General features: G+C 45.6%; 4 protein-coding genes across 5 annotated transcripts; 3 read left to right on the plus strand and 1 right to left on the minus strand.

Annotated features, from left to right (window-relative positions):
- Positions 1-32324: 32324 nt before the first annotated feature.
- LOC125509752 lies at positions 32325-36897 on the plus strand. Its single transcript, XM_048674786.1, has 3 exons — positions 32325-32858; positions 32936-33463; positions 33652-36897. Exon 3 carries the CDS (start codon positions 33720-33722, stop codon positions 36699-36701), a length of 2982 nt encoding a protein of 993 aa, XP_048530743.1. The 5' UTR covers positions 32325-32858; positions 32936-33463; positions 33652-33719; the 3' UTR covers positions 36702-36897.
- A 579-nt stretch (positions 36898-37476) lies between these two features.
- On the plus strand, positions 37477-38335 carry LOC125556243. The gene has a single exon (XM_048719015.1). The coding sequence runs from the start codon at positions 37488-37490 to the stop codon at positions 38085-38087; it is 600 nt and encodes a 199-aa protein (XP_048574972.1). The 5' UTR covers positions 37477-37487; the 3' UTR covers positions 38088-38335.
- Positions 38336-39457: 1122 nt separating this feature from the next.
- Positions 39458-41389, plus strand: LOC125556244. Its single transcript, XM_048719016.1, has 5 exons — positions 39458-39751; positions 39876-39959; positions 40054-40395; positions 40488-40562; positions 40644-41389. Exons 1-5 carry the CDS (start codon positions 39745-39747, stop codon positions 41018-41020), a joined length of 885 nt encoding a protein of 294 aa, XP_048574973.1. The 5' UTR covers positions 39458-39744; the 3' UTR covers positions 41021-41389.
- A 6791-nt stretch (positions 41390-48180) lies between these two features.
- On the minus strand, positions 48181-52761 carry LOC125509754 (probable WRKY transcription factor 2). Of its 2 annotated transcripts, none has more exons than XM_048674788.1 (6): positions 52598-52761; positions 50969-51455; positions 50184-50324; positions 49348-50075; positions 49071-49268; positions 48181-48956 (listed from the first exon to the last, which is right to left on the minus strand). In XM_048674788.1, the coding sequence occupies exons 2-6, from the start codon at positions 51431-51433 to the stop codon at positions 48455-48457; spliced, it is 2034 nt and encodes a 677-aa protein (XP_048530745.1). In that variant the 5' UTR covers positions 51434-51455; positions 52598-52761; the 3' UTR covers positions 48181-48454. The 2 variants fall into 2 exon arrangements, with proteins under 2 accessions (XP_048530745.1, XP_048530744.1); XM_048674787.1 differs by having other exon boundaries at positions 52178-52760.
- Positions 52762-61029: the final 8268 nt, after the last annotated feature.

A 61029-nucleotide genomic window follows, 5' to 3' on the forward strand; every position in this document is an offset into this window, starting at 1 on the left:
AAGCCTCAGAAATCATTCTAAAAGAAGGGCAAGAACCCTTTAAATTGCATTCATTGTTTCCAAAATGACTTCATAAATGTTTGATAATTTTGGCAAGGCTTTGAGACCAAACCAAAAATAGTGAACATTTTTGAAGGAATTATTTTGGGACTTTGAAATTAAATCAATAAGTATTTGAGTTTTGGATTAAATTCTTTTTATAGAATATAATTCAAAAGGCCCTGGAATTATTTATGTGCCTCTGGAAAAGTCCATAATGGCAACATAAAAATATTCAGAAGGTTTTGCCCTATTTTGAATTTATTTTGAATTTTGAATCAGTGGCAAAATGAATAAATAAAAACAAAAAAAAACAGAAATAAAATAGAGCAGAGGCCTACCTAGAGCCCACTCACCTATGGCCTGGCACTGTTCCTGGCGGCCCAGCCCACTAGGCAACATGCCAGTCATCCCCTTCCTCCCGCCAGTGTGCATTGTGCGTGGCGCACGCACAAGAGGCGAAGGCCACCTCCTGCTTGCCACCTCCCGAGCGTCCCCGTGCCCATCCGCGTCGCCTAGGAGATGCCCCGCAGCCCCCTCTACCTTTCCCCTCACCCTGGAACTCTCTCCCTCTCCTCTAGCCCCCTCCCCGAGCTTGCCCGCGAGCGCTCCGTCGCCGCCGTTCACTGCCACCGCGTCCAACGAGCTCCCCTCGTCCTCTACTTTGTCCAACGGGCTTGCCTCAACGCTGTGGATCACCAAGACGAAGCACGTGCTCGCGGGATGCCTGAAACGTCTCCATCGAGCTCATCGTCGTCCTCTGCCCCGATGATCACCGCCCTTCAATTCGCCGCCTCCGACGCTTCCCCGACCCCGCTGGGCTTCTCTGCGAGTCCTCTGTGAGATGCTCTTCCGTTCGCCCCTTTCCCCGTCGCCTCGCACGTCCCCTAGCGCTAGCGCCGCCGTGGCCACCGTCACCTAGAGCCACAATCGAGCGCACCACCGTGCTCAGCATGTCTTCGTGCAACCGTAGCCACCCCCAGCTCCTCCTCCCGAGCACCCTAGCGAGGAACTCGAGCACAGCCGAACCCCAACTGCCGCAAACCTCATCGCCGGCGTTGATTCCGATGACCATCTGGTCCAGCTCCACCACCCACAGACGCGGCTCAGCCCCGGCTCTCCATAGAACCCAACCACGCCCAAACCGTGGCCTGTAGCACAATTCCGACACGGACGCCGCCGCGATCTGAGGTCGCCAACGGTTAAACGCCGGCAGCTGACGTGGCGCCATTAGCTTAGGCGCTAAACTCGTTTAGTTAGTGCATGTGCCGATGACATGTGGGTCCCCGAGCCCAATTAGTTTAGTCTAACTTCCTATTTAGATTAGTGCTAATGTGCGTGGACCCCACGTGTCAGCTTTGACTTTGGTCAAGTCAACGTTGACTGGTCCCACTTGTCATCCACCCAAACTAGCCCTAGACACTAACGTATGGGTCCCACAGGTCAGGTTTGACCTGCCCGACCCAGTTGACCTGCTGACATCACACATATGTTATGCTGATGCAGTAAGTGATTTTCTGGATTTTTAAATAATTTAGAAAATCCCAGAAAATAGTTAAAACTTCTAAAAATCATATAAAATCAACTGTAGCTCAGAATGAAATAAATTATATATGAAAAATTATCAGCAAAATTCAAGGAATCTGTTTATGGAATTTGCATGCATGTTTGAATAACCTAAGGTTGCTGTATATGGCAATTTGCATAATTGGCATTTAAATAAGCACATATGGAGTTTGAATTTGAACCCTTGGTTCAAACCAACTTCATTTAATCTGGTTTCTAGTTGCATTAGCTGAAACCATAGCATATTGCCATGTCACGATCATGCATCATATTGTGGGATTGCATTGATTGTGTTTCCTCTCTGTTGCCGGTATTTGTCCCTCCTTAGTAGACGTGTTTCGATGACGAGTTCGACGACACTGATGAAGAGTTATACTACCTTCAGAAGTGCCAGGCAAGCAAAACCCCCTTGTTCATTCTGATACAATCCCACTCTCTCGCTACTGCTCTCTTTTACTGCATTAGGACAACAACGATTCAACTGTTACATGCTGCGGTAGTTGAACCCCTTACCTCTGCATGACCTGTCATTGCCACAGTAAATAGATGAAACCCACTAGCATGAGTAGGAGTTGTTTTCAGCCCTGATGTGCCTACTCATTCATGCTTGTTTGTCATGCATGCTATTGCTTAGAGTTGTGTCAGGTCTGATTCATCGGGGATGAATTGGAAAGTTGTGAACATGTCCTACTGTGTGTGAGCTAAGTGTGTTGAACACGATTTGGTAAAGGTATCGATGAGAGGCCATGTAGGAGTACATGGTGGGTTGCTTCATTGGAACCGTCCTTAAGCACCGAGATCTGTATGTGTGATTCAAGAACCAGCTACTACCATGCATTGGGCCCGAAACCAATGGACCCTCTCGACTTCTTGACCACCCTAGTCCTCTATCCAGGAGTTGCAATTAGTTTCTGGTGTTTATAGGATATGTGTTGGCGGCCGTGCGTAGCGCTGACCCCAGGGCTGGGCTATGATGCGGTAGATACACCGTGGCCGGGTATGTCGGGCGCCCGTTTGGTGTCTCGGAACCTGTACACATCGTTCGGGGCCGTATGTGGAAACCTCGGCCGGACTCCCTGCGGATGGAACCTAGATAGGCGATAAACCTGGACTAGAGACTTGAGTGTTTAGGTAGGCCGTGGCCGACACCCTCGTTGGGCTTCCGCTTGAAGGTTGTCGAGTACATGTCGTGTAAACGACGATAAGTGGTGAGAGCGTTTATGAAGAAGTACACCCCTGCACGGTTAACATCATCTATTTGAATAGCCGCGTCCGCAGTAAAGGACTACTTGGTTGCCTATATAGTTCATAGACAAGTGAAAGTGGATACTCTAAAATGCGCAAGATAAGCGTGAGTGCTATGGATGGCGTTCTCGTAGGGAGACGGAGCGGATCCATAGTGGTGTATTGATATGGTGAATATGTGGACTCGTGTGTGCCACCTCAAAAGAGTTACTTGTAGATGTAGTTTAAGATAGCCACCGAGTCAAAGCTGGCTTGCTGCAGTTAAACTCCACCACCCCCTTTGTTGATACCGATGCATATGTAGTTAGTTCTGATGTAAGTCTTGCTGGGTACATTTGTACTCACGTTTGCCTATTTTATGTTTTGCAGAGAGACGTCAGCCTCGCTAGTAGTTCCGTGTGGACTTCTACGTTTAGCTTGATACCTCAGCTACGATCTTGTGCCCTCGGCAGGGTCTTGTAGATAGTCAGACTTCTCAGCCTTTTTCATTTGTAGATGTATGTACTCAGACATGTTAAGCTTCCGCATGTGCTTTGATTTGTATGTTATGATTATTGGGTCATGAGACCCATGTTTGTAATATCTCGCTCCTCGGAGCCTAATGAATAAATACTCTGAGTCGTAGAGTTTTGTTGTGATGCCATGTTGTATTTGCACATATCGAGCATATTGTGTGTATGTTATTGAAATGCTTGGTATGTGTGGGATCCGACAACCTAGTTGTTTATCCTTGGTAGCCTCTCTTATGGGGAAATGTAGTCTTGTGCTTCCATGAGCCATAGTAGTCCGCTACAGCCCGGTTCACCGGAGTCTTGCTAGCCCAGCACTACTGCTCCGGAACACTTGACTGGCCGGCATGTGATTCACCTCGTTCCTATGTCTGTTCCTTCGGGGAAATGTCACGCGGTGACATCCGGAGTCCTGCCTAGCCTGCTACAGCCCGGTTCACCGGAGTCCTGTTAGCCCATTGCTATAGCCCGGATTCGCACGCTGCTGACCGACATGCTCGATGTTGATTCATGTATGCATGTCCCCGTAAGTTAGTGCCACTTTGGGTTCACAACTAGTCATGTCGGCCCGGGTTCTCTGTCATATGGATGCTAGCGACACTATCATATACGTGAGCCAAAAGGCGCAAACGGTCCTGGGCCATGGTAAGGCGACACCCGTGGGAATATCGTGCGTGAGGCCGCAAAGTGATATGAGGTGTTACCGGCTAGATCGATGTGACTTGGAATCAGGGTCCTGACACATATGCAGATATGGCCTCGGAACACTGAGACCGAAATGTCAAGCGTGAATCATATAGTAGATATGATCAACATAGTGATGTTCACCATTGAAAACTACTCCATTTCACATGATGATCGGTTATGGTTTAGTTGATATGGATCACGTCATCACTTAGATGATTAGAGGAATGTCTATCTAAGTGGGAGTTCTTAAGTAATATGATTAATTGAACTTAAATTTATCATGAACTTAGTACCTAATAGTATTTTGTTGGTCTATGTTATTGTAGATAGATGGCCCGTGCTGTTGTTCTATTGAATTTTAATGAGTTCCTTGAGAAAGCGAAGTTGAAATATGATGGTAGCAATTACACGGACTGGGTCCGTAACTTGAGGATTATCCTCATTGCTGCATAGAAGAATTACATCCTAGAAGCACCACTAGGTGCCAAACCCGCTGCAGGAGCAACGCTAGATGTTATGAATGTCTGGCAGAGCAAAGCTGATGACTACTCAATAGTTCGGTGTGCCATGCTCTACGACTTAGAACTGGGACTTCAACAATGTTTTGAACGTCATGGAGCATATGAGATGTTCCAGGAGTTGAAGTTAATATTTCAAGCAAATGCCCGAATTAAGAGATATGAAGTCTCCAATAAGTTCTACAACTGCAAGATGGAGGAGAATAGTTATGTCAGTGGACATATACTCAGAATGTCTGGGTACCATAATCACTTGACTCAGCTAGGAGTTAATCTTCTGGTTGATAGTGTCATTGACAGAGTTCTTCAATCACTGCCACCAAGCTACAAGAGCTTCGTGATAAACTATAATATGCAAGGGATGGGTAAGACGATTCCCGAGCTCTTCGCAATGCTAAAGGCTGTGGAGGTAGAAATCAAGAAGGAGCATCAAGTGTTGATGGTCAACAAGACCACCAGTTTCAAGAAAAAGGGTAAAGGGAAGAAGAAAGGGAACTTCAAGAAGAATGGCAAACAAGTTGTTGCTCAAGGGAAGAAACCCAACTCTGGACCTAAGCCTGAGACTGAGTGCTTCTACTATAAAGGGACTGGTCACTGGAAGCGGAACTGCCCCAAGTATTTGGCGGATAAGAAGGATGGCAAGGTGAACAAAGGTATATGTGATATACATGTTATTGATGTGTACCTTACTAGAGCTCGCAGTAGCACCTGGGTATTTGATACTGGTTCTGTTGCTAATATTTGCAACTCGAAACAGGGACTACAGATTAAGCGAAGACTGGCTAAGGACGAGGTGACGATGCACGTGGGAAATGGTTCCAAAGTCGATGTGATCGCCGTCGGCACGCTACCTCTACATCTACCTTCGGGATTAGTTTTAGACCTAAATAATTGTTATTTGGTGCCATCATTAAGTATGAACAATATATCTGGATCTTGTTTGATGCGAGACGGTTATTCATTTAATCTGAGAATAATGTTTGTTCTATTTATATGAGTAATATCTTTTATGGTCATGCACCCTTGAAGAGTGATCTATTTGTGTTGAATCTCGATAGTAGTGATACACATATTCATAATGTTAAAGCCAAAAGATGCAGAGTCAATAATGATAGTGCAACTTATTTGTGGCACTGCCGTTTGGGTCATATTGGTGTAAAGCACATGAAGAAACTCCATACTGATGGACTTCTGGAATCACTTGATTATGAATCACTTGGTACTTGCGAACCATGCCTCATGGGCAAGATGACTAAAATGCCATTCTTCGGAACAATGGAGCGAGCAATAGATTTATTGGAAATCATACATACTGATGTATGTGGTCCAATGAATATTGAAGCTCGCGGCGGGTATCGTTATCTTCTCACCTTCACAAATGATTTGAGCAAATATGGGTATATCTACTTAATGAAACATAAGTCTGAAACATTTGAAAAGTTCAAAGAATTTCAGAGTGAAGTGGAAAATCATCGTAACAATCAAATAAAGTTTCTACGATCTGATCATGGAGGAGAATATTTGAGTTACGAGTTTGCTCTACATTTGAAACAATGCGGAATAGTTTCGCAACTCACGCCACCCGGAACACCATAGCGTAATGGTGTGTCCGAACGTCGTAATCGTACTTTACTAGATATGGTGCGATCTATGATGTCTCTTACTGATTTACCGCTATCGTTTTGGAGTTATGCTTTAGAGACAGTTGTATTCACGTTAAATAGGGCACCATCGAAATCTGTTGAGATGAAACCTTATGAACTGTGGTTTGGCAAGAAACCAAAGTTGTCGTTTCTTAAAGTTTGGGGCTGCGATGCTTAAGTGAAAAAGCTTCAACCTGATAAGCTCGAACCCAGATCGGAGAAATGTGTCTTCATAGGATACCCAAAAGGAGACTGTTGTGAACACCTTCTATCACAGATTCGAAGGCAAGACATTTGTTGCTAAGAATGGATCCTTTCTAGAGAAGGAGTTTCTCTCGAAGGAAGTGAGTGGGAGGAAAGTAACAGTTGATGAGGTAACCGTACCTGCTCCCTTATTGGAGAGTAGTTCATCACAGAAACCGGTTCCTGTGACACCTACACCAATTAGTGAGGAAGATAATGATGATGAACATGAAACTTCAGATCAAGTTACTACTGAACCTCGTAGGTCAACCAGAGTAAAATCCGCACCAGAGTGGTACGGTAATCCTGTTCTGGAGGTCATGTTACTTGACCATGACGAACCTACAAACTATGAGGAAGCAATGGTGAGCCTAGATTACGGCAAATGGCTTGAAGCCATGAAATCTGAGATGGGATCCATGTATGAGAACAAAGTGTGGACTTTGGTTGACTTGCCCGATGATCGGCAAGCCGTCGAGAATAAATGGATCTTCAAGAAGAAGACTGACGCTGACGGTAATGTTACTGTCTACAAAGCTCGACTTGTTGCAAAAGGTTTTCGACAAGTTCAAGGAGTTGACTACGGTGAGACCTTCTCACCCGTAGCGATGCTTAAGTCCGTCCGAATCATGTTAGCAATTGCCGCATTTCATGATTATGAAATTTGGCAAATGGATGTAAAGACTGCATTCCTGAATGGATTTCTGGAAGAAGAGTTGTATATGATGCAACCTGAAGGTTTTATCGATCCAAAGGGTACTAACAAACTGTGCAAGCTCCAGCGATCCATTTATGGATGGGTGCACGCCTCTCGGAGTTGGAATAAACGTTTTGATAGTGTGATCAAAGCATATGGTTTTATACAGACTTTTGGAGAAGCCTGTATTTACAAGAAAGTGAGTGGGGGCTCTGTAGCATTTCTAATATTATATGTGGATGACATATTATTGATTGGAAATGATATAGAATTTCTCGATAGCATAAAAGGATACTTGAATAAGAGTTTTTCAATGAAAGACCTCGGTGAAGCTGCTTATATATTAGCCATCAAGATTTATAGAGATAGATCAAGACGCTTAATTGGACTTTCACAAAGCACATACCTTGATAAAGTTTTGAAGAAGTTCAAAATGGATCAAGCTAAGAAAGGGTTCTTGCCTGTGTTACAAGGTGTGAAGTTGAGTAAGACTCAATGCCCGACCACTGAATAAGATAGAGAGAATATGAAAAGTGTTCCCTATGCTTCAGCCATAGGCTCTATCATGCATGCAATGCTGTGTACTAGACCTGATGTGTGCCTTGCTATTAGTTTAGCAGGGAGGTACCAAAGTAATCCAGGAGTGGATCACTGGACAGCGGTCAAGAACATCCTGAAATATCTGAAAAGGACTAAGGATATGTTTCTCGTTTATGGAGGTGACAAAGAGCTCATCGTAAATGGTTACATCGATGCAAGCTTTGACACTGATCCGGACGATTCTAAATCGCAAACCAGATATGTGTTTATATTGAACGATGGAGCTGTCAGTTGGAGCAGTTCTAAACAAAGCATCGTGGCGGGATCTACGTGTGAAGCGGAGTACATACTTGATTCGGAAGCAACAAATGAAGGAGTCTAGATGAAGGAGTTCATATCCGATCTAGGTGTCATACCTAGTGCATCGGGTCCAATGAAAATCATTTGTGACAATATTGGTGCAATTTCCTTGGCAAAGGAATCTAGATTTCACAAGAGAATCAAGCACATCAAGAGACGCTTCAATTCCATCCGGGATCAAGTCCAGGTGGGAGACATAGAGATATACAAGATACATACGGATCTGAATGTTGCAGACCCGCTGACTAAGCCTCTTCCACGAGCAAAACATGATCAGCACCAAGACTCCATGGGTGTTAGAATCATTACTGTGTAATCTAGATTATTGACTCTAGTGCAAGTGAGAGACTGAAGGAAATATGCCCTAGAGGCAATAATAAAGTTAGTATTTATTTCCTTATTTCATGATAAATGTTTATTATTCATGATAGAATTGTATTAATCGGAAACATAATACATGTGTGAATACATAGACAAACATAGTGTAACTAGTATGCTCTACTTGACTAGCTCATTGATCAAAGATGGTTAAGTTTCCTAGCCATAGACATGAGTTGCTATTTGATCAACGGGATCACATCATTAGGAGAATGATGTGATTGACTTGACCCATTTTGTTAGCTTAGCACTTGATCGTTTAAGTTTACTGCTATTGCTTTCTTCATGACCTATACATGTTCCTATGACTATGAGATTATGCAACTCCCAAATACCGGAGGAACACTTTGTGTGCTACCAAACGTCACAACATAACTGGGTATTTATAAAGGTGCTCTACAGGTGTCTCCAATGGTGTTCGTGGAGTTGGCATAGATCAAGAATAGGATTTGTCACTCCGATTGTCGGAGAGGTATCTCTGGGCCCTCTCGGTAATGCACATCACTATAAGCCTTGCAAGCAATGTGACTAATGAGTTAGTTGCGGGATGTTGCATTACGGAACGATTAAAGAGACTTGCCGGTAACGAGATTGAGCTAGGTATTAGGATACCGACGATCGAATCTCGGGCAAGTAACATACCGATGACAAAGGAAAAAACGTATATTGTTATGCGGTTTGACCGATAAAGATCTTCGTAGAATATATAGGAACCAATATGAGCATCCAGGTTCCGCTATTGTTTATGGACCAGAGACATGTATCGGTCATGTCTACATAGTTCTCGAACCCGTAGGGTCCGCACTCTTAAAGTTCTGTGACGATCGGTATTATGAGTTTATATGTTTTGATGTACCGAAGGTAGTTTGGAGTCCCAGATATGATCACGGACATGACGAGGAGTCTCGAAATGGTTGAGACATAAAGATTGATATATTGGAAGCCTACATTTGGACATCGGAAGAGTTTCGGGTGAAATCGGGATTTTACCGGAGTGCCGGAGGGGTTACCGGAACCCCTCGGGGGTTAATGGGCCTTATTGGGCCCTAGTGGAGAGAGAGGGGCTGGCCAGGGCAAGCCGCGCGCCCCCTCCCCCTCTGGTCCGAATTGGACTAGGAGAGGGGGGGCGCCCCCCTTTCCTTCTCCTTCTCCCCCTTCCTTTCCCCCTCCTAGTAGGAGTAGGAAAGAGGGGAATCCTACTCCTACTAGGAGGAGGATTCCTCCTCCTGGAGCGCCCTCTAGGGCCGGCCGGCCTCCCCCCTTGCTCCTTTATATATGGGGGTAGGGGGCACCTCTAGACACACAAGTTGATCATTGATCTCTTCCAGCCGTGTGCGGTGCCCCCCTCCACCATAATCCACCTCGGTCATACTATAGCGGTGCTTAGGCGAAGCCTTGCAACAGTAGCTTCATCAACATCGTCACCACGCCGTCGTGCTGACGAAACTCTTCCCCGAGCTCTATTGGATCATGAGTTCGCGGGACGTCACCGAGCTGAACGTGTGCTGAACACGGAGGTGCCGTACGTTCGGTACTGAGGATCGGTCGATCGTGAAGACGTACGACTACATCAATCACGTTGTCATAAAGCTTCTGCTTAATGGTCTACGAGGGTACGTGGACGACACTCTCCCCCCTCGTTGCTATGCATCACCATGATGTTGAGTGTGCGTAGGAAATTTTCTGAAATTACTACGTTCCCCAACAACAACCACCCCATGCGAGACACGTCTACACAATAGGTTTCGCGCGACTATTCCTCTTTTTCTTTCATCTCCGGCCGTCGCGGCTCTGCTCCTCCACAGTCTCCCCATGCTGCTCGCAACCGCCAGAAGCTCTCTCACTAGTGGCGAAGTGCTCGCGTGCGACGACACTCAACGCCGCCTCTCCTTCGTGGCCGGCAAGCCCCTCTCCTATTCCTCCTCCTTCAATTTGCATCCCCGCTAGCTCCCCGCGGCCATGGCCGCCTGCAACCCTCGGGATCTCAGTGATGGCCTCCGCCCAACTACGGCTTCAAATCCCCGTCTGTGAAGCTACATGAGTCATCTGTCAGGGCACTGCAACTGGAGCTGCAAGCCTGCACCCACGGGCACGCACTAGACAGCGAGGGTGGGCAGCGCTGCTCCTAGCAAAAAACTAACGCCACAGTTTTTGCTAAATGCTTCAGCCGACATAACATTGTGCTACAACCGGCATCGCATTGTGCTACAACACACAACCGACGTCGTGGTTTTGCTACAACTAGCATCGCTTTTTGCTACAACCAGCATCATGTTCTGCTACACCCATCACGGCTAAGCTGCGACCCGTGACGGCGGCGATGACTTTTTTGCTGCAACCATCATAGGTTTTTGCTACATCCGGCAACAACTTTTGCTACATCCATTCATTTTTAGACGAAAATGTTGCTTGCTGCTACGGCGAGCTACAACCAACGACAACAGTGACGACTTTTTTGCTACAACCGTTGTCTCCGTTTGCTATGACCGAGCAATAGAAAGCTACAACGGGTGACCATGGGAGCAGCCCGATGGATGGGAGCTACATGCTAGCGGCGACGGCTGGCGTTGAGCTACAACCGGCTGCAACAAGAGCTGCAACCAGCGGTTGGCGTTGCCGGAGCCGCGACCATCACCGGCGAGGGAGCTGCAACCCATGGGTGAAAGTTTGCTGCATGAGTGGACTCGGCGAGAAACATGAGAGAACACGGCGCCGACCGGTGTTTAGTGCGGCATCATGTAGCACAGGGCGGTGGAGGGAGGAAGTCCAGGTGAGGGGTGGTGGCCGGCGGCCAGGAGGACATCCAGGCGATGGGAGGTAGTGCCCGCGCTGCGAACGGAGGGGAAGAAGGAGCTGGGGGAAGTCAACACGTGTAGATTGGCCGACTGGGGCGCGACTGACCAAACTGTCGGGCCGGCGCGCCGGCGCCTAACACTCGCCTTCATGATTTGGAGCTAGTCCCGTATAGTAAGGGTCGCATGTTCAGTGAACGTCAGATTTTTAGGCATGCCAAATCTAACGTTTTTTGCAAAATAAATTATATTTGCCGAGGGTGCAAGTTTAGAGGCAAGCATGACTAATTCATCTCAGTTCATTATTTTTTCCAAAAATTGCCTTCCTTGCCAACTAAATTCACGTACCAACATAAATTGTGATGAAAAATGTACAATTGTCATGCCTAAAAAAATCTAATGTCAGATTTTTAGGATTTTGGTTTAAGAAAAAAAAGAGAAAGGCATATCATATCTGATATCCATAGGTCTTGTTTGGTAGAAGGGGATTTCCATCCCCAGAAATATTAGTGATTGAAGGGGATTTGGTCTCCTTTTCATCCAATCCCCTTGAATCCTTAACTCATACATAAACACTTACTAGAAGTGTTGGGCGAGCTTTGCTGCACAGTTGTTATTGTTGGGTTTCTTAAAAAAATACTCACCCCGTTTAAAATATAAGGTGTATTACCTTTTTGAAAAGTCAAACCTTTTAAGTTTGTTTAAATTTGTAGAGAAATATATCAAAATCTATAATATCAAATCGGTATGATTAGATTCATCACAAAATGAATTTCCATATTTTTTGGTTAATATTGTGGATGTCGATATTTTTTGTTCTTAACTTGATCAAAATTAGAGAAATTTGACTTTCAAAAAAAACTAATTCCTCTTATATTTTGGAACTGATGGAATATTTTAGTTTGACGGGTGGAGAAGATGATGGAGTGTGTTTATTTTTATTTATAATATAGTGATTTTGATGGACCTTTCATGATGTGATTTTGTGTTATATGCTAACCAACATATATTTATGTGGGGAAATTCCTGCGTTGGTGGTTGCATGTACTATATTGGTGCTAGAATATCACATGGTGGTGCTTATTTCTTCTAGGTGGTGGGAGGGCACGCGGGGTTGATATCTTTTAATAGGCTGGTTGCTGCTGATTGATTCAAAAAAAATCGTTGGCCTGGTCAAAATCGTAAACCAGATTCAAAATTGAATATCTCAATTGAATGAAAAGTATCAAAATTAGGGAACATAGGGGGTTGAAAAAAATTAAATGGAAGAGCTACTTGAGAAATTATTGAGCCAGTCAAAATCAGGTAACCCAACTCTAAATTGAAGACCTTAATTAATTGTGAGGCCTTACAAATTAGGAAGCAAAGTGTATAGTATAAAAGAATTGAATGAGAGAGTTTTGTGAAATTGTTGACCCAATCAAAATCATGTGACCCAATTCCAATTGGAGACCTCCATTGAACATGGGCTCTTAAAAATTAGGGGGCATAGTCTTATAGAGGATTTGGTAGGTAGTGTTTGCCATAATATTGAGATAAGATGGTGCAAAATAGGAGCTAAAATCCAATCATCACAACTTCAACGACTCATAGAATAACTACGCTTTATTAACAGAGAAAGGCACCATACATATATCAGCTTGTAGACGGAATACACAGTGAGAGTATATAACCCTGATGGGGAGAAAGAATAAGAGCTTGAATTGTAGGGCATGACCTATCCCTATAAGCTGGGCAAAGATAACTGAAAGAAGGTTCAACTAGAAGGATTGCGACCTGAAGAGTACAACACAACTTGAAGAGTATGACACAAATGAACACCGCTTTACGACTTGAATGTATCCTGCAAGGTAATGGATGAGCGTAATTTTTACGCTCATCACACCATTGTTTAAACCAGTTTATCTTAACAAATCTAAGAAAACCACTCTGATATTGTCATTAATGATTAATGAATGCGAGAGATCAAAAAATCCTCTTTTTATTTGGTTTCCACATGAAAAGAGGTCATGCATGTATAAAAATCATCATTTACAATAAAATAAACAAAATGGAGAAAGAAGGAACTAAATTAGAGGCGCAACAAGTCAATCAAAAGAGAAGATGGCGTCCAGTACGAGCGCACGCGCTCGTACTAGTCTAAATTGTGATCAAACAATGTAGACATGTTGTGATGAACTTCAACGTGATTATGCAGTACCTACTGAAGAGCACATTTGTGACATGGAAGTAACTATATCATATATATATATATATGGTCATCGTTTTTCTCCTTGAGAAGATCCAAATCAAGCAAAGATATTTGAAACCACTTGTGTATTTGTAGGCATATTTGTAATCAACATATTTATTGTATCTTGATTCTTCACTATCGGTTCTCTTGAATCCATCAGAATGGTCTTCTTGGTGCGGACTTTGTCCTTTACCAACTAAAAACCTAACCAAAAAGACGGACCAGCTCATACACAGAACGTTACATCACTGACAAATTTCTAAGATCAACATATACAAATTCAAAAGAGTTAGAGCATATCCAGCTAATCCTAACTGAGAAGAGTTAGAACATATCCAAACTTTCTAGAGAGACATATGTATTTCTAGGAAGCTTAGGCCGGGTTACAATTTTGTATGTAATGTCTCGGAAAAATCAAATGAAACAGCAGCAAGGAGTTAGCAACCTCACCCTTTGGTTCAAGTGTTGTACATTGTTGATGCCTGGGGAGAAACATGCTGCCCAGAAATGAAACATATGTAAGTATTGCCGCCTCGCCTCAAGCGATTGTTCAGATGGGCCAGCCTAACAACCCATGTGCCAACGGTTTTAAGAACATTTTATACCACACTTGGCGTTGGTTTAGGCATCTTGCAGTCCGGTTTTGGAAGGGTTTCGTGCGTTTTCTCTTTCTGTGGTTTTCTTTGTCCGTTCATTTTTTTTGTTCTACATTTTTTTGCTTTTCAATTTTCAAATTCATGGAAATTTTTAATACATGCTGGACATTTTTTGTATATAGATTCTATATTTTTATACACAGATTGATCAATTCTTTTAATACATATTGAATGTTTTTATACACATGTTGGGCATTTTCTGATAGAACGGACATTTTGATATTTTTATGTTTTTTAAAGATTGTATAAACATATTTAAAATGACATGAACATATTTTTAAACATGCAAAAAATAAATGCCATGTTTATTTTCAATGGTATGAACATTTATTATGAATTACGTGAATAAATTTTCTAAAGATTTTGTGAACATATTTAAAATGTCGTGAGCATATTTTTAAACATGCAAGATTTTTCAAATGTCATATATTTTTAAATGGTATGAAATTATTTTACAACTGATGCAAACAAAATTTTAAATGTGAATGAACATTTTCAAGAAAATGTCATGAAACATAATTTCGAATGTGTGATATTTTCAAATGATATGATTTTTTTATGATATGAACATTTTTCAAGATTTGTGCCAAAAAGAAATAAATTTCATGAACATTTTTTAGTGTGCAGTGGAAGTTCTTTTAAAATCATGTAAAGTAATTTTTGTGATGTATATATAAAATATTTTAAAATATATCCAAGAGTAATCTTGCATATATTTTTTGCATAAACTACAAATCCTGATATACTCTTAATTTTCAAATTCAATTATAATCCAAACCCTAAAACTAATTCACAAATTTCCCTTTATTTCTCCCAATATATACTCTAGAACCCTAGCCCTATAATCAAAATTGAGGGTCAGAAGAAGGGAAGAACTTACTATGCGCAACCAAAGGACGAGGCCCACTTGTGGCTCCTCGTCAGAGAGGCCTTGACCACCCGGATGAAAGAAGACACCACTGCATATTCTAGTGACTGCGGCCACCTCTAGGTCTTCGTCGGCTGGCTAGGGTTAGAGTGCCCACACACCTCTTCTCACTCAGGGTCTGTCACACGAACATTGCCCGCCTGTGATATCGTTGGGAGTAAGAGATATGAGAGAAAGAAGGGGAACAAGAGAGGTGAGCAAGAGTAGGATGGGAAAAGTGATAGCGAGATGTGAATGGTGTGTCCGCGTGCGCCATCCAACACAGTCTCCACTGACTATTACGCTATGTCTGCAAAACACGGGGCCAACCTAAATGAACCGAGCGGTTGATGTTGTTTGGGCGATGGGCGAACGGGCGACTGGGCGGGCGACCGGGGCCACGGCCACGGCTGCGCTGTCCCTAGCCACCGGTGATGGCCGGCGAGTCGGAGGCCGGTTCTGGGCTCTTGCGGATCCGGGTGAGGAGGATGCGGACGACGAGGAGGATGGGATCCCGGTGAGTTCTCCACCGTCTCCGACTCCGTCAGATCTCATATGTGAGTTTTTCAATTCAGGGTACGACAAAGATGAAGTGGCAACAATGGTCGATAGTGTTCTGCCACCTGATGATCCGGCAAGAATTGGATTGCACGCGGGAGAGAAGAAAGAAGTGATCCGTCGCGTAGTTCACCGGAGAACGGCGGCGACGGCAATCAAACCATGGAAAGGTCCCCTCCCAAAGGTAAGTCTTCCAAATCTTACTCTTTTCGATTTGATTAGGCCGGAATCGTGGATCACAGTTAAGAGAAGGAAGAATGCGCGCCGGCATATCACGTCTAGGGCGTCGGCGGCGGCTGTGGCGTCATCGCCGGCGGCTCAGGCGATCGGGATCTCCGCTAAGCGGGCGATGTGTTTGAATTGCCTTTTGGGCCGCGAGCTAGGAGCGTGTGCAGTTGGGCCGGCTCTGGGTGAGTTGGGCCAGAGCATAGACGGGTCGGGGTTAGCTAGGTATGTGGCCCAGGCTAACCCGACCGCTATTCCTCCACGTTGCGCCGCCCCATGCACTCGTTCGATCACTTTTCCTCTGTGTTCGTCGTCGTCTGCTCGGTCTAGGGTTCCGAGGCACGGCAAGCCAGGGTTCCGAGCGTGTGGTCCTGGCAGAGCTCGGCGCATCCCCGCCTTCCCGGCTATGGCTGGCCGCGGGTCAGCCGCGCCGCCAGGCAAAAACGCTGTCATGGGTGGGGCTGGCCGCGGTGGGGCGGCTACGCTGCCGGGAACCGACCGCGCCACTCCAACGCTGCCAGCGGCTGGGGCTGGATGTGGGGCGTGGTGCAGGCTGTGCCACGGCCGCCGGCGCTGGCCGGTGCAAACCCCACTGCCGTGGGTCGGGGTGGTGGAGCGAACGGCTTGAGACCGCCGAATCCGGTTGCTGCTGCCGCCTCGGGTCGGGGCGGGTCAGTCCTTGGTTCTCGGTCGCCGCTTCAGGGCCCAGGGATTGCTGGACGGGGAGCTCCGCTCGGCCCGCGACCTACGCTAACAGCGGGGGTGTCGCCGGCGGTCGGGCGTGGTGGACCTTGGCCTCCTGCGCCGGCTAATGCTACGGTGGGGAGCGGCGTTGCTCCACCGAGGCCACCGATACTTGCGGCTGAGGGGGGCGTGGTGCTGCTCCGCCGCAGCATCGTGTCGCGCCACCGCCGCACTACGTCGCGAGGCCGATGCAAAAACGATCGGGCCCAACGCAGACGAGGCAGAACACGGTTGTTGAAGAGTCCAATGAACCGCCCCGTGGACAGTGGGGGGACGATGGATTTGATGCTTATGGGGATGGCCAGAACCATGGATCGTCGTCTACGGGAGGTGGACGTGGTTATGCCTGGCAGAGTGATGGTTCTACTGAGAGACCATTTCTCGGACCTCCGGGTGGTTTTGTCAAGGGAGCTTCTGGCCCGGACTACCGGCAGAGAGGTGGCTACCGTGGTCATCGTGGTGGTCGTGGTGGTGGTCGTGGTCGGTACCGCAGACAGCCTCCGCCACCGGTCGTTGTTGACCAACAGACTACTGATGTGGCGGCCGATCCCATTCAGTCGACCGAACTGCCTAGCCAGGCGATGGAGGTAGTGACGGCTTTGGCCAACGTGGAGGTTCCTGCTACTGATGTTTCTGCTGAGGCAGGTGACAGGTCAGAGTCTGAGAGAGCGTCCAAGTGGGCGCGTAAGAAGGAGAAGATGCTTTCGTATCGATGTGGCGAGAAGGGTCACTTCATTGCTGAGTGCGTGGCGGGGCTGTGCGATTCGTGTGGTAAGCCAGCACATGCCACGGGGGATTGCCCTCTTCTGCGTGATCAGGTTCCAGCTCTTACGATGTATGGAATATATTGTGCTGAGTTGGTGTTCTTTGAGTCCCCGGCTATGAGAGAGATCCCGGTAGAGACGCAGAGCTTGACGACTGGAATTGTGAACGCTACCCAGGGAGTGGTTTCCGAGGCTCAGATTGTGCAGAGACTTCAGGAACTGGCTCCAGGTGATTTTCAGTGGGAGCTTGTCCATATTGAGGACAGTGTGTTTAGGGTTGATTTCCCAAGGGTGGACGATTTGTAGAGGTTGCTGAGCTTTGGGTTGTGCAAGGTCCCTGGTACTAAATGCATTCTGGAATTTCACGAGTGGAAGAAGGTGGAACCTAAGGGAAAGCCGCTTACTCAGGTGTGGCTGCGGTTTTCCGGGGCTCCCTCTGAGCCTTTGACAGATGCTCGAGTTGTGGCTAGTCTGGATATTATGGTTGGAAAAACTGAGAAAGTGGATATGGCATTCACCCGCTCCCATGGGGTGGCCCGACTCCTAGTGAGTGTTCTGGACATTGAGTTCGTCCCGGATGTGGTCAACTGGACTTATAGGGGAGAGGTGTTTCCTCTTGAGATTGAGTTTGAGCATGCAGAGTTGTTTGCCGAGGCGGTTAATGAGACTGATGTGGATATGCATGAGGGTGATGACAACACGGGTGCTAGTGAGGACCCGACTGATGAGGCTGGACGAGAGAGGTCCAACGGATCGGGACATGTTGCTCAGTTGCCCGGGGATGGGCCCGGGGTGGAGCCGGACCCAGCTCCGTCAATGCCGATGAGTACTTTGCGGTTTGGGTCCTTTGAGCCAGCGTCTGCCCCTCCTAGACTTTGGAGCGACCGGGTGGAATCTGATGATGTTTTTGAGTGCACGCTTCCGGTGTTGGAGTTTGATGCTGTTGATAGTCCTGTGGTGGGAGGCTTGATGGAGACGCACTCGATGGTGACCTTGGTGGGGGGTGGGGAGATGGAGCTGTAACACCCTTGATGCGACTATAGCTCCCACGTGTCGAGGCACGACTTAGAGACATAATCGCATTGAAGGCATATGTCGCAAGTTAGGCAATCTTCACAACATCCCATGTAATATGAATAATAAAGGGGAGAACATAGTTGGCTTACACTTGCCATGTCACATCAAAGTACATAAATAATATTACATCATCCAAAAACACTCATGGCCCGACTACGGCGCCAAAATAGAAGAAAACCCAACATGCGACAACAGTCCCAATCACCCCCAACTGGGCACCACTACTGATCATCGGGAAAGGAAACGTAGTATCGTTGAGAGTCTTCGTCGAACTCCCACTTGAGCTCATACGCGTCTCCTGGAGCGGAATCATCGGGCCCTGCATCTGGTGTAATAGTAATATGTGAGCCACAGGGACTCAGCAATCTCGCACCCTCGCGATCAAGACTATTTAAGCTTATAGGAAAGGAAAGGCAAATATATGTGGAGCTGCAACAAGCGACTAGCATATATGGTGGCTAACTTATTCGCAAAGAAGAGCGAGAAGAGGAGGCAAAGCGCGAGCGAGAAACTAGAGAGCAACCTGCGCAAACATTACTCCAACACCGTGTCCACTTCCCGGACTCCGCCGAGAAGAGGCCATCACGGTAACACACTCAGTTGATTCATTTTAATTAATTAAGGTTCAAGTTATCTACAACCGGACATTAACAAATTCCCATCTGCCCATAACCGCCGGCACGGCTTTCGAAAGTTCAATCCCTGCAGGGGAGTCCCAACTTAGCCCATGACAAGCTCTCACGGTCAACGAAGGAATAGACCTCCTCCCAAGACGTTCCGATCAGACTCGGTATCTCGGTAACTCAAGACACTTCGACAGGTTAAAACAAGACCAGCAACACCGCCCGAATGTGCCGACAAATCCCGATAGGAGCTGCACATATCTCGTTCTCAGGGCACACTCAGATAGGTCAAGCTACGAGTAAAACCAACCCTCAAGTTTCCCCGAGGTGGCCCCGCAGGCTGCCCGGTTCGGACCAACACTCAGAGGGAGCACTGGCCCGGGGGGGTTAAAATAAGATGACCCTTGGGCTCCGGTAACCCAAGGGAAAAAAAGAGGCTAGGTGGCGAATGGTAAAACCAAGGTTGGGCATTGCTGGAAAAGTTTTAAACAAGGCGAACTATCAACGGGTTCCCATTATAACCCAACCGCGTAAGCAACGCAAAATCCGGGAACATAACACCGATATGACGGAAACTAGGGCGGCAAGAGTGGAACAAAACACTAGGCGAGAGGCCGAGCCTTCCACCCTTTACCATGTATATAGATGCATTAAGATAACATAGCAATATAATGATATCCCAACAAGTAAATAAATGTTCCAACAAGGAACGGCTCCAATCTTCACCTGCAACTAGCAACGCTATAAGAGGGGCTGAGCAAAGCGGTAACATAGTCAATCAACGGTTTGCTAGGACAATGGTGGGTTAGAGGTTTGACATGGCAATTTGGGAGGCTGACAAGCAAAAGGTAGGCATCGTAGCATTGGCATAGCAAGAGCGAGCAAACTAGCATAGTAAAGATAGTAGTGATTTCGAGGGTATGATCATCTTGCCTGCACAGTTGTCAGAGGTGACTGGATCCTCAAGAGCAAACTCAACAGGCTCCTCGTTAGCGAACTCGTCTCCCGGCTCTACCCAAACAAGACAAACAAGCAACAAGGATACAATCAACCACGTGCAAACTCAACCAACACGATGCAAAGATGATATGCTATGCGGGACGCAAAATGCAAGATATGACAGGAAATGCATGAAGCTGGCCTTAACTTGGAATTCCAAGGGTGCCACTGGAAAGATGATATGAAATCGCTTGAAAACGATATAAAGAACGCCGGAATCGGAGTTACGGTTTGGAAATGGCAAGCGTTTCAAAAATGACACCGGTCTGCGTTTTACAGCAAGTAGGCATCTAAATGCAATCATATGAACATGCTACAGCACCCAAACATGACAACAAAATGCATGGCAGCGATTTACACAAGATGCTTAACAAAAGTCTAGCACTGAGCTACGGCCAATTCATCCATTATGAGGTTCAAACAAGCATGTCAAAAACGCAAATGCAAAACAGATTTCAGACTTAGTGAAATTAACACTTGTCTGAAATTTCAGATCATGAAGCCCTCTTCGGAGCAGCAAAACAACATGATACATGACCTGATTAAGACAAGTAAGAACATGGCATGGAGCTACTCAACAATCTTAACAAAAGACCCAAAGTGACCTGGGGCCAAAAGGGTTCACAAAATATACTAACGGGCACACGAACATAGCTAAAACACAATCAGTTTTCAGACTTAGTGAAAACTGAGACATGCTGAAATATAACTCACGAAGGCATGTAAACGAGCTCGATGCACTCACTACGGTGCAAGTCATGGCAAGGCAAGCATACATCCATTAAGAAGGCACAAAAAACAAGCTATACATGTCAAGAACAATGGCATAGCATGCACGGATCAACTACAACAACGCCGGCAAAATCGCAAACGAGTTGACGATCTGCCCAGATTCACCATGAAGCAAAAGTAGAGCTCGATTGACTCAAGCTAGGGTGCTCCATAATTGCAAGTAAAGACATGGATGGATAGAGAATAACATGATTAACAAAACTCCTTTACTTATCATCCTTAAAAGAGGCACGGATCACTAGGAAACAAGCTGAACATATGGCATCATGAACTAAATAATCCCAGACTTAGTGAAAAGTACTAAGTCCCTGAAAACAGATTCACCGGGTGCCTCACTTTGCAAGCTTGCACAAGTCACCACACACATCCTAAAAATGCATGGGTTGCACCTCTGGAAAGATAACAAAATGCTTAACAAAACATATGAAGGACTCACAGGCATAGCATGCACACGACAATCATGGCAAAAATGACAAAAGTCTAAGATGAACTAGCAGATCTGACAATTAACTCATGAAGCCTCCTTCTAACAGCATTTCGGGTATCAAGATGAGATCAAATGAAAATGGTGCAATGGAATGAAATGATGTACTCGTCCAGACGAACATTTTGATATACTATATGTCCAAATCAGAGCTACGGATGCAAAGTTACGGCAGGTCAAAGTATGCACAAAATTATAAGGGAGGGGAAAAGTCAACCCAGATCTAGGGTTCCTCGCGGGCGCGCGAACCGAGGCGAGATCCGAGCTCGCCGGAGAAGACCTGTTCGCCGGAGATGGTGGCCGCCGAGGGGAGGAGACGCCGGGGCGGCTCCGGCCGGCGTGGATGCGGCGGCGGCGGCGCGTGGAGGCGGCGGCGGTGGCGCGTGGAGGCGGCGGTCGGTGGCGGTGGTGCCCGAGGTGGCGGCGAGGCGAGGTGGTGCGGCGCGGCGGCGGCGGCAGCCGGGCGCGAGGCAGCGGAGGACGGCGGCGCGGGCGGCGGAGGATGGCGGCGGGGCGGATCGGCGTCGGGGACGAGGTCCCGGGCGGCGGCGGCGGTGGCCCGGGCCTCGGGGGCCCAACGCGGGCCGGGCGGGCCGCGCGGGGAGGCGCCGGCGGGGAGGCCACGTGGCGGGAGGAGAGTGGCTGAGGCGGCGGTGGACGGACACGTCCGGCTCGCGCGGACGTTGTCCGGCGGCGGCGGAGAGGTTTTTTTTTAGGGTTTCGTGGGGGAGGAGATCCGAAAACGGAGGGGTGTATTTATAGGCATAAGTGGAGCTAGGAGAGTCCAAATGAGGTGCGGTTTTCGACCACGCGATCGTGATCGAACGCTCTAGATGATGGAGCAGAGTTTGGTGGGTTTTGGGCCAAATTGGAGGGGTGTTGGGCTGCAACACACACGAGGCCTTTTCGGTCCCTCGGTTAACCGTTGGAGTATCAAACGAAGTCCAAATGATACGAAACTTGACAGGCGGTCTACCGGTAGTAAACCAAGGCCGCATGACAAGTCTTGGTCCAATCCGGAAATGTTTAAACCCCACACACGAAAGAAAGCTAGAAATGACCACCGGAGGAGAACGAAGCGCCGGAATGCAAAACGGACAACGGGGAAAATGCTCGAATGCATGAGATGAACAGGTATGCAAATGCAATGCACATGATGACATGATATGAGATGCATGACAAAGAAAACAACACACGGAGACAAAGACCCGAACCCGAGGAAATAAATATAACTTAACGCCGGAAACGGCAAGAGTTGGAGTACAAATTGGGAAAGTTATATCCGGGGCGTTACAGGAGCCTCAGGTGGTTTCGCTTTCCCCCGCTCCCCCAATGGTCTCGAGCCGGGAGACGTCGTCTGCTTCGGAGGTTGTGCCTGGGGGGGGGGGGAGTCCGGGGCAGGTGGCCTCAACCTCTTCTCCTCCTATCCTAGTGCCGGAGACGCCGGTGACGCCAACGATGGCCGGCCGTGGGGGAGGCCGTCTAGGTCAGGTGGACCCGGTTCCTTCTCCTACGGTGGTGGCTAGAGCGGCCGCTTCTCCAGTGGTGCTGGGTGGGGGTCTGGGGCAGGTGGCCTTGACCCCTCCTCCTCCTTCGGCATTCAGGACAGCGACGCCCTCAGGCCAGATGGTTGGGGCGGGGGGAGTGTTCGGGCAGGCGGCGCCCGCGCCTCCCTCCCCCAGCTTCCCGTCTGTGGGGCTTGGGAGCTCTCCGCCGCCTCCTCCGGTAACTCGGGAGGAGGTCATTGCCTTTGGTGGGATCCCCGACCCGGTCTCTGCGGGGCGGCGGATGAGTTCTTGTCTCCAGGACCACCCGGAGGTTGATGACATGCAGCAGAGGTGCGCTATGAGGGCGGCCAAGCTTCGTGACATTAAGGTCACCACTAGTATGTCAGTCAACATGTCTAATTCTATATTACATTTTTCTAAAGATGAAATTATTAATAATGCCAACCAGTTAGGAGTTTCGCTAAGGAGTACTAATAGTGAAATTTCTAACTCGGTTAATGATCTTCTAGATTTGGAAGCGGAACGCGCTTTAGAAACAATTCGAAACCTAGCAGCAGTAAAACCTATGAATGATGCAGAGATTGATGCGTTAGGGGTAAGAGTGCTCGATAATTTTTGTGCGGATCTTGCACCATCCACTCTTGAATCTGAGGAAGAGGATGTAGTTCTAGAGGATGCAGTAGCAAGACCAACTGACCCCGGTTATGAGGACCGGATGGACGACCATAGTAAACCCAAGCGTAAGTGGAAGCTGAAGGTTTATCCTGCTTCCACGGTTCGTAGGAGTGCTAGGATTCGAACGGCCAAAAAATTTCATGATGACATATGAAAGGAATCTTTTGGAATAGCAGAGGTCTGAAGGACTTGGCTAAAAGAAGGTTTCTTGCTGAGGTGTCTCTTGAGCATCGATTAGATTTCATTGCTCTCTCTGGAAATGGTAGGGATAATTTTGCGCCCCAATTTCTCAACGCTTTATCGGGTGGTGTCGATTTTGATTGGCATTGCCTTCCTCCACGAGGAAGATCGGGTGGGATCTTGCTTGGAGTGAGATGCGATTCGCTGGAAGTCCGAAGTGTAGTGATGGGTGACTTCGCGGTTAAATTTCGGGTCAGGTCCAAAGCTGATGGGTTTAACTGGGCTCTGGTGGCGGTGTATGGTGCCGCACAACCCGAGCTTAAACCGGAGTTTTTGGCGGACCTGGTTCGAATTTGCGGATCCGAGCAGCTCCCAATTTTGGTTGGGGTGACTTCAACATCATAAGGAGGAGAGAGGAAAAGAATAATGATAATTTTGACGGCAAATGGTCGTTTATGTTCAATACCATTATTGAAAGCTTGGTTCTGAGAGAGATAGAGCTTTCTGGTAGAAAGTTTACCTGGGCTAACGCTTTGCCAAACCCGACGTATGAGAAGATGGATCGAGTTCTCGCGAGTGTCGAGTGGGAACAGAAGTTTCCTCTCGTAACGGTCCAGGCTCTCTCGCGCGGAATCTCGGATCACACACCTTTATTCGTGGACTCAGGTGAGCCAAACCATGTGGGAAACAAAAACACCTTTTCTTTTGAACTTGCATGGTTTGAACGAGAAGGTTTCTTGGATCTAGTTGCCAGGGAATGGGCTAAAGATGCAGGAGGTACGACCTCTGTCCAGCATTCACAGAACAAGATTAGGCATTTGAGAAGTTTCCTACAGGGATGGGCTAAACACCTTAGTAGGGTTTATAAAGTTGAAAAGGAAAGGCTCCTAGCCAAATTCACGATTTTGCAATCTGCAGAGCTCCAGATTAAGCTAGATGCGGAGATGAGGTTGAAAGAACTTCTCCACAAAGAAGAATTGAAGTGGGCGTTGCAGGCTAAGGTTCGCAGAGTGGTCCAGGGGGACGCTAACACTCAATTCTTTCACTTGATTGCTAATGGCAAGCACAGAAAGAAGAGAATCTTTCAGCTTGAGCAAGATGAAGGAATGATTGTAGGGTAGGACAACCTGAAAATTTACATCACCGAGTATTACAAGTAGTTATTTGGACCTCCGGAGGATAGTTGTGTATCCCTCGATGGGTCCAGGATTGAGGATGTGCCTCAACTAACTGCTCATAATAATGATATTCTGGTTGCCCCTTTCTCGGAGAAGGAGGTGTTTGATGCCATAGCGCAAATGAAAAACAATAAGGCTCCCGGGCCGGATGGATTCCCGGTGGAGTTTTACAAAAGATGTTGGCACATTATTAAGGGGGATTTACTTCCAATGTTTCACGATCTTTTCTCTAGGCAGCTCCAGTTATTTCACTTAAATTTTGGAACAATAATACTGCTTCCTAAGAAAACGGATGCTGTGAGAATCGAGCAGTTTAGGCCGATCTACCTTCTCAATGTTAGTTTCAAAATTTTCACCAAGGTTGGGACTAATCGGCTCACGTAGATTGCGCATTCTGTGGTGCAGCATTCTGATACATCTCCAACGTATCTATAATTTTTGATTGCTCCATGCTATATTATCTACTGTTTTCGACTATATTGGGCTTTATTTTCCATTTTTATATTATTTTTGGGACTAACCTATTAACCGGAGGTCCAGCCCAGAATTGCTGTTTTTTGCCTATTTCAGTGTTTCAGAGAAACAGAATATCAAATGGAGTCCAAACGGAATAAAATCTTTGGGAACGTGATTTTCTCACCGAACGTGATCCAGGAGACTTGGACCCTGCTCCAAGGAACAAAAGAGGCGGTCACGAGGGTGGGGGCGCCCCCTGCCTCGTGGGCCCCTCGTTGCTCCTCCGGCATACTTCTTCCTCCTATATATATACACGTACCCCCAAACGATCAGAACAGGAGCCAAAAACCTAATTCCACCGCCGCAACTTTCTGTATCCACGAGATCCCATCTTGGGGCCTGTTCCGGAGCTCCGCCGGAAGAGGGCCGTCATCACGGAGGGCTTCTACATCATCATAGCCTCTCCGATGAAGTGTGAGTAGTTTACCTCAGACCTTCGGGTCCATAGTTAGTAGCTAGATGGCTTCTTCTCTCTCTTTGAATCTCAATACAAAGTTCTCCCCCTCTCTTGTGGAGATCTATTCGATGTAATCTTCTTTTGCGGTGTGTTTGTTGAGATCGATGAATTGTGGGTTTATGGTCAAGTCTATCTATGAATAATATTTGAATCTTCTCTGAATTCTTTTATGTATGATTGGTTATCTTTGCAAGTCTCTTCGAATTATCCGTTTGGTTTGGCCAACTAGATTGGTAGTTCTTGCCATGGGAAAAGTGCTTAGCTTTGGGTTCGATCTTGTGGTGTCCTTACCTAGTGACAGAAGGGGCAGCAAGGCACGTATTGTATCGTTGCCATCGAGGATAACAAGATGGGGTTCATTTCATATTGCATGGATTTATCTCTCTACATCATGTCATCTTGCTTAAGGCGTTACTCTGTTTTTAACTTAATACTCTAGATGCATGCTGGATAGCGGTCGATGAGTGGAGTAATAGTAGTAGATGCAGAATCGTTTCGATCTACTTGTCACGGACGTGATGCCTATATACATGATCATGCCTAGATATTCTCATAACTATGCTCAATTCTGTCAATTGCTCAACGGTAATTTGTTCACCCACCATAGAATACTTATGCTCTTGAGAGAAGCCACTAGTGAAACCTATGGCCCCCGGGTCTATTCTCATCATATCAATCTCCATCACTTTAATCTTGCTTTGCTTTTTACTTTGCTTTTACTTTTTACTTTGCATCTTTATACCAAAAATACCAAAAATATTATATCTATCAGATCTCACTCTCGTAAGTGACCGTGAAGGGATTGACAACCCCTAATCGCGTTGGTTGCGAGTAGCTATCACTTTGTGCAGGTACGAGGGACTTGAGCGTGGCCTCCTACTGGATTGATACCTTGGTTCTCAAAAACTAGGGGAAATACTTACGCTACTCTGCTGCATCATCCCTTCCTCTTCGGGGAAAATCAACGCAAGCTCAAGACGTAGCACATTCCCAAACTGCTTTCATGCCAGACAGAAACATCCTAGAAGGGGTGATGGTCCTGCATGAAACGCTCCATGAAATTCACTCGAAAAAATTGGATGGAGTCATCTTTAAGGTGGATTTCGAGAAAGCGTACGATAAAGTAAAATGGTCATTCCTACAGCAGGCGTTGCGTATGAAAGGCTTTGATGAAATCTGGCAACGCCAGGTGGAATCATATACGCAAAAAGGGAGTGTTGGAATCAAAGTGAATGACGAGATCAGTCATTATTTCCAGACACAAAAGGGCCTGTGACAAGGGGATCCGATGTCCCCTATTTTGTTCAACATTGTAGTGGATATGTTGGCAATTCTGATAGGAAGGGCGAAGGAGGTTGGTCAAGTGGGTGGCCTGGTACATCATCTCGTTGATGGCGGTGTGTCCATCCTCCAGTACGCTGATGATACAATCATCTTTATGGAGCATGACCTGGCAAAAGCGAGAAATATGAAGCTGATGTTATGCTTATTTGAACAATTGACCGGGTTAAAAATTAACTTTCACAAAAGCGAGTTGTTCTGCTTTGGTAGAGACAATGATGAACAAGAGGCTTATAGTCAATTGTTTGGGTGTGATTTGGGGGCTTTGCCTTTCACCTACTTAGGAATACCAATCCACCATCGTAAGCTGACAAACAGAGAGTGGAAGTGCATCGAGGATCGATTTGAAAAGAAGATGAGTTGCTGGAAGGGCAAGCTCATGTCATACGGAGGCCGATTAATTCTGATAAATTCGGTTCTCACCAGTATGCCTATGTTTCTGTTGTCTTTCTTCGAAGTCCCAGTTGGAGTTAGGAAAAGACTGGACTTCTATAGATCGCGTTTCTTTTGGCAAGGTGATGAGCTAAAAAGAAAATACCGGTTAGCCAAATGGGATATCATCTGTAGACCGAAAGACCAAGGGGGTCTTGGTATTGAGAATCTTGAAGTTAAGAACAGATGTCTTCTCAGCAAGTGGTTGTGGAAGTTATCAAGTGGGACTGACGCCACTTGGGCGCAAATCCTCCGTAGCAAGTATCTTCAAACCAAAACTTTGTCTCAGGTGACAGTAAGACCGACTGATTCACCCTTTTGGAAAGGGATTATGAAATTAAAGCTTTCCTTGTTTAAGAGGACAAAGTTTATTGTTGGTGACGGTGCCAGTACGCGATTCTGGGAGGATACTTGGCTCGGAGAGGCACCCTTAGCCATCCAATACCCGTCTTTGTATCGTATAGTTCAAAGACGTGAGATTTTTGTTGCAACGGTATTACAATCGATCCCCCTAAATATTCAGTTCAGAAGGGCATTAGTGGGTAATCGTTGGGAAGAATGGCTACATCTAGTAAGGAGACTAATGGACATTCAGCTTTCCCAACAACCCGATGAATTACGCTGGCAGCTTACTAGGTCTGGAGTTTTTACTGTTAAATCAATGTATGTTGATGTTATCAATTCAAGCTCGATCCCTAGTTCCAAACATGTTTGGGCTGTCAAAGTCCCTTTAAAAATCAAAGTGTTTATGTGGTTTCTCCATAAAAAAGTTATTTTAACCAAGGACAACTTGACAAAGCGTAATTGGACAGGACCTACTAGGTGTAGTTTCTGTGATCGGGATGAGACGATCAAACACCTTTTTCTTGATTGCCCTCCAGCTAAAGTTTTATGGAGGACGATCCATATTGCTTTTAATATTACTCCACCGAGTTCAGTCAACACGTTATTTGGAACGTGGCTTAAATGGGTAAAGCCCGAGTTAGCGAGACATATTCGTGTAGGAGTCTGTGCCTTGGTGTGGGCGCTCTGAAATTGCAGAAATGATTTGGTTTTTAACAGGACAACACACATTCATTTTTTGCAGGTTATTTTCAGAGCCACGGCGTTGATCCGTTCATGGTCGCTACTCACTCCGACGGAGGCCAGGGAGCGTTTGGTTACTGGATCTATCCGTTGGGAGATGATAGCTCGGGATATGTTCAACCAGTTTGGATGGCGATCATGTAATAGGATAGGCAATTAGTTTACCTATCTCCTTTTTGCCAGCCGGGTGTGGCGTCCTTTATTAGGTTAGTTTGTGTTTCTAGCCCATTTTGCCTCTGTGTGAGCTTTGTTCACTTTTCAGTTGGAGACTTTGAAACCTTGTTGGAACTTATTTTTTTGTTTTGCTTAATAAGATGGTCGTATGCATCGTTCTGATGCAAAGACCGGGAAGTCCCCCTTTTTCAAAAAAAACTATCAGAAAAGTCATCAAAACACTCTAATCAGTTGACCGGTGGTTTATGCAAAAAGTTTATCATAGTTGTAGTGTTTTCTGCCAAAAATTTGCAAAGGAGGGTTTCTTGCAAACTTATCTCTTTTTTATTAATATAGTACAATCGTAGATGCCCACATATGCATATGTACACTTAACCCTATGAAGGAACACACGCGCATTCTACCATATAAGCAACTCCGAGATACTGAGTCGGCATCACATCTTAAAATTGACGAAGTCATAACAGGCGTCTTATAGTCGACGGGAACGTGTGCTCCCACTGAACAAACATATCCGGAAAGGTTGAAATAATTTCAGAAAAATGCGAGCACTAGTGCCAAATTTAGGACTCGGTGGTTTCATGCAATTAACTCAACAAGGGCCATAGACTTTTACTAGGTTTCATGATTGAGCCAACTGAGTATAGGTGAATTTAATGGTCAGTGCAAATTGAGATTTGGCGCGACAACTTCTTACCGTCTCGACAGCATGATAACTGGTAAGAATCTAGGGCTAGTGTGATATACATGACGAAGACACAATAACACAGCAGTATGAAGTCTGAACACATGGTGTGTCCTGGAAAACTGACTCTACCGAGGGAAATCATGTACTCCGGCATACGAGTGGAAATACACTTTGGTTCCTAGTTGTATCTACATTATATATTGAGAAAAAAGGTACAAAAAAAACAAAATATTTTAGAAGTTTTCTAGAATAAACTTGACTTTCTTTGGCACTATTATATATATTTTTACGAATAAAAAAACAGTGTTGACTTCAGGGCAAAATAACAAAATTTATTTGCTATTACATGTCACTATCCATACAATTTTGGCCGATTTATTTTAAAAAGGGGTCAATCTTTTTTCCTTTTTTGTGTAATTTTTTTCACAAGTACAATGAAAGGTCAAGTTCATTTCAAAAACACATTCATAATTTGTTGATTTTTTATTTAATTACTAAATTATTCTCATATAGGGTGTAGATACACCTAGAAACCAGACGGTCAGTGTCCGGCATACGAGGTACCATACTCGCGTCAATGCCATGTGCGAAAACCTCATCGTTGGTGGGCGTGTGGAGGTGTGTCTCCGGCAGATCTATCTTTGATGGATTTGCTTGGATCTCGTCGTTGTTCGTCTACGTTCGTGTGTCTTCGGTTTGGATCCTTTCGATCTACGCTATTTTTCATCGGCGGCGGTTGTTGTTCTGGGGTGCTGGTCCTATGGGGCCTTAGCACGACGACTTCCCGACTGTCTACTGCAACAAGCACTAGTAGAAAAAGGGCCATTTGTCCCGGTTCTGGAACCGGGACTAAAAGGTTGTCATCGTTGGTGGGCGTGTGGAGGTGTGTCTCCGGCAGATCTATCTTTGATGGATTTGCTTGGATCTCGTCGTTGTTCGTCTACGTTCGTGTGTCTTCGGTTTGGATCCTTCCGATCTACGTTATTTTTCATCGGCGGCGGTTGCTGTTCTGGGGTGCTGGTCCTATGGGGCCTTAGCACGACGACTTCCCGACTGTCTACTGCAACAAGCACTAGTAGAAAAAGGGCCATTTGTCCCGGTTCTGAAATCGGGACTAAAGGGTTGTTACTAAAGGCCCCCCCCCCTTTAGTCCCCACGTGGAGGGTCTTTAGTCCCGGTACTAAATAAAATTTTATGATTTTTTTGAATTTTTTTCCTGAATTTTCAAATTTCTGAATTATTTTAACCTCTAATCTCTAATCTCCCATCATCACTGCTCAATTTAACCTCTAATCTCTAATCACCCCTCATCGTTCCAAATCATCTAACTTCCCGGACGGTCACCCATCCTATCACTACCCCAGCCTGAGCACGCTTAACTTCCGGGTTCTATTCTCCCTCGTTTTCAAGTCTGCACTTGTTTTCCTGACAATAGTAAGATGTCAATTCTATTAACTCTCGGGAGTTTAGCTTGAGCATGAAGTCACACATTTCACTGTTTGAGTTTGAAACTATCGTTCTAAAAAACAATTATTATTTAGTAACACTAATATTTCTTGAATAAGTAGTTTGACCATTGTTTGACCATAGTTTGATCAAATTTGACCAAAATTCAAAAAAACTGAAATAATTATTTAGTAACACTAATATTCTTGAATAATTATTTAGTAACACTAATACTTCTTGAATAAGTAGTTTGACCAAATTTAACAAAAAATCAAAAAAAAACTGAAATTTGAGCATAACTTTTTTTCCTTTTAGAATTTGAGGATTCTAAATTTTTGCAAACAGGCCATAGGCTGTCAAAATCGGATGCGGATTTTCGTGCTGATCATTTTGATATATTATACGTTTTTTCTGACATCGTATGCAAAAGTTATAGCCGTTTTACATTTTCCCTACACTTTTTGCAAAACATGTCCAAATTTAAGTTTTTAAATTTTCCTAACTAGTAGATGTAGTAACATAACTACATCTCGAAGGATTTTAACTTTTGAAGATACACCGGGGGGTAGAATTTGGAAATTGCACCATTAGTACCGGTTCTTGGCACCAACCGGTACTAAAGGGTTGGTGCCACGAACCGGTACTAATGCCTCAACCCCATTTGTCCCGGTTGGTGGCTCGAACCGGGACTAAAGGTCTAGCCTTTAGTATCGGTTCGTGGCGCATCGCACCCTTTAGTCCCGGTTCGTGGCACCAACCGAGACTAAAGGTCTCATTTGAACCGGGACTAATGCCTGTACGGTGTCCTAGCCGCTCGAACCGGGACTAATGCTCACATTAGTCCCGGTTCATAATGCAACCAGGATTAATGCTATTTTTTGGCCGAACCAAAGCCCTGTTTTCTACTAGTGAAGTTGTGTCCGGCTCTGGCGATGGAGGGACGATGATGACGGCGCGTCTTTGGCTCCCTTCGGTGCTTGTAGTCGTCGCTAGGTGGTTTACAGATCTGGATGTAATTTTTATTTCTGGTGTTTGTTATACTGTCATGATTGAAGATGAATACATTAGAAGTTTCCTGAAAAAAAATTTATCGTAAAATCATGGGAAAGGGCCAAGAAAAGGAAACCTACTGTACGACATAAAATAGGAACAACAATTCAGATCCTAATCCTCAACGTAGATTTTAGAAACAAATGTGGTCGGGCTCGTTGCTGCATTCCAACCTGGCTGCGTGTGGAAGGACAAGTCCCCAAAAAAAACTACCGGCCCAAGGGATAGGGATAGGGATAGGAATAGGATACCCTAGCATCGATCCCAGGGTCAGAGATTAGAATCCCATCCATCCACGAGCCGATCGCACAACGCAGGTGCGATCTCTGCGGCCCGCGACACACGTGCCGGAGCAGAGCATGTGAGAGGCGGCAGGCAATGGCAGGGGCCGAGCCGGTTTCTTTGTCCCGTCGTCCGTCTCCGTCGCCGTCCTGCTCGCTCCGGCCTTGCCTTGCCTTGAATGGAGACGGCAGTACAACGCTGAATTTCCCGCCCCGCCTCTCCTCGCCTGGCCCCTCCCGCCCCGCCCAAAATCCGCTGAAACCCCCAACACTCACGAGCATCTCATGCACGCACCCGTCCGTTGCAGGATCACGAAAGCCCTGGTGCTCGCCGTGATTACCACATCTTCATCTCTGTCTGCAACCCTTTGGTACAGTTACAGACTTACAGTTACACAGCAGGGTGTAGGCCTGGCAGGGCGCCATGGCAGGCGTACCACCGGTGAAAACATGAATTCGCCGTGGCCGGCCGGCCGGCTCAGCATGCAGAGGCCAGGCCATTGATTAATGCATGCCGGATCGTATGGTCCATCCATCCCACTCCCAGCAGTGAAATCCGAGTACCAGGTACTCCTCCATTAACAACCCCCTCTTGCATTTCATTTCATCTCGTTTCATTCAATACATTTCCTGATTGTGCACAGGGTACAATCCATGCCCCCGACTCCCCTCCCGAGCATAGCATCATCATTGGCGTTGCTGCAACCTGCAACCTGCAACCGGTCTCGGTCTTCTCTCCTTGGCGGCAGCTCTCATCTTCTGGGTGCTTCCCTGCCTTTTGATGTCATCTCCCCCGCCCGATCTGTTTTTCTCCCCTGCTTTTGCCGTCTCCGCCACCGGGTCTCCTCCATTTCCAAGGCAGATGGCGGTAGGGGTGGAGTACTTGTGACAGTTCAAACGGCCACCGACTCCCAAAGTTTCTTTACTTGTAGTACCAGTGGTACCTCCTCCTTGACTGGCTGCTTGGGAGCCGGGACAAGATCATAGGGGAAGGAAGTATAGGAGGGGGGGCTACCATCCCTTCCATGGTTTGGAACAAGTTATCAAAAGTTGACCATTTTTTTAAGGCCCTACGAGCTCTCCTGTCGGCCGGGGCAGGTGTTCTCCGAGCCTCAGCAGCTCTGCCGCCACAACGCTAGCGGCACCGTCGGATTCTTGAAAGACCTTCGCTGGTAATTAACTTGCTCAATCTCTGCCTATTTGGTTTGAACTTTCTTGCAAGTTCATGTTTTGTTTCTTTGGTTTTTTAGACTGCATGTTCTTGCCCTGAATCCATGGTGAACATCATTCCTGATGAACACATGGTATCAATCCGGAAATTTGATTCCTACTCTGTATTTTCTGTGTGGATATCTGACAGGAAAAGGAGGGCCGAATTCCTATGAAGTTCTTGCGCTGAGATCTCCAACAGATTAAATTTGTTGACCAATGGAAGGGGGAGAGCAAAAAGTTGCATCATTTCCTGATGCGCCCGAACCCAAGGACAGCATCCCCGCCGCCGCCAAGTCCCTCACCATCAGGACCACCGCCAATGCCGGCGGCTCCGACTGGCCGAGCCCCGTCTCGCCCTACCTCGGCTCGCCCTCGCCGCCGTCCTCCGCCTTCGTCTCCGCGCTGCAGTCGCCCTACATCTCCCCTCGGATCGCCGAGCCGCCGCCGCATCGAGAAGCCAGGGCCTCCCGGACCCCCGCGCTGCCCTCGCCGGCGTCCCGCGGCGGCGCCGGAGGGTTCCGGTCGGAGGACACGGACGCGCCGACGAGCGCCTCCCGCACGCCGCCGTCGGAGCGCGGCGGCTACGACTCCCGGTCCCAGGGCGCCGACCCGCGCCGGCGGTCCTCCGATGGCGGGGGGTCCGCGCCGCGGGTGTCCTTCTCCTTCCCCGTGCCGCGCGTCTCGCTCACGCGGGGCGCCGTCGCGTCGCCCATGTCCAACGGCAAGCTCCGGAGCTGCGACGTCTACATCGGCTTCCACGGCCAGGGGGGCCCCCTCGCCAGGTTTTGCAGGTGGCTCAAGGCGGAGCTCGAGCTGCAGGGGATCGCCTCCTTCACGGCCGACCGGGCCAGGTACTCCGGCGCGCACAGCCACGAGGTCGCAGACCGCATCATCTGTTCGGCGGCCTTCGGCATCGTGGTGGTCACCACGTCTGGCTTCCTCAACCCGTTCGTCCTCGAGGAGATCCGGTTCTTTGCTCAGAAGAGGAACCTGCTGCCCATCCTGTTCGACACCCGGGCGTCGGACATCGCCGGGCTGTTTGACGGCAAGCCTGAAGACAAGGAGGGGATGGAAGCGTTCGAGGGGCTGATGCGGTGCCATGAGCTGAAGCTCGAGACAGATGAGAGCAGCTGGAGGAGGTGTGTGTCGACGGCGGTCACCGTGCTGCAGTCGAAGCTTGGCCGGGGTACGATTGCCGAAAAGGAGAGCGAGGGAACTGAGGGTTTGCCATTTCCGCGCAACAGGCATTTCATTGGAAGGGAGAAAGAGCTTGCTGAGATCGAGGGAACGCTCTTCGGTTGCACCGGGGAAGTCGAAGATGCCGAGTGCCCAGGGGCCAGCACCATGCCTAATTGTGTATCCAGTGGTGTCTCAGATGGAGGATTTGCTGATGAGGACAGTGACAGGGTGAGGACAAGCAGTGGCAGGTTTGGCAGCTTGGAGTTGCACAAGTGCAAGCGGCCTATGTCGGAGGCATCGGTTGATCCGGCGATGGATCTCTCGGCTGCGAAAGGGATCGGTCTTCTGAAGCAGAGATCAAAGCTCAGGAAGTCAAGATTCAGGTGCAACAGCAAAGATCATGTTAATGGCAATGTGGTATGCATCAATGGCATTTCAGGCATTGGCAAGACGGAGATGGCATTGGAGTTTGCATACCGGTACTCACAGCGGTACAAGATGGTGCTGTGGATTGGAGGCGAGGCGAGGTACCTGAGGCAGAACATACTGAATTTATCAGGGTATTTGGGGCTGGATATCAGCGCCGAGGCTGAGAGGGAGCACGGCAGGATCAGGAGCTTTGAGGAGCAAGAGCTGGATGCTTTTCAAAGGGTGAAGAGAGAGCTTTTCAGGGACGTGCCCTACTTGCTCATAATCGATAACCTCGAGAGCGCGAGGGATTGGTGGGAAGGGAAGGACCTGCAAGATTTCATACCTAGAAACACTGGAGCAAGCCATGTCATCGTGACAACACGGCTGCCGCATTGCATGAACCTTGAGCCAATTCATCTTCCGCAGCTCTCGTTTCATGATGCTATGGTCCTGATAAAGGGGAAAAAGAAGAAGGATTACCCTCCCGAGGAACTGGAAGTTCTGAAGAAATTCGACGAGCAGCTGGGGCGAGTGAGCTTCGGGCTGTGGCTTGTTGGTTCGCTGCTGTCCGAGCTGATGATCGACCCTGGTATTCTGTTTGAGGCTGTCGAGCGGGTGTCGCTAAATGAGAACATGATTGTGCTCTGTACTGGTGATGACAACTTATGGCAGAACAATTTGTTTCTGATCAAGGTGTTGGTCTTCTGCTTTGCATTGATGGACCAGGTGAAAGGAGGCAGCCTTGCCTTGAGGATGATCACAGTAGGTTCTTGGCTAGCTCCATCGCCCATGTCGTCAACCCTACTGGCTGCCATGGCCAGCAAGCTGCCAACAAAAGCCAATAGCATTCAGTTGTTGAGTGAATCACTCAAAGCAGCACTCTTGTGCGGCACAAACTGCTTTCTACAGCCGCAGGCAAGGAAAGCTGAGGTGGAGTCGGCACACTTGCTAGTAAAACTTGGCTTGGCGCGAAAAACAACTCAGCGTCCAGGTTGCTGGATTCAGTTTCACCCGATCGTGCAGCTGTTCGGCAAGATCAGCGGCAGTTTGGCACCGGCATCCGCAGCAGTATCTGGTGTCATAAGGACTGGCAACATGTCTATATACTCAGACCACATGTGGGCTAGTGCATTCCTTCTGTTTGGCTTCAAATCAGAGCCTCCTGTGGTGCAACTCAAGCCGGTCGACCTGGTGCTCTTCATCAAGAAGATAGCGCTGCCCCTGGCGATCCAAGCGTTCATGGCATTCTCGCGCTGCGGCTCGGCCTTGGAGCTGCTCAAGGTGTGCACCAACGTCCTCGAGGACGCGGAGAAGTCGGTCGCATCACGGATACAGGACCTGAAGCAGGGATCGCTGTGCTGGAAGAAGAAGCTGCGGGCGGACAACCATGTCGACGAGTTCGTCTGGCACGAGATGGCGCTGCTGAAGGCAACGCTGCTCGAGACGAGGGCGAAGCTGCTGGTGCGAGGCGGGTTGTTTGACAGCGCGGAGGAGCTGTGCAGGACCTGCATCAGCATCAGGACGGTCATGCTTGGCCACGACCATGCCCAGACATTGGCGGCTCAGGAGACGCTGGCGAAGGTAGTTAGGTACCGGAGTAAAATCTGAGACGACGCGGAACCGTGCGAGCTGTTCGACATAGGCAGTATCTAGATTTTGTATCTTGTTCTTTGCTGTGTCTGTGATTCACTACTCGACATTCCTTATCGCGACACTTTTTTTGTTAGATCACTGAGATAGCTAGTCTGATTATGATCTGAGATCATGTGTAACTTGACAACTTATTTAACCAACTTGCTGCGTACAGTCCAGTCTCCTAAATCTAGCTATGAATTTTCTTTGATGAAATTCTGAGCAAATTGGATGAATTCTCTAATGACACATGTGACCTGGAGATGTTATGTGCTAGTAGAAACTAGTGTTTGTTTTTGCTGAACATTTTACTCCTAGAAGAGACTGTAACTCCAGTGAAGGATATTTAGCAAGGGATCTGTGATTTGTGACCCCTTGTGCAACTGATTGATGCAATGCAGTCTTCCCTTGCAATTCCGATGCTGAATTTAGTCTGTCATATCACCAGCAAAGTTCTCCTGCACAGAGTAGCAGACATGATGAACAATCAAGAGCAAAAACTGCTTCTTCCTTATCGCAAACGATCTAGCCGACACGCCGATTTTGTGAGATGGATGGGGAAACGAAGGCCGTTCTGCGTGATTAGCAGCAAGTTGAGGAATCTTGATCATGCATCAAGTCTGAACTGCCCTCAGCTCTCTGCAGTCACTGGAAATTCATGCTGGTTGGCAACAGATCAAATGCTCACACGCAGTGCATTCTCATCCATGATATAAATGTCATGCCATGGCATGCTTGCCTGGTTGTGCTTGGTGGGCGGCCATGGACGTGACCTTCGTGTGCTCGTCGTCGGGGGAGGCGCCGTTCAAGATGGAGGTGGGCTTCTTCGACACCGTCATGGACATCAAGCAGAAGCTCCAGGGGCGCAACGGGTGGCCCGCCGCCGCGCTGTCCCTCTTCCACGACGGCGGCGCGCTCGTGGACGACGACGACGCCGGCGCCGCCGGCGTCACCGAGCGGTACGGCGTCGTGGAGGGCTCCGTCATCCACGTCGCCCTCGACGGCGACGACAGGCGGCCGCGTCAGGAGAAGAAGAGTGGGGTCAGGAGGCCAAAGGCCCGGCGAGACGGCGTCGCCGCGCCGGCGCCGGCGCCGCTGCGGGTGACGGTGGTGTCGCCGTGCGGCGCGGGGCGCGTGGAGGTGGCGGTGCGCGCGCGGGGGGCGGTGTCGGCGCTGCGCGGGGAGCTGGAGCGGGGCGCGGCGTCCGGGTCCGGGTTCCCGCTGCCGCCGGGCGGCGGCTACTTCTTCATACACGGGCAGAGCGTGATGGACGAGGCGCGGTCGTTCGAGTGGCATGGCGTGGCCGCCGGCGACGAAGTCGTCGTCTTCGAGGGCTCCGTCACCAGAGCGCCGGCGTGCTGAACGGGCGCCTGGACTGGACTGCAAATCTGTTAGCGCGGGAAGCTTTTTTTTCAAACTAGAAGCTCTCTTGCATCAAACAACTTACCCAAGACGAAAAATCGTAACTTCAAACTACTGAGTAGGAGTATGTCATTATTTTTTAGGATAATTTTTTGAATTTTGAATCTACCTTCTTCTTGCATGTTTTGTCCACCAAATTACACAATGAATTCATTTATAGCCGTCCACTTTATCAGATCGAACGGCCCACATTACCCGGATTCGCCACCCACCTATTCCCGCCAAAGGCTGAGAACTCAGACGCCTCTTCTGGAAAACTCTACAACCCACGCTCGCCTCCAGCAAATCGATTCCCTCCAAGGCTCCAGCAAATCAATTCCCCGCCAAGGCGCAACCTCGCTCACTTCACCACCACATACATATGCTCTGTATGAAATTTCTCTAGCGTGTACTTCCTCCGTTCCTAAATATTTATTTTTTTAGAAATTTCAACAAGTAACTACATACGAAGCAAAATGAACAAATCTACACTCTAAAATATGTCTACATACATCCGTATGTTGTGTCCATTTGAAATGTCTAAAAAGACAAGTCGTATTTGGGAACGGAGGGAGTACGTCACACACCGCGATCTCCGTCAGTTCATATCCGCCGTCCACGCCCCCAGTTCCTTCCAATCACGTCAACATCCAGATTGCAGCTCCGCCATCGTCTCCTTGCAAGCTTTGTCTTGGTTCGAATTTTCTTGCTGCCTGTTGAGTCCAGGTTCATGAGAGCTGGACATCCTACTACAACCAGCTGACCATAGTGCCACCGACGGATTGACCACAAGTGAGCTATTCCTTCTCTAGGTGGCCCATCCTAATCTGTTCCTTTGGAATTCTGTGATGATTCTTTTGCGTGCGAATGTTACGCAAGTGATCCTTCCTGCTATCAATTATATGAAATACATATTCACTGGTCTGACTGTAGCTGTTGATTTTTCTGCTTTTCTTGCACGCAAGGTGTTTGTGCTTTTGTCCAAGCAGCTATCTGTTGGTAGACTATAAAAGGCAGTGCTATTCTGTTCATGTCTCATATCCGTTTGCAAATTTGAGTATGCTTTAATTATTTTTCTCGGATTTGGCAAGCTAAAAATGGTCTAATGCTTATGTACTGTAGGTTGTGGCTGAAAATACCTGGCTTATAACAATCAAGAATCAAAGTAATAACCGCTAGCCGTACAGTAAAACCCAATAGATGGAAGGCCGAGTTCCTTTCAGAGATATTACAAATGTTCACTCGACGACTTCACCAAAAGGGAACCAACGTACGTTTTTTTATTACCGATATCTTCTTCTTATTATCCTTATTGATCGCTTGCCTTGATACACTGTGTGTTTTTGTTTGTTTTGTTTGGTGGGGAAATAGTATCTGTGGTTGCAGAGCAGAATGATCCTTTAGCAGAAACCAAAAACGCTATGCAAATGAATTCTTCCCAGCGTAAGCGTTACCGCGGCCGGGATAGGTATTTGCAAATGACTCCATATCAGAGGGAAGCCTATCTGCAAAGGAATCGTGAGTATAAAAGAATGCGGCGTGAGTGCAGTGCAAGTTGTAACAACACACAACCAGCACCACAACAGAAAATTTGAGAGCTACTAATAATAACCAATACATGACAGGTGACTGTTCTAATCAATAAAATATGCATTACAAATTTTATCAATGGCCGTTGAATGTTCGTTTATCTCATTATTTTTTATTATATGATGTATAATGATTGGGTAAACTGAACCTACATTACAGGAGAGGAAGTCATGGCCATTTCAAACTATGAGAGGCACGATTCAGTTTTTACTCAGCTAGGGTCTTCATCAAAAGGCAAGCAAGGTTGTATATATAATTAATTAAGAAATATCTACTGTAAAAATTTTATTTATTATATTTCATTACACTGCCGTTGACTATTTTTCCTTGAAAACAGTGGCAGAAAATGGTGGTTCTGAGACAAGCCGTCCAAAAGCTGGAACTCGGTTCACTATCAGTCCATCTGGCATATATTTATCATCAATATCCTCGGAAGAACAAGCTGCAAAATATGAATTGAAAAATGTAGGTCAGCGTAAGCGGCAACATTGCACCAATGTGTACTCACAACTGTCACATGACCAGGAAGAAACACACGTACAAGAGATTTGTGGCCCTAATAAAAGAAAGAGGTCAGAAAAAGAAAGTTGTAGTACCGCACGGGATCCTGGTAGAAATACCAACAACTTGCATGAAGACATCATTTATGTGCCCCAGGATTATTTTCCTGTCGTTCATGGTAATTTTAGTCATAAAAAACAATGATTTAATCTATATGCAGCACATAACAAGTATTTCATCTATTTACAACTAGATATAATTTGTCAACAGATTATCTGGCAAATATCAAAGACAACATTGAGTGCGATGAAGTGGACGATGAAAGTCTTATGTATAATGGACCAGGTAAGCATTGACTGGTACTTTGCTCAATCATTCATATTTATTTGTAATACTTTACTAAAATATTACTTTAAAAAAATACAGGTCTTGACTTTGAATCATATCAAGAACCAAAGCATGTTACAAAATGTATACAAGCAGACCCATATGATCGTATATATCATAATGTGCCCAGTGGTCATCATTTTCTAGAGCGAGTGCCCAACTGTAGACATTGTAATGCAAAAAGGTTCCAATATGAGACACCAACTTTTTGTTGCATGAATGGAAAGGTGAAGATAGTAACCCCAGTGGTTCCTGACGATTTGCGTCAGCTCTACACGAGTCAGGATCCAAATGCAAAATACTTCCAAGATCATATACGGTACTTCAATTCTCATTTCTCTTTTACCTCTCTTGGTGTCATCTTGGACCAAAGGTTCTGCAATAGGAGGTCTGCAGTTTACACCTTCCGCGCATAGGGCCAAATTTATCACCGTATTGACCAGTTGGTTCCAAAAGAAGATGGCCCCAAGCATTTACAGTTATACTTCTATGACACGGATGCAGATTTGCAACAAAGATTTCTTCACTCGCCTAACTTAAACCAAATTCTCATCCGGAAGTTAGTAAATATACTTCCGGTGGTGAGGCATGGCACTAGAGCACAAATTACAGATGCTACACTAAAAAAGTCTTATCTTTGGCCAGACATAAGACATATCAAACTATGGCGCAATATGAGGGCATTGTTTGATCCATGGTTCTCTGATTTTCTCCTTAGAATTGGTAATGGTACAGAGGAATCAATTGGTCAAGAATACGTGCGCCTGCCTGAAGAAATTGTTATAGGTTACACAGATGAAAAGGCCTCTGCTGGTAAGTTAATTGATGATATCTTCCCTTTAATGGACAAAATGGAAACTCGACATCTTATATTAGTGCACGTGCCATTCTTTCCACAAAGAATGAATATGTGGATGAGTTAAATGAAATGCTTATTGAGCGATTTCCTGGAGAAGAAAAGGTCTATTACAGTTTTGACTCGGTGGTTGATGATCCACATAATCACTATCAACCTGAGTTCCTAAATTCACTCACACCTAACGGCCTACCTCCGCATATTCTCAGACTGAAGATCAACTGCCCTGTTATTTTGATTCGCAATCTTGATCCTTCTAATGGTTTATGCAACGGTACAAGGCTTATTATTAAGGCATTTCAAGATAATGCTATTGATGCAGAAATTATTGGCGGACAATATGCTGGGAAGCGAGTGTTCCTTCCACGAATTCCTCTCTATCCTTCAGAGGATGATGTTCTCCGCTTCAAGTTTAAGAGAAAACAATTTCCAATTCGGCTTAGTTTTGCCATGACAATCAACAAAGCCCAGGGTCAAACCATCCAAAATGTTGGCATATATCTTCCTGAGCCGGTGTTTTCTCATGGACAACTCTATGTTGCTTTGTCTAGAGGCACATCAAGACAAACAACTAGAATACTTGCAAGGCCAAATAAGGAAATTGATCCATCAGGGAAAAGCACAAAAAATATTGTCTACAGGGATGTTTTGGTATAATCCATGTACATGTTGTGTACTGCAGTGTGATGTTTCTAATATGGTTGTATTCATGTAAATAGTACCCAGGAAAAATAATGTTAGATAGGGTTTCAGTCATTAGCTTGCCTTATGAAAATTGTAGGCCAAAAGATATGTTTACAGGGGTAATATTCTAGCATGTACAGTACTTAAATCTATAGATTTACCATTCTTCCTCAGTTAGCATATAACAGAAATCCAACAACATAAGTGAGCACATATCATTTTTTGTGATAGCCATTGGGCTTCACAAGTATATGCAAGAAACATACATTTTTCAGTTTTAACATACAACAGAAATATTAAGTCAAAAGAAGTAGGCATAGGGCAGTTTCCTTTCTTTTCTGAATAATCATACAGAATCAGAGTTACAAAGTCATTACAAGCCAACTCAACAATGGAGGGATATGCCCCATCCATGGATTACTAAATAATAATAGCGGAGGAGTCGTGGAAGCGTGAAGTGTGCCGGCAGCCTGCCGGCGTGTGCTGTTTGAGGCCGTGGCTGCCGGATTCAGGCGCCACCATAGCTGCTGATGACGATTGGGCTGGGCGAGGTGAGCAGCCGAGCACGATTGCCGGATGTCCGGGTCGTGCGCTTCCCCGACGCCCTCGCGGTCCTCGGGTCGGCGTTCGGCGGGTCGCGGGGCCAGAGACGAGAGGAGGGGCGGCGGGGCGGTGCAGCTCCGGTCGACAGTTTATTTTGAAAAGATTCTTTTCTTTTTCTCTAAGCTCAACATAGGGGCAGGGAACTGACCTGTGTTGACCCAGTGGCAAGCTTCCAGGTCCATATAGCCGAGTGTTACGCTCTTGACCCAAAACCACATTTTTTAGCCTAAGGCAGGACGCAAAAAGGTCGATGCGAAAAGGTTCCAATATGAGACACCAACTTTTTGTTGCATGAATGGAAAGGTGAAGATAGTAACCCCAGTGGTTCCTGACAATTTGCGTCAGCTCTACACGAGTCAGGATCCAAATGCAAAATACTTCCAAGATCATATACGGTACTTCAATTCTCATTTCTCTTTTACCTCTCTTGGTGTCATCTTGGACCAAAGGTTCTGCAATAGGAGGTCTGCAGTTTACACCTTTCGCGCATAGGGCCAAATTTATCACCGTATTGACCAGTTGGTTCCAAAAGAAGATGGCCCCAAGCATTTACAGTTATACTTCTATGACACGGATGCAGATTTGCAACAAAGATTTCTTCACTCGCCTAACTTAAACCAAATTCTCATCCGGAAGTTAGTAAATATACTTCCGGTGGTGAGGCATGGCACTAGAGCACAAATTACAGATGCTACACTAAAAAAGTCTTATCTTTGGCCAGACATAAGACATATCAAACTATGGCGCAATATGAGGGCATTGTTTGATCCATGGTTCTCTGATTTTCTCCTTAGAATTGGTAATGGTACAGAGGAATCAATTGGTCAAGAATACGTGCGCCTGCCTGAAGAAATTGTTATAGGTTACACAGATGAAAAGGCCTCTGCTGGTAAGTTAATTGATGATATCTTCCCTTTAATGGACAAAAATGGAAACTCGCCATCTTATATTAGTGCACGTGCCATTCTTTCCACAAAGAATGAATATGTGGATGAGTTAAATGAAATGCTTATTGAGCGATTTCCTGGAGAAGAAAAGGTCTATTACAGTTTTGACTCGGTGGTTGATGATCCACATAATCACTATCAACCTGAGTTCCTAAATTCACTCACACCTAATGGCCTACCTCCGCATATTCTCAGACTGAAGATCAACTGCCCTGTTATTTTGATTCGCAATCTTGATCCTTCTAATGGTTTATGCAACGGTACAAGGCTTATTATTAAGGCATTTCAAGATAATGCTATTGATGCAGAAATTATTGGCGGACAATATGCTGGGAAGCGAGTGTTCCTTCCACGAATTCCTCTCTATCCTTCAGAGGATGATGTTCTCCGCTTCAAGTTTAAGAGAAAACAATTTCCAATTCGGCTTAGTTTTGCCATGACAATCAACAAAGCCCAGGGTCAAACCATCCAAAATGTTGGCATATATCTTCCTGAGCCGGTGTTTTCTCATGGACAACTCTATGTTGCTTTGTCTAGAGGCACATCAAGACAAACAACTAGAATACTTGCAAGGCCAAATAAGGAAATTGATCCATCAGGGAAAAGCACAAAAAATATTGTCTACAGGGATGTTTTGGTATAATCCATGTACATGTTGTGTACTGCAGTGTGATGTTTCTAATATGGTTGTATTCATGTAAATAGTACCCAGGAAAAATAATGTTAGATAGGGTTTCAGTCATTAGCTTGCCTTATGAAAATTGTAGGCCAAAAGATATGTTTACAGGGGTAATATTCTAGCATGTACAGTACTTAAATCTATAGATTTACCATTCTTCCTCAGTTAGCATATAACAGAAATCCAACAACATAAGTGAGCACATATCATTTTTTATGATAGCCATTGGGCTTCACAGGTATATGCAAGAAACATACATTTTTCAGTTTTAACATACAACAGAAATATTAAGTCAAAAGAAGTAGGCATAGGGCAGTTTCCTTTCTTTTCTGAATAATCATACAGAATCAGAGTTACAAAGTCATTACAAGCCAACTCAACAATGGAGGGATACATGGATTACTAAATAATAATAGCGGAGGAGCCATGGAAGCGTGAAGTGTGCCGGCAGCCTGCCGGCGTGTGCTGTTTGAGGCCGTGGCTGCCGGATTCAGGCGCCACCATAGCTGCTGATGACGATTGGGCTGGGCGAGGTGAGCAGCCGAGCACGATTGCCGGATGTCCGGGTCGTGCGCTTCCCCGACGCTCTCGCGGTCCTCGGGTCGGTGTTCGGCGGGTCACGGGGCCAGAGACGGGAGGAGGGGCGGCGGCGCGGTGCTGCTCCGGTCGACAGTTTATTTTGAAAAGATTCTTTTCTTTTTCTCTAAGCTCAACATAGGGGCAGGGAACTGACCTGTGTTGACCCAGTGGCAAGCTTCCAGGTCCATATAGCCGAGTGTTACGCTCTTGACCCAAAACCACATTTTTTAGCCTAAGGCAGGACGCAAAAAGGTCGAGCCCCCCCCCCCTCCCTAAAAAAAGGTCGAGCGGCCTGTTAAAAAAACAGAAGGTCAATGAGCTGAACGGCCATTCTCATGAATTTTACGGTGATACGTACCCATTTTTTTAAAGTCCTAAATATTGGAATTTTTGCAGCAGACCTGAAATATTGGATACTAGTAATTTGTACATGCTTTGCACGTTATATTATTATGTGTGATCACAATACTAAATCATGTAAACTAAAAATAGAATATTCCATGCTATAATAAAATGGGAACTCGTGGATTTTTTTACAATTCGTACCAAATCTCGGTAGCACAACGAATTTCTATATGAAGAATGCTTTTAGAAAATATACTTTTATTCCAAAAGAAATGTATTGACGTGTCTATGATTTTTTTAGCTTTTTCATGTTCAAACTTGAAAATACAGATAAAGTTAGTTTGATGTTAATTTTCGCCTTTTCAAACAGTAAACTTTAAAAGACTTAAGATCCCATGGAGAAAAATAAATTAAAATTTAATTTTGAATTTGGCTGTTTGAATATTTCTCACAACAAACAACAATACTCCTTTCGTTCCATAATATAGTGCACATAGATTTTTTGAAAAGTCAATCCTCATAAACTTTGACCAAGATTGTGGAGAAAAACATTTACATCTAGAATTCCAAGCATATATATCATTAGATTCATCATAAGATGTATTTTATATTATATTTTTTATATTGTAGATATAAATAGTTTTCTCTATAAACTTGATCAAAGTTTAAAAAGTTTGATTTTTCAAAAAATCTATACGCACTCCATTATGAGTATTGCCATGCGTACAATTTTTTCAACAGCAGACTAATTCTTTTGAGAAAAAAATGCCTCCGTGCATGCATTCAACAGTATTCATGCGATTCTAAAAAAAATAGTATTCATGCGAGGAGCAAATTCCTACAGGCTGCTGCCCTCTACGTGAAAGTTCTGAAGCTTAAACAGGTGTGCACGATAGGGACAGTTCATGCGAGTAACGCTAGCTCGGTTGCTCCTCACGTGAAAGTTCTGGAGCAAGATGCCAGCTGCGTTTACCTCTAGAAAGATCCATCGACCTCGTTTTGGCGCGCGGCTGTGCGAAGCGAATCCCAGAAACCATAGCCGTTGGATAAGTTGGCTTCAACATTGATAAGTGGCAGTGATTTATCCCGTGAAGGAAATCAACGGCTAGATGCTTCTGCATCACTGTGGACAACTAATCCAAATTTGAAAATTGGTGTACTATAGTAGTAGAGATAGAGATAGAGATAGAGATAGATGCATGGTAGAATGCGTTATATTCCATCTACATCCAAGTTATGTACAATGCATGCAGATGATTATTTTTTGAAGGTCGCCAAGAGGTTGCGAAGCTAAAACTCCATATAAAAAAGTGCTTCATTTCATTTAAAGTTTTCTTATCTGTATGAAAATTTTAGTTAACAACACACACGTGCAAAGCACGTGCCTTCGACTAGTACTTTTCGTCCTCGAACTTTTCCGAGAGTTTAGAAATCGTCCCTTAACTCTAATCCGGACAGTTTTCGCCCCTCAACTATCAAAACTGGATAGTTTTCGTCCCTCGTGCCGCTTCAGGCGGTTTTCATCCGACGTGAACAGTATACCGATGAACAGTAAATTCAAAAAATAGCAAAAAAAAACAAAAAAAATCTAAAATTTTATGGGATCAAAGTTCCTCGGGGGCGTAAGGTGTGTGCATATATTCATACTGTTTGGACATCCAGGTTCTCATGACAAAGAAAAAACTTCAAATATATATGTCGATGAACAGTAAAATTGAAAAAAAATAGAAAACAAATTCGAAAAAATATGAATTTTTTTGGCATCAAAGATGCGTAGGTGTGCAAGGTGCGTGCAAATTTTCGTGCTCAAATGACATAAGAGGAGCTCTAGCCAAAAAAAAACAAAATAGTGCACTTTTTCAAAGTTTCTTTTCGAGCCAATTTTTTTTTTTGCCACGAGCTCCCACAATGTCCAAACACCATGAAAAAATTTAGGCACCTTGAGCACCCGAGCATCTTAGATGTCAACAATTTTCATATTTTTTTTGATTTTTTTTCTATTTTACTGTTCACCAACGTACATATTTATGGTTCTTCCTTTGTCACGAGCTCCTGAAATGTCCAAACAGTATGAAAAATTGCATGCACCTTGCGCCCCCGAGGAACTTTGATCCCGCAATTTTTCAGTTTTTTATTGTTTTTGCTACTTTTTCGAATTTACTGTTCATCGATTTACTGTTCATGTCGGACGAAAACCGCCCGAATCGGCACGAGGGACGAAAACTATCCGGTTTTGATAGTTGAGGGACGATAACTCTCCGGATTAGAGTTGAGGGACGATTTCTAAACTCTCAGAAGAGTTCGAGGATGAAAAGTATACTTATTCCTTATTTTTTTATCCACTTCGGAAGATAAATGGTGATACTATTCAGCTGACGTCCACTGGAAAGGGATGGCAAATCAAACGTCTTTTATGTATTCATATTGTCACGAGAATGGCAAATTTAGCTAGCAAGCAGGGTAAACCCTTAAAAAAAACTAAACTAACGCGGATTTGCCATTCTCAACTAACAAAAACTGCCATGAAAAAGTTGCATTTACCATGCTCTCTAGCAAACGTTCGCGGGTTAAGCAGTCCAAGATAAAACGAACAAGGACACTCGTTGTCGCCGACTGATTTTTCATCTTCCAGTTTCAGTCGTTGTTGCCGACCCACCCGCCGCCGCCGGCAAAACCACCGTCACACAGCCGGCCTCTAACCCACAGAGCGTTAGAATGGCAACCAATGTTTCTTTCAGAAGAGACCTACTCCGTCTGTTTCGAAATAAGTGCCGTGGTTTTATTTCAAATTTAGGATGGTTTGAACTAAAACCACGACACTTATTTTGTAACGGAGGGAGTACGAAAAAGCACCAGGTGTAGTAGTAGCACTTGACAACCATATGAGCTGCTGCTAACCCTCATAGCATGAGTGATTTTGATTGATTTAACCAATGCCCAATTGTCTTAGAAGCTATCCCTTTTCTTTCTGATTCCAAACAACTGAAAGACATGAGAACCGTCTCTGCATTCTTTGCTTACAAAAAATGCCCACAAGATAAAAGAAATGGAGTGACCAAGAAAAACTAGAACGAAGCTATGCATTGCTGTTGCAATTCTACCATGTATACAGGCAAGCCGGAGCACATCTATCTTTCCTTTCTTTGCATCCTATTATTTACATCTGGGGACCAAAGGGGGGCCTGCCCATCATCTGTTGGTAAGCCGATGACGCCGCGAACCCGGACTGCTGGTCTGGCTCCGCCTTCATCTGCCCTTCCTGCATCATGAGTCCCTGGTAGCCCTGCATCATTGACGGGTGACGAGCGGCGGGCATCGGCGGCATCGACATGCCTGGAGGGGCCATCCCGAAGTGGAAGTTGCCTGCCGCCCCCAGATGGCCTCTCGGCGGGAGGCCGAAGGAACCAAAGGGAGTCGCGCCACCAAACTGAGGATAGCTGCCTTGCGCTTGTTCTTGCCTGCGGTGCGAGAGATTAGCCTGCGGCGCGGATGCTGGGGCACTGCCGGAACCGGAGCCCGCGTTCCCGCTATTTCTGGCTGCTGGAACTTCATGGTTGTGCTTTCCCTCGTATGTCGTGATCACGGATTTCAGATCGTGCGAAGCTCTCTCCACATGCTTGCGCACTGAACAGCCCTGGTGCGTGCATTTGTAGTAGCTCCTGCAGGTAAATAGGATGATGTTACATCTCAGGATGGATGAATACGAAGAGTCTCAAACATTACACAAAATGATCAACTTTTGAGTGAAAAAACATAAACCCCATTGAGCTGACCTTGGATTTGGGTTTCCTTTAACAACCTTCTGACCATACTTGCGCCAGCGATAACCATCGTCAAGGATGTCAACCTCACTTGTTGTCTGAACGACAACACGAGGCTCCCGGACAGCTCTTGATGCTGCAGCCACCATGTCAATTGAACTGGTGGTGGTCGCAGTAGGAATGGTAACAGCAGCTAAAGCATCCAGTTTCCTGAAAATAACCAGGCTCATCAATGAATAGAAATATCATCATGGCTGTGTTAAGTGGTCAAGTGGAGGGGGACACCAACCTTCTTTTGGATTCAGTCTCATCTTCACCTACATCACAGTCTAAAGAAATGGTGCCTTGTGTTGCTCTATCAATCTCATTGGACAGCGTTGACGAGACATCAGCTGCATCTTGGGACTCCATGATAGATGTATCACCATATGCAGATACAGGAGGGCCAGCAGCTGGTCTTCCCTCGACACCTTGCATATCTTGAATGCACTCACTTTTACCATTTTCCCACAAAGATGCAGTGTTGAGCCCTGCGTGCGAACCAGGTTTCTCTAGAACATGGACTTGTTGATCATTGATTTGCGACAAAGGGATACCTGAGCGGCGGTTTGGAGGCGGCAAAGGGTGATTGTGAGAACTCTTGTAGACTATCTCTGTTATCTGACCATCTTGAGAGCGTTCCACCTTTTTCTTGACAGGGCAATCTGGGTGTGTGCACTTGTAATAGCTCCTTGGATGCTCACTGCTCTTCACTTGCTTCTGTCCATATTTTCTCCAGTTATATCCATCTTCAGCTGGGTTGCTATTTGTGGCAGAAGAGTATTCTTCATTTTGGTCTCCCTCGTCATCTTCCTGTTCCTCAGAAGAGTGATTATCACTGAACACAGAGTCAGACGTCTTCGGTTTGACAATTGTTTCGTCGGCACTGTCCTTGGCTGCAGTAAAGCTTGACTGAAGACTGGATCCTTGCTGATGAATATTTGACAACGACTGGTTTTGGTGGCAAACATTGTAACCCTGTATAACATTAGAAGAACAGGCATATAAATGCACAGAAAAGTGGGGCAATAAAAAGAAGTGAACAGTAGAATGCAAACAAAGGGTGCTAACAGTTAAGGATATTACCTTTTCCATATTTGAGTAGCTTGCTGGCCCAGAGTGGGGTTGGAAGGAGAAAACATCGTTACTGAACGTGCTATCTGGTGGCATTGTTGAGTTAGCCTCTGGAACAACAAACAGTTTGCCAGTGGTTGGAGAAGGCTGTGCCTGCAACAGATCATAATCATATCAGCTACATTCGCATAGTGGATATCGTGTGGTAAGCACATATGCATTTGACCATTTATGAGTGTTGAATTAATTCATCGGCTTTGAAGTCAAAACGCAGAACCAAATTTGCAACTCTGTAAATTTCTAAACAGAGATCATTTTTTGAACAGTAATATTCTGAATGATAGGAATTAAATACGTTGTATTCACAAGTCTCTATACTGAAAAAACCATGTGCTACAGTACACATCAAATGCTTTCTGCAAAAACAAGACAATGATAAATGTTCTTATATATACTTCAGGAAAACTAAATGTCTGACAAATGGAACTTTCATGTGTTTACTGGTAATTGCTAACTCAAAGTATAGTTTACCACAACCTCAATCAATAGGTACTTCCGTTTTTATTCACACGTGCACTGATCCATTTTTATCCGCACATACGCTAACTAAAGATTCATGATTAATTGTATCAAAAGCTGAAACGACAAGGAGGGGAATAGAGTGAACGCTCATGTCCAGCGGCCTTGTAAAAAAACAGACGGGCTTCCCTTGCCCGCCGGCCTATTAATCCCCAATGAAGGAAGTAATTATTGGTGGCATAGCACAATAGAAAACCAGTTATGAGAAGATGGCATACCATAGCATTGTAGAGAAACACCGGTGACTCAAGAAGAGTAGTTGGACTAAGACCAGGTGGAATTGCTATGGGTGATCGAATAACTGTGGATGAACCCACACGAGATGTATCAATCTTGGGGATACTGAAACCAGCTCTCGAAGCCCTGCGCTCGGCTAGAGATCCCTGTGGGTTTGATTTCTGATTAGCATTGAACGAATTTGGTTGCAGGGAAAAATCCTTTTGGGGTGTAGCTGTATCTGTAGCTGACTGAGTAGGCAGTTGCTCCCTGAAGCCCACAAGCTCTCCTCTCTTCTCTGATTGATCATGGGGCTTGTTGCTCACATGTTCGCCGAAAAAATTGGAGAATTGACCAGAGCCGAAGTCTTCATTCAAGAAGCTTGACATGAGCGTTCTCGGGCTGGGCGTCGGTGGCATGGCCATCCAGTCCTCCATGAGGGATCCACGATCGCTGGTGCCGGCCATGTGAGCAAGAAATCTTCCTCAGCTGAAACAACAAGGTTCACCACATTAGTACTGTCAAAACATTAGATGCTTGACTGTGAAATTAAGCAAAAGCTCCCTTTTCAGGATACTAGTACAACTTACAATAAATGCTGATCAGAATCACTAAGCACAGCAATTTACTCCAGATTCTAGGACATAAAGGGCAACCAATCATACATGTGCAGTACACACTACACAGACCAACACAATTCTATTTTTACAGGGCTACATTATGGCAACAGGTAGAGATGAACAAACAAATTCAGGGGGAGTGAAACCTTTCATTAAACCACTGAACTCATATGGAAATGCTGTAAATTTTACAGGCATGGGCTCTGAATCGATGTACAAGAAAACAGAGGACAGATATTTGATATGCAATGGAGAATCCAACCCGCTGCTCGTCACGAACTGAATTCCCAGAGATGCAATTTCGATGTGAAATGGGAAGATTCCATAACTGAAATAAGAACCCTTTTTTCTGTTGAGAAAAACAGGGGGCAGGAAATTTATGACTGAAATGGGTAGAATTTTGAAACCAAGATGCAAACTTTACAGGCAACCCGTCTCAGTAATTCATCAACAACTCCCGGGCAAGCAATTCCGGCGCCGAATCAGCCCCACGGACGCAAGCGATAATAAGCACACAAACAAACCCGGCGGAATAAAGGCAGACAGAAAAGGAAGAAATGCCCAATCGGCGCCTCCTCGAGCGGGCGGTACCTCCGATACCGGACGATTGATCCTCCTTCTCTCCCCCAAAACAGAAGGCGGGCGGGCGGGCGGACGGATTGGGGAGAGAGGGCGGCAAGGCGGTCAGAACCTGGCTCAGATCATGTGCTCCCGCCGGCGACGGAGAAGGAACAATTCGGGCGAAACCGAAGGACCTAAAATTCCCCTGCAGAGACTGGCGAATTCCCCTCCCACCAACCAAGAAAGAAGGGAGGGAGCCGCCGCAAACGGGGGGAAACAAAGATCTTGCCGGGCGCAGACGGACGAGGGTAGGTCTGGAGCGACCGACTCCACTGGCCAAGAACAACTCCCCGGCCCCCGGGAAACGAGGAACACGCCGAAAGAACCAGAGGGGAGAGGGAAGGGGAGAGAGATTGTGGAGGCGCCCCGCCTCGATTCCCAGCCCCGCACCTGGGTTGGTTCTCCGGGTGCCGCTACTTTCTTTAAGGGGGTGGAGAAGAGCGAAAGGCGGTTTGACCAAGGAGAAGGCGAAGAAGAAGGTGGGGTGGGAGGATGATTCCGTTGCTGCCACTGGTGGGCTGGCTCTCTCCGCTCTGCTCCAACTGAACTCTAATTGGCAAAAGCTGTCCTCTCGCTCGGATTTTTGTTTGTTTTCTCTTCTGCTCTAAATGAGCAGAGTTACTCTGAATTTGTACTGTAGTAGTGGTATATTGGCATGGATGGATGGATGGTCGTTGGTGAATGGCGTTTTATATAGTGGAGCCTTATTCTTTTGGTGCGGAGTTACTGGTTTTACCCTGCAATTAGTGGGAAACGGCCCCCTGCTTTCGCTGCAGCCTTGGCGACGGAACATTTCTTGCGCAGCATCGGTGGAGAGGAGAGGACAGGGGTTTGACTGACCAGGTGTGAGGGTCTGATCTGGATGGATGGATGGATGGGCATGCGGGAAAACAGGGGAGCGGGTTGCAAATGAGACGCATGAATGTGTTGTTTTTGTGATGAGGGTTGTGCTAGGCGTCGGCCGTGCAACGGGGGCGCCGAGCGCCGGGATATCTCTACCGTCCAAGTGTAGTAGGCAGTACTTCCTTCCTCCGGTCCTTTTTACTCTGCATATTAGGTTTGTTTGAGGTCAAAGTCTTTAAAATTTGATCGAATTTATATAAAAAATTAATAACATTCACATAACAACACTGATGTCATTAGATCCAGCTTGGAATATATTTCCATATTATATTTATTAGGTATTATAGATGTTAATATCTTTTAATATAAATTTGGTCAAACTTAGCAAAGTTTGACTTCATACAAATCTAATATGCAAAGTAAGAAGGACCGGAGGGAATAGCATGATTCCTCATGGTATGTGAAGAGGTGCCAAAAAAGGAAAAAAAAACTAGTGCAATGTTTTTTTTTCTTTTTGTCCCAACAAATCGCTAAGAAAAAGTCATTGCACACACGGTGCATCAGACCGTGGATAATCAACTTGCAGCATGTTATGCAATATTTTGTACCATGTCGTGTTTGTGTGTGGGGGGGCACGTGGCCAATGTGGGGGGGCGGGGACGAGATTGTAACATGCCAACCGGAGGTATGTAAGTGACATGAAAAATCCTTCAATCACTCTGACCTTCATTTTGGAGCATTGATCTTGCTGTTCGGGCTAGTTGACAAAAAATCTAGCTCGCCGAAGCCTCACCGCCATTGGATTACGGGATCCGTAGTGCCACTCCTTGTGGTCTTTGTGCCTTTCCGAAGCTTGACGGCGTAGAGGGCTTTGGTTCTAAGCTCCAATTCAAGGTACATGGCGGTGAGCGCCAATGGGAGGAGGGAGGGGGTGTCAGGGGGAGCCCCGGAGGAGGATGAGAGAGGAGCAGCCACATAAGGCTTCTATGAGGAAGTTATCTTGCGCTTGTGTGAGTCTCGGGGAAGAAGCATCCCTAGCGAAAAGTGCGGGCAGAAGACCCGGTCAATCAAATCTATCAGGCGGGAGGTGTCATTTACCTTTATATATCCGCATCGTAAATAACTTGCTAAAACTCTAATTTATTAGCAAGGTATAATGCAAAACCATATTTAGAAAATGTAATTTCATATCATGATTTTGGGTTGGAGAATCATTTTTATGTTTTCAAAGGAAATACTAATAAAATAGCAAACAAACGTATGTATTTACATGAAAAAATCCCCAAATCACTGACCTTCATTTTGGAGCACCAAACTTGCCGTTTGGGCCCCTCGACCGCAAATCTAGCCCGCCAAAGCCCCACCACCATTAGATCAGGGGACCCCCTAGCGCCACTCCTCGTAGTCTCGGTGCCTTCCTAGGGCTTGGCGGCATAGATGGCTTTGGTTTTGAGCTCTAGTTGAAGGTCCATGGCGGTGAGCGCTGATGGGAGGAGCGAGGGGAGAAGCCCTAGAGGCGTCTGGGAGAGGAGCAACTACATGAGGCTCCTATGAGGACGTTACCTTGAGCTTGTCTAAGTCCAAGGGGAAAAGAAATCGCTACCGGAAAGTATAGGCGAAAGACCCAGTCAATCCAACCGTCCTGGCAACATGCATCATTTACCCTATATATCCATGTCATCAATAATTTACTGGAACTCTAATTTATTACCAAGGTATAATGCAAAACCATATGTAGCAAAATGTATTTCCGTACCACAACCTTTGTTGGAGAATCATTTTCATGTTTGAAAAGGAAATACTAAAGTAGCAAACGATTGTATGTATGTAACATGAAAAATACCCAAATCACTAAACTTTCTGGAACACCGAACTCACTGTTTGGGCCCGTTGACGAAAAATCTAGCTCATTGAAGCCCCACCACCATTGGATCAGGGGACCCCTAGAGCCACTCCCCGTAGTGTCAATGCCTTCCCGGGGCTTGGCGGCATAGATGGCTTTGGTTCCGAGCTCCATTTGAAGGTCCATGGAGGTGAGCACCGATGGGAGGAGGGAGGGGAGGAGCCCCACGAGAGTCATGGAGAGGAGCAATTACATGCGGCTCCTATGAGGACGTTACCTTAAGCTTGGCTGAGTCCAAGGGGAAGAGACATCGCTAGCGGAAAGTGCGGGCGAAAGACCCGGTCAATCCAACCGTCTTGGCGACATGTATCATTTACCTTTATATATACATGTCATCAATAATTTACTGAAACTCTAATTTATTAGCAACGTATAATGCAAAACCATATATAGAAAATGTATTTCCATATCACAGCCTTTGTTGGAGAATCATTTTTATGTTTGTAAAGGAAATACTAAAATAGCAAACGAACGTATGTATGTAACATGAAAAATGCCCAAATCACTGGCCTTCATTTTGGAGCACCGAAATCGCCGTTTGGGCCCGTCGATGGCAAATCTAGCTCACCGAAGCCCCACCCCATTGGATTGGGGGCCCCTAGAGCCCCTCCTTGTAGTCTTGGTGCCTTCCCGAGGCTTGGCGGCATAGATGGCTTTGGTTCTGAGCTCCAGTTGAAGGTCCATGACGGTGAGCGCTGATGGGAGGAGGGATAGGGAGGGGAAGTGTCGGGGGAGGAGCCCCAGAGGAGTCTGAGAGAGGAGCATCCACATGACGTTCCTATGAGGATGTTACCTTGCGCTTGTGTGAGTCCAAGGGGAAGAGGCACCCGCTAGCGGAAAGTGTGGCCGGAAGACCCGGTCAATCCAATCGATCGGGCGACATGTATATTTACCTTTATATATCCATGTCATCAATAATTTACTGAAACACAAATTTATTACAAATGTACTCCCTCCGTCCCATAATATAAGAACGTTTTTGACATTAGTGTGGTGTAAAAACATTCTTATATTATGGAACGGAGGGAGTATAATGCAAAACCATACATAGGAAAAATGTAATTCCGCATTAGGGCTTTTCATTGGAGAATCATTCTTATGTTTGCAACAGAAATACCATAATAGCAAATGCGACAAGACAAGTTTTGTGGAGTTTCGGTTGGTACCGGGTGAGTTGCTTGAACACAGGTTCGAGCCCAGCCTGCTCAATACATCAAACACCTTAATTTTATTGAAATACACTCCATCCGTAGCACAAAAAACATAAGCTTTGGTCATTGACAAATCTTGAAATTTCAACTTTGCCATTAATTCAATTAAATATATGTGTAAAACCCAAGAAAAAAAATTAAAAATATAAAAATTTGAGATAAATATACATATGAAGTTTAATATCTCAAATTTGATAATTAAATGCAATTTGTTTTTTCTAAGACACAGTACAAACGCAGACGCTCACATAAACACAAATACAGTCACACCTCCTATGAACACAGGCACACAAATCGTACCCCTATGAGCATCTTGAAGAGATTGGGCCGACAGATCTTGAGATTGATGAAGACATCACACACACCTCGTTACCAATGAAAACATCACCTTCCATTGAAACAAAATTTCGCCTATATGGGATGCGCATGTGTCAAACCAAAGGTTGATCGCTGGTGGGTTGGAGGTAGAACCACACTCCTAACCATCCAACCACATATTGGTCCTAGAAAATAAAAGTTTGATTGAAGGAATGTCTAAAACTCCATTTTTTTGTGATATATATGAGTAATACTTCAAGGGCCAAATTAACGAGCAATCGACAAGAGAATCAATAAATGAACTTTGCTGTTGTGGGGGTTATCCTTAAATGCTCTGTTGATTGCTCGTTCAATATGTATATCATTTGTGGCTTTGGCTCCAATCCACAAGGAGGAAGGGTATGAGAACCATCATGTTGTTGGATGATTAGGGTAGCTGATACGTCTCCGTCGTATCTATAATTTTTTATTGTTCCATGCCAATATTATTTAACTTTCATATACTTTTTGGCAACTTTTTATATTATTTTTGGGACTAACATATTGATCCAGTGCCCAGTGCCAGTTCCTGTCTGTTGCATGTTTTTGGTTTCGCAGAATATCCATATCAAATGGAGTCCAAACGGGATAAAAACGGACGGAGCTTATTTTTGGAAAATATGGAAGGAAAATCAACGCGAACTAGTGCCCGAGGTGGTCACGAGGTAGGGGGCGCGCCTGCCCCCCTGGGTGCGCCCCTATCCTCATGAGCCCACCGTAAGGCGGTTGACACTCTTCTTTTGCCGCAAGAAAGCTAATATTCGGAGAAAAAAATCACGACGAAGGTTTCAGGCCAATCGGAGTTACGGATCTCCATATATATACGAAACGGTGAAACAGAGCTAGAAGGGAACGCAGAAACAGAGAGAGACAGAGAGATAGATCCAATCTCGGAGGGGCTCTCGCCCCTCCCACGCCATGGGAGCCAAGGACCAGAGGGGAAACCCTTCTCCCATCTAGGGAGGAGGTCAAGGAAGAAGAAGAAGAAGAAGAAGAAGGGGGGCCCTCTCCCCCTTGCTTCCGGTGGCGCCGGAGCGCCGCCGGGGGCATCATCATCACCGTCATCTTCACTAACAACTTCACCGCCATCATCACCAACTCTCCCCCCTTTATGCAGCGGTGTAACCTCTCTCTTACCCGCTGTAATCTCTACTTAAACATGGTGCTCAACGTTATATATTATTTCCCAATGATGTATGGCTATCCTATGATGTTTGAGTAGATCTGTTCTGTCCTAATGACTATTTGATGATCAAGATTGGTTTGAGTTGTATGTTTTATTATTGGTGCTGTCCTATGGTGCTCTCCGTGTCGCGCAAGCGTGAGGGATTCCCGCTGTAGGGTTTGCAATATGCTTATGATTTGCTTATGGTGGGTGGCGTGAGTGACAGAAGCACAGACCCGAGTAAGTAGGTTGTTTGCGTATGGGATAAAGGGGACTTGATACTTTAATGCTATGGTTGGGTTTTACCTTAATGAATCTTTAGTAGTTGCGGATGCTTGCTAGAGCTCCAATCATAAGTGCATATGATCCAAGTAGAGAAAGTATGTTAGCTTATGCCTCTCCCTCAAATAAATTGTAATAATGATTACCGGTCTAGTTATCGATTGCCTAGGGACAAATAACCTTCTTGTTGACAAAAACTCTTTACTAAAACTAATTTAGTTGTGTCTTTATCTAAACAGCCTCTAGCTTTTATTTATGTGCTCTTTACTTTCTTGCAAGCTTACCCAAAAACACCTAGAAAGTACTTCTAGCTTCATACTTGTTTCCGGTAAAGCGAACGTCAAGCGTGCGTAGAGTTGTATCGGTGGTCGATAGAACTTGAGGGAATATTTGTTCTACCTTTAGCTCCTCGTTGGGTTCAACACTCTTACTTATCGAAAGAGGCTACAATTGATCCCCTATACTTGTGGGTTATCAGTAGCCCATCCAACCAGGGATCAAACGACAGGTTTGGTGCTTTGATGTGTCATAAAGGCGGAATATTCTTTCAGTGCGAGGCAACGTTTCTGTCGATAGCAAGACATATGTGATGACTTCGTTAATCTTAAGGCCCATTGACTCAGTCTTTTGAAGGTGCTCATTGGGGTAGAGTGTGGGTGTGTGCATTCATAGGGATGAGTGTGTCTATGTGTTTGTGAGTGTCCGCATCTCTATTGTCTTTCTTAAAAAAAGAGAGAGAGAGAGAGAGAATATGGTTGTTGGCTTTGTGGGAGACGGCAGGGGTGGTCATGGATCTTGATGAAGTGCTCAGGCCACTTAGGGCTAGTTCTTTTGAGGCTTATAGCAGGTTAACGTAAATAAAAGCTAGATGCCCCGAAGAACTCGTTTGGGGAGGTAGCGTATAACTTATTTTCACCCTCACCTCCTTCACAACTAAAAAAAACAGGAGAGTACAGCTTCCCGTGCAAGCTTACTTAAAAAAAATCAAAAAGAATATCGAAGTGCCCCTATTTTCTTTTGCACATTTTACAGCAAAAAATGCCATCGCCCCATCCCCTTGTCACTTCCCATCCCGAGGCCCAGGAAGGATACCATTCGTGTGGTGTTCCTATTCTCGTGTTCGTCTGCACGTTTCAAAATTGATTTAATGTTCATATGGGCATCAAAACTTCAAAAACAACTCAATATCATCTAATAGAACAAAATTGTAGTCCAGGAGCATTACAGACTTTTCACTACATATTTCACAAATTTAGCTTAAGGGGCATGAACTGAAAAAAGCCGACTACTTATTTTTAGGAGCTTATTTTCAAAGGAGATTATCTGGGGCTTATTTCACATAAGCTTATGCATAAGACACAGCTCATAAGAACTGGCCCTTAGTCCTACTAAGCTTGCCACCATGGCGGTCAGGGATCATCATGTAGGGCTATGTGTTTTTGGCTATTTTTTGTTCTGATAGCCTTTAGCAGATGTTTGTAAACTTCTGGCTGATTGAGAATAAAGCCATGCGAAATGCCTTTCATATAAAAGAACTAGTAAAGCAAAATCAGGGATTATAATATCTGATCACACGGCTACACTATAAAGCACCTTCAAAGATTTATCAGATAGAGAAACAAAAATATAAGTAGTGCTACTAACACTTTGGAAGGATCACTCTTGACAGCTTAGTAACAGAAAAGAAATGAACGGCGAACTTGAACACCAGTAAAAAAGCTGTCAAATAATGCATGCGCAGTCCCTATTGCTTATGTGCATATATCAATTGAGCTAACTTCTTAAGATAAAGGTAACAAATCTTGACTGAAAACAATGTGCCCTGTCGACATTGCCCGAGTGAAATTTCATGATCTGCATCAAAAGTGTGTTTGCACTGATGCAGACAACTAATATGTCTCGTTTTCTAATAGAAAGCTTGCAGACATATTAATGGAATTATTCGGGTGTGGCCAGATGGGGTTATAGCACTGTTGGTGAGCGTGGGGGTCGTTCTCAAGTGTGTTTTTGTCCAATTGCAGAAGGAATTCTTTCCTTATTCTGCGACAAGTTTCAGCAAGTTAGGTCGGGAAAGGCCATCTTTGGGCCCATGCCTTTCTCTTGGCACGGAAAATATGCCTCTTGGCATGAGTGCATGGTTGGTGAATGGGGGCAACCTTTTTTCCAGCAGGAGAGTTCCGGTGTCATATTTTGGGGAGGAAATAATGATAAAGTATGGCAACCATGATTTAGTACCTAGAATATTACAAAGTTTCTTTCTGGCCTTGAAAGATTAAGCTTGTTTGTAATTTACTAGTAAGTGTGCACGTGCAACGCACGTCTATTTGAACTAATAAGTATGCACACGCAATACGCATTTATTTGGATTAATATATTATAATAAACTTAATACAAGACAATTTATTCACAAATTTAAAATTTCCCTATAAAGTACACGATCTCTTATTTCCAACTCGTACAAATAATTTGAAATATCGTTTCTCCTTAATCAACATGTCTCATGTATTAAAAGACCACCCACTTTTCTCAATATATAAAATTCAAAATTATTTAGAAGATTCATCATGATTCTTCATATGCACACATTTATGCAAGTATAGTCACACATGAAAATGTCACTTAGGACAAGCTAAGGAACCGTTTCAGTGCCAACAAATTTCAGTTAAGAATTACGCAATATCGTCATGAACATATACAGAGAGAAGTGACCTCTCTTTCTCCTAGATTGATCGAACAACAAGTTTTTGTATATATCTATCCGACACTACTACATATATACAACATAACATCTCTTATAATCCCTAACATCTAAAATCAATTTCAACTTCCACATGGCATTCTCCGTCTTCATGTATGACATGGTCAAGAAAGAATCCCGTCAATTCCTCTTGAATTGCTCGTATGCGATCATGTGGTATGAGTTCATTCCGCATCTGTCACATCTAATTTAAAGAAGAGGGTCAATACATATATATGAAAGAAACTCAACACAATTGATGGTAATAAAATAAAATTGTGAATATTGTTTATGTACTAAATGATATGAAATTTACTATGATCA

Source organism: Triticum urartu, chromosome 5 (genome assembly GCF_003073215.2).
Source record: "Triticum urartu cultivar G1812 chromosome 5, Tu2.1, whole genome shotgun sequence".
Classification (NCBI taxonomy): Eukaryota; Viridiplantae; Streptophyta; class Magnoliopsida; order Poales; family Poaceae; genus Triticum; species Triticum urartu.

What these genes read in the sequence shown, in the direction of transcription:
- LOC125509754 (XM_048674788.1), bottom strand. Translation starts at nt 51,433, where the DNA reads ATGGCCGGCACCAGCGATCGTGGATCCCTCATGGAGGACTGGATGGCC. An exon ending in TGTTTCTCTACAATGCTATG is followed by an intron (nt 50,325 to 50,968) that starts GTATGCCATCTT and finishes GATCTGTTGCAG; the next exon opens with GCACAGCCTTCTCCAACCAC. An exon ending in AAAGGAAACCCAAATCCAAG is followed by an intron (nt 48,957 to 49,070) that starts GTCAGCTCAATG and finishes ATTTACCTGCAG; the next exon opens with GAGCTACTACAAATGCACGC.
- LOC125556243 (XM_048719015.1), top strand. Translation starts at nt 37,488, where the DNA reads ATGGACGTGACCTTCGTGTGCTCGTCGTCGGGGGAGGCGCCGTTCAAG.
- LOC125509752 (XM_048674786.1), top strand. Translation starts at nt 33,720, where the DNA reads ATGGAAGGGGGAGAGCAAAAAGTTGCATCATTTCCTGATGCGCCCGAA.
- LOC125556244 (XM_048719016.1), top strand. An exon ending in TTCATCAAAAGGCAAGCAAG is followed by an intron (nt 39,960 to 40,053) that starts GTTGTATATATA and finishes CCTTGAAAACAG; the next exon opens with TGGCAGAAAATGGTGGTTCT. An exon ending in TTATTTTCCTGTCGTTCATG is followed by an intron (nt 40,396 to 40,487) that starts GTAATTTTAGTC and finishes ATTTGTCAACAG; the next exon opens with ATTATCTGGCAAATATCAAA.